The following is a 62,227-nucleotide window of genomic DNA, read 5'->3' as shown; positions in this document are numbered from 1 at the left end:
TTATTGAACATATCAGACTCTGAGGTGGGGGGGGGGGGCACTGACACAGGGAGCATGCTGGGTGGATGTTCTCCCACCTTGTGTGGGGGCAATCTAATTGGGTAAGGATGGCAGATTTCCTTCCCTAAAGGATATTAGTGAACCAGATGGGGTTTTCCAACACTGGTTTCATGGTCATCAGTAGATTCTTAATTCCAAATTTTTATTGAGTTCAAATTTCATCACTGGCAGGATTTGAATCTGAGTCCCCAGATCTTGTCCAGGGTCTGTGGATTACTAATCCGATGACAATATCACCAGGCCACCGTCTCCCCACTGACTCCCTGACAGAGCATCCCACCCACACCTGATTCTTGTGACTAATGGGCGAATGGGCCAGGAAATGGCAAATGGAATTTAATGTTGGCAAGTGTGAGGTGGTCCACTTTGGTAGGAAGAATGGTAGGAAGGACTATTACTTACGGGGTGAAAAACTGCAGCAGGTGACGGTGCAGAGGGACCTCGGGGTCCTTGTGCATGAGTCGCAAAAACCCAGCTTGCAGGTGCAGCAGGTGGTCAGGAAGGTGAATGGGATGCTGGCCTTCATAGCGAGGGGGATTGAATATAAAAGTAGGGAGGTCTTGCTGCGGCTATTTAGGGCATTGGTGAGGCCGCAGCTGGAGTACTGTGTGCAGTTTTGGTCGCCGTACTTACGCAAGGATATTTTGGCCTTGGAGCGAGTGCAGAGGAGGTTTACTAGGCTGATACCGGAGTTGAGGGGGTTGAGCTATGAGGAGAGGCTGAATAAACTAGGCTTGTACTCGTTAGAGTTTAGAAGAATGAGGGGAGATCTCATTGAGACATATAAGATGATGAATGGGATGGATAGGATAGAGGTGGAGAGACTCTTCCAGCTCAGAAAGGACAGTAGGACTAGGGGGCACAGCCTCAAGATAAAGGGGGGTGCGGTTTAGAACGGAGTTGAGGAGGAACTTCTTCACTCAAAGGGTGGTGAATCTCTGGAATTCTCTGCCCATTGAAGTGGTGGAGGCTGCCTTGCTAAATATTTTTAAGACGCGGGTTGATGGGTTTTTGATAAGAGAGGGGATTAAGGGTTATGGGGAGAGGGCGGGAATGTGGAACTGAGACACGACAGATCAGCCATGATCTTATTGAATGGCGGGGCAGGCTCGAAGGGCTAGATGGCCTACTCCTGCTCCTATTTCTTATGTTCTTAATCCCCATAATACACTATGGGACACTAAGGGGCAATTTAGCATGGCCAATCCACCTGCACATCGTTGAAGTGTAGGAGGAAACTGGAGCACCCGAAGGAAACCCATGCAGACGCGGGGAGAATGTGCAAACTCCACAGAGTCAGTCTGTGGAATCCTCTCCCCCAGAGGCACAGTGATTGAATAGATTCACGACCAAGTTAAAGAGACTTCCGATTGACACCAGGACCGCGGGGTTATGGAGAGGAACAGGGGGAACCACAAGCAGATCAGACCTGATTTTGTGGAATGGGAATAGCAGGTTCGACGGGCAGAGTGGCCTACTCCTGATCCTGTATTTTATGATCTGAATTTGACAATCCACATGGTTTTTGCAAGATAATCCTTTCTGTTAATGTTTCACAAAGTCTTCGAGACAAACGTGATGTCTTTAAGCAGGAGAGGTTCGGAGCAATGAGGATAATTGCAGCATGGACAAGTTGGGCCGCAGGGCCTGTTTCATGCTGTAAATCTCAATGACTCTATAGCCGGACATTACCGGCACAGAGAACGGCATTTTCCATTGGCCTTGGGTGGGATTGTACAAACCTTGGGTGGATATGGCGGGTAAGGGTGGTACGGTGGTGCAGTGGTTAGCACTGCTGCTTCACAGCTCCAGGGGCCCAGGTTCGATTCCTAGTGTGGGTCACTGTCCAGGGTCTTTGCACATTCTCCCCGTGTCAGTGTGGGTTTCCTCCAGATGCTCTGGTTTCCTCCCACAGTCCAAAGGTGTCTGTGTTAGGTTGATTGGCCATGCTAAAAAATTGCACTTAGTGTCCTGAGATGCTTAGGCTAGAGGCATTAGCGGGTAAATATGCAGAGACACAGGGTAGGGAATGGGTGGGATTGTGGTCCGTGCAGACTCGATGGACAAAATGGCCTCTTTCTGCACTGTAGGCTTTCTATGATTCTTCTATGAGAATCCTGCCCTGTGGCTCCATCTCATTCTGGCCAAGAAATGAGACCTTCACTCATCCTGTATATGTCTGTAAATTGTGAATTCTCACAAGGGAGGTACAAAGATCTATAAATCTGTGGGCACACTGCATCAGCTGTCTCCATGTATCCTGAGAACAGTTATCATAGCATCACAGTAGCAACAAAGGAGGCCATTCTGCCCATCATTTCTGTGCTAGCCCTTTGAAAGATCTCTCCAATTAGTCCCCGCTCTCTCTGTAAATTTTCCCGCTTCCAGTATTTCCCCAATTGCCCCTTTTGAAAGTTCCTATTGAATCTGCTTCCACCGCCCTTTCAGGCAGCGCCTTCCAGATCACAACAACTCGCTGTGTGTCCAAAATAAAATTCTCCCCATCTCCCCCCGGCTCTGGTTCTTTTCCCGATTCTCTCCAATCTGTGTCCCCTCTGGTTACCGAGCCTCCTGTCACTGGAAACACTTTCTCCTCATTCACTCCATCCAAACCCCGCCTCCCTCCCCCTCGTGATTCTGAACACCTCGATTCAATCTCCCTCTTAACCTTCCCTGCTCCGTGGGAAATGATCCCAGCTTCTCCCTGTCTCTCCGCATGAACGGACATCCCTTCATTCCCCCCTGGAACGTTCCAATAAATCTCTATCCACAGCCCCTCTTAAAGTTTGTGAAGAAAGTCAGGGTCTGGGAACCCTGCGGAGAGTAACTCACCTCCTGACTCCCAAAGCCTGACACCATCAACAAGGACACAAGTCAGGAATGTGATGGAATACTCCCCACTTGCCTGGATGGGTGCGGCTCCAACAACACTCGAGAAGCTCGACACCATCCAGAACAAAGTAAACCCACTTAATTGACACACTAACCACAAACACTCACTCCCTCCACTCCCTATGCACAGTGACAGCCGTGTGTACCATCTACAAGATGCACTGCAGCAACTCACCAAGGCTCCTTAGGCAGCACCTTCCAAACCCACCACCTCTACCATCTAGAAGGTCAAAGGCAGCAGATACCAGGGAACACCCCCACCTGGAGGTTCCCCTCCAAGTCACTCACCATCCCGACTCGGGTGACATAGTGGCGCACTGGTTAGCACTGCTGCCTAGCAGCACCAGGGACCCGGGTTCAATTCCGGCCTTGGGTCACTTGTCTGTGTGGAGATTGCACATTCTCCCCGTGTCTGCGTGGGTTTCCTCCGGGTACTCCGGTTTCCTCCCACAGTCCAAAAGTGTGCAGGTTGGGTTGATTGGCCGTGCTGAATTAGTGTCAGGAGGATTAGCAGGGTAAATATGAGAGGTGACGGGAATAGGGCCTGGGTGGGATTGTGGTCAGTGCAGACTCGAAGGGCCAAATGGCCTCCTTCTGCACTGTAGGGATTCTATGATTCTGTGGCGAGGGAAATACATCGGCCGTTCCTTCACTGTGGCTGGGGTCTAAATCCTGGGACTCCCTCCCGAACAGCACGGTGGGTGTATCTACACCACAGGGACTGCAGTGGGTTCAAGAAGGCAGCTCACCCACCACCTTCTCAAGGGGCAATTAGGGAGAGGGGGGTAAATGCTGGACCTGGCCAGCAAGGCTGAAGAACGTAACTAAAAAGTATGTCAGGGAAAGCAGCTGATGTTAACAGACTCACACCTGGAATCGTTCCTCAGTTGGCCGGGACCCAGCGTGGGTTTATTGTGGAGGTTCAGACGGGCGTGACACACACTCGAAAGTTCGAATGGAAGTGAAACACGGCAACTGGGTAAAGTGTAACCTGACACATTAAACAACATCCTAGGCAAAGAGGCTGCCAATAACTGTCAGCAACCACAAACCCACAGGAAGTTTCGAAAGTACGTCTCCTGTCAGCTGCAGTACGCTCACCGACAAGTCACAGCCTTAAATCAGCAAACACTCCCCCCTCACAGTGCTGAGGGAGTGCCGCACTGTCAGAGGGTCAGTGCTGAGGGAGTGCCGCACTGTCAGAGGGTCAGTGCTGAGGGAGTGCCGCACTGTCAGAGGGTCAGTACTGAGGGAGAGCCGCACTGTCAGAGGGTCAGTACTGAGGGAGTGCCGCACTGTCAGAGGGTCAGTACTGAGGGAGAGCTGCACTGTCAGAGGGTCAGTGCTGAGGGAGTGCCGCACTGTCAGAGGGTCAGTGCTGAGGGAGTGCCGCACTGTCAGAGGGTCAGTGCTGAGGGAGTGCCGCACTGTCAGAGGGTCAGTGCTGAGGGAGTGCCGCACTGTCAGAGGGTCAGTGCTGAGGGAGTGCCGCACTGTCAGAGGGTCAGTGCTGAGGGAGTGCCGCACTGTCAGAGGGTCAGTGCTGAGGGAGTGCCGCACTGTCAGAGGGTCAGTGCTGAGGGAGTGCCGCACTGTCAGAGGGTCAGTGCTGAGGGAGTGCCGCACTGTCAGAGGGTCAGTGCTGAGGGAGCGCCGCACTGTCAGAGGGTCAGTGCTGAGGGAGCGCCGCACTGTCAGAGGGTCAGTGCTGAGGGAGCGCCGCACTGTCAGAGGGTCAGTGCTGAGGGAGCGCCGCACTGTCAGAGGGTCAGTGCTGAGGGAGCGCCGCACTGTCAGAGGGTCAGTGCTGAGGGAGCGCCGCACTGTCAGAGGGTCAGTGCTGAGGGAGCGCCGCACTGTCAGAGGGTCAGTGCTGAGGGAGCGCCGCACTGTCAGAGGGTCAGTGCTGAGGGAGCGCCGCACTGTCAGAGGGTCAGTGCTGAGGGAGCGCCGCACTGTCAGAGGGTCAGTGCTGAGGGAGCGCCGCACTGTCAGAGGGTCAGTGCTGAGGGAGCGCCGCACTGTCAGAGAGTCAGTGCTGAGGGAGTGCCGCACTGTCAGAGGGTCAGTGCTGAGGGAGTGCCGCACTGTCAGACGATCAGTGGTGAGGGGCTGAGGAGGTTACAGAGATAGGGAGGGGATGGCAAGAACCATGGCAAAAGTTGAGAGGAAGCGATGGTCTCCTGGTACTATTGCTGGAGTATTAATCCAGAAACTCAATTCTGTTGGATCCAGGTTTGAATCCCGTTACAGCAAATGGTGTCCCATAAATAAATTTTAAAGAAGGGCGAAATTTTAAAATTGTGATGTTCCTGGGCTGTAGCCAGTCAGTAAACACTGGGGGGTGATGGGTGAATGGGTAAGGGACATGACTTCACGTTTGTGGAGGGTTTGCGCTGGTGAAGATTGTTTGGAAGAGTTGTATCTGGAAGTAACTGAGGCACAGTCACTGTGTTACCCTGATATCCGGGACTGTGTGGCGTGGATCTGTCTGACTGTCGGGAGTCTGCTTACGGTTTTGGATGGAGAAAGAATGTCTGTAACAATAATTAAACAACAATAATGGGAATAGTGGCTTTAAAATGGCTATTCTGGCTGACAGTGAAACATGCTGGGAATTTTGGTTAGTGTAAAGATTAAAGCAGGTGGTAAAGATACTGTGGTCAGAGAGCTGTGATCAGAAGCTCCCTAGATAGGGAAGTCTTTACATTAACACCACAGTGTGGGGGAGGCGATTCTCCCAAAAATTTCTAATTTGCGGGAAAAATTCACAATTGCTTTTTGAGTGGGAGTTCAGACTCGAATCTCCCACACTCTGTGCAATGGAGAGGCCACAGTTGTGAATATCATTAAAAGCTCGGGGGGGGGGGGCGGGGCTGACAGCTCTGGAACTCTGCACATGCGCAGTAGCCCCAAAAGTGTCAGGTTCCTGTTTGCTGGCCAGCCCGGGACCCCTGCAGTGCTGCCCTGTCGCTCCCACCATGTATCAATCGTGGCCCCCACAAGCATTCCCAGACCAGGCCCGACACTCCCCGTCCTGGAGCACTCACAGCTCACCCCCCCCCCCCCCCCTCAACAGCCGTGATGCTCCCCCACCCACTTCCCCATCCCCGAAGACACCTCCCCTTGGGAGTCAGACCCCGGACCCTGGCTGACCCTCCCTATGGGAGGCAGACACCTCCTGGCGGACCGCCACCACCCCCCCCACCCAGCCTACCCTGATCGCTGGCCTCCCTCCAGCCCCGATGGGATCCCAGAGTGGCAGTGGGACCCCTCCCCCACCCCCACCGGTCACCCCCTAGGCTCTGCCCCCCGATAGCCTCACCCCCAGCCCTGCCCCCTAGGCCCCGCAGCATTGGCATTGCCTGATGCCTGGTGGGCAGTGTCAAGGTGCCCCCTGGGTATGGACACTTTGCCACTTGGGCAATACTGGGGACACAGGCTGGCACTGCCAGGGTGCCCATGCCCAGGGGAACCCCCCCCCCCACTGCCCTATTGCCCCCCTTCATTGTGGCAGAGTCTCCTGCTGGTTCCCTGTAAGTGGGGAGCTGCTCTACACCCCGCTGGAGTGAAATATTCCTGGTGGGGTGGGAGATGCTATCGGAGAATTCTGTCCTGGGCCCAATAACGACATTTAAATAACATAGATTAAAATGACCTCCCGCTGGTTTCCTGCCTGGTCCCGATGGTGCCAGAATTCCCGGCGGTGAGAGATCCACATGCATTGGGAATGTACGCGTGAATCCCGCAAAATGGCTGAAGTGCATCTCCCAACCCAACGCACCAAAAAAACTAGCACGTCACAACGGGGGAATTGGGCCCTGTGTCTCTGATTTTTATGGCTACTATGTCTGGCACATGTCAAACGAGCAAAGTGCAATGGCGTCGTTCAAAAGTAATTTCACTGGATGTTCGAGCCATGTGATCAGTTTCTGGTTACATAATTGGCTGGATGACACAGAATCTTTCGGAAGCGGGGGAAGAATTGTGGATAAAAGACATTGCAGCCATTTGTTTGGCAGCGATAACGCGAAGAGACCAACAACTGCAACAAGACTTGTACCCTGAAGGATGCTTCAGAGAAGGAGAAGATAGATTCTACAGCAAGAATACTTTTTGGCCAAGGTTTTCCAAAACTCAGTGGTATCTATTTTCAGTTAAATAGTTAAAGTTGATGTTCAGTTAAGAGTTAAAATTTATTAAAGAGTTAATGAGTTGCAACTGTTTATAAGAACATAATAAGCACATGAGAAATAGGAGCAGGAGTAGGCCATCTGGCCCTTCGAGCCTGCCCCGCCATTCAATAAGATCATGGCTTGTGAAATAAAGAAATAATTGAATTACTGTCCATGCTTATCTCATGAAACTGGAATGTTTGGAAGGTGTTTCAATTGAAACTGTATAACACGGTTAACATTTCACACTCAGTGTCAATCCATCTCTCGTTGACAGGAGGCGCTGTGTGCGGAGTAGGAGCCCGATCAGAAGGAGGAGTAATCCAACAGCGCTAACCATGCGGAGGATCAGTGGGCTGCCGTGGGGAGTCGCTCAAAGCCAGGAACACCACTCCGAGACCACAGCGATAACATTGTCACTGACACAACCTGCCATCAATCTTCCTCAGCTATTATTGCCAGTGAAGGAACGTTCTGGAATCAATGACATTTTTTGCCTCTCAGCTGTGTCTGTCATTGCGTTTGAAGATGTAACATTCCATACCAGCGCTTAAATCTGACAGTGCGCTCAATAGATGAGTGAAGGTTCTCGATCACCAATGCTCTGTAACTTATGAATATATATCTCTAAATATTATTTAAATCCTCTGTATTCCTGGTCCTCCAACTTGCAGTCATACATTTCAGAACTTAGTGCCCTGTATTAGCGATGCAACTATTCCCATTCAATATTTCTATGTAAACAGTCACACTGTAGTTTTAGACAGAGCTCAGTAGGTGGAGCAGTCTCTGGATTTTGATGACTCTGAGTTAATCTGGTCACAGAAAGTTACAATGAGGGAAGCATCTGTCTTTTCTTTCACAGTACGAATGAGTGGATAAAAATTTGCCTCAGGACACTGGAGAGAACTTCCTCTGCTTTTCCCAGAAATAAAAACCATATGTCCTTTTACATCCACCGTGAATGGCCAACAGACAGTGAATCTAAAATTGGTATACTGGATAGTGCATCATTCCCTCAGTACTGACCCTCTGACAGTGTGGCACTCTGTCAGTACTGACCCTCTGACAGTGCGGCACTCCCTCAGTACTGACCCTCTGACAGTGCGGCACTCCCTCAGCACTGACCCTCTGACAGTGTGGCACTCCCTCAGCACTGACCCTCTGACAGTGTGGCACTCCCTCAGCACTGACCCTCTGACAGTGCGGCACTCCCTCAGCACTGACCCTCTGACAATGTGGCACTCCCTCAGCACTGACCCTCTGACAGTGTGGCACTCCCTCAGCACTGACCCTCTGACAGTGTGGCACTCCCTCAGCACTGACCCTCTGACAGTGAGACACTCCCTCAGTACTGACCCTCTGACAGTGCGGCACTCCCTCAGTACTGACCCTCTGACAGTGCGGCACTCCCTCAGTACTGACCCTCTGACAGTGCGGCACTCCCTCAGTACTGACCCTCTGACAGTGCGGCACTCCCTCAGTACTGACCCTCTGACAGTGCGGCACTCCCTCAGCACTGACCCTCTGACAGTGCTGGAGATGGCACTGACCTTGCTGTGATATGTGGCTAATGCACATTTTGTGTCTCGGTGCTGCGTACGGAGGAATTTAGATTGGCTTATGGAGGGATCAGCGGCTGTAGGTATGAGGGGGTGGGCGAATATGGGGGGGGGGGGGGGGAGTTGGGGTGGGGGTAAGGACACTGCTGGTTAGTGTTTACAAAAACAGTGAGAGTTACACGAGACAAAATTAAATTCACTTTCATTGAAAATATATGATTCTTGTTACTCTGAAGGCAGTCCTGAGATCCTGGCTTCTTGTCCATCCTCATCCCTTTGTCTTACTGCAGCTGTTCGACTGTGGGGACCATCACAGTCTGGGCTTTCTTTACGTCCCACTCCCTGCACATGTCTCACGTTACCCTTGTTGACCATCGGTAAATAGCACTGAGGGGACAGAATGGAAAAAACCTGCATTGGCATAACGCCTCACTCATTCTCGGGATGTTGCAAAGATTGCGAAACACAAATTACACAGCATGATCCCAGGACTGAGAGGTCAGAATCAGAAGGCTAAACAGGAGGGGCTCTTTTCTTTGGGAAAGAGAAGGCTGGGGGGGAGGAGGGGTGGGACGGGGCGGGGGGGGTGGATTGGTGTGGTGTGACCCGATCGAGGGAAGATTGGGAAAGGATTGCGATAGGTCGGAGTAGGGCTGTTTCTCCCTGTGACGGGGAGAGATCAGAATGAGGGGGACATCGACATGTCACAGTCATTAATAAATCCAACCGGGAAATCAGGAGAAACCTCTTTACCCAGAGAGTGGGGAGAATGTGGGACTCGCTCCCACGGGGAGTGGGGAGAATGTGGGACTCGCTCCACGGGGAGTGGGGAGAATGTGGGACTCGCTCCCACGGGGAGTGGGGAGAATGTGGGACTCCCTCCCACGGGGAGTGGGGGAGAATGTGGGACTCACTCCCACGGGGAGTGGGGAGAATGTGGGACTCGCTCCCACGGGGAGTGGGGGAGAATGTGGGACTCACTCCCACGGGGAGTGGGGAGAATGTGGGACTCGCTCCCACGGGGAGTGGGGAGAATGTGGGACTCACTCCCACGGGGAGTGGGGAGAATGTGGGACTCACTCCCACGGGGAGTGGGGAGAATGTGGGACTCGCTCCCACGGGGAGTGGGGAGAATGTGGGACTCGCTCCCACGGGGAGTGGGGGAGAATGTGGGACTCACTCCCACGGGGAGTGGGGAGAATGTGGGACTCGCTCCCATGGGGAGTGGGGAGAATGTGGGACTCACTCCCACGGGGAGTGGGGAGAATGTGGGACTCGCTCCCACGGGGAGTGGGGAGAATGTGGGACTCACTCCCACGGGGAGTGGGGAGAATGTGGGACTCGCTCCCACGAGGAGTTGATGAGGTGAATAGTATTGATGTGTTTCAGGGGGGAAGCTGATTAAACTCAGGAGGGAGAAAGAATAGAAGGGGATGGTGATGGGGGAAGATTGCTGGGGGGAGCAGGGAGAAGGCTGGTGTGGGACAGGAACCCGGATGGGCCAAATGGTCTGATTCTGTGGACTCAATGGGGAAAATCGATTTACTCACATTCCAAGCAAAGCTACGAGGAGCGTTGCCATGGCGATGGCGGCCGTGAGCTGGGATTCGGTCTGTTTGTCGATCTGCTGATCCGGAGGCGGGATGGGTCTGGCGGTGGGAGTTCTCAGTGTTGTCCGCTTTTCCAGTAAAACATCTCGGAACATTCCCTGGAGGTCGATGCTGCTTTGCAGAGTGCTGCGGGTGACTACCGAGGTGGAGGGAGTGACAGAACAAGAGGGCTGAGTGTCCCTCAGCTTCGCCTCAAAGTATTTTACGTTCACTAATGTTCCCACACTGGAAAGTCAATATACGCACAGCAAGATCCCATGCACAGCAATGTAACAACAATCCAGATCATCAGTTTGTATTCAGTGATACTCGGTGATGGATAAACAGCGCCCCAGGACACTGGGGAGAAATCCCCCCCTCTCTCCACACAAACCCCCACCTCTTCCAATTACTGACCGTGGGATCTGTTACCCGAGGGGCAGCCCAGAGCCTCGGTTTAATTTCCCAGCCTGACAGACACTGGGGCTGAAATTCCCCAAACAAATCAAACTGCCCAATGCGCCCTTGCCGCTGAGAGGTTTTGTCGCTGATTTTCCGGGCGTACTTCATGGGATGAACCTCCGGCGCTCTGTGCTGTACAGAACCCGCCAGGGATTCACACTGACAAAGGGGAAAGCAGGGTCTAATCCCACCCAAGAAGCCGGCAGCTTAGCGCTGAGCCGAATACTTCGCATGTTCCAATCTGTCAGCACCGAGATCAGTGTCCCCTCAGCACTGACCCTCTGACAGTGCGGCACTCCCTCAGTACTGACCCTCTGACAGTGCGGCACTCCCTCAGCACTGACCCTCTGACAGTGCGGCACTCCCTCAGCACTGACCCTCTGACAGTGCGGCACTCCCTCAGTACTGACCCTCTGACAGTGCGGCACTCCCTCAGCACTGACCCTCTGACAGTGCGGCACTCCCTCAGCACTGACCCTCTGACAGTGCGGCACTCCCTCAGTACTGACCCTCTGACAGTGCGGCACTCCCTCAGCACTGACCCTCTGACAGTGTGGCACTCCCTCAGTACTGACCCTCTGACAGTGCGGCACTCCCTCAGTACTGACCCTCTGACAGTGCGGCACTCCCTCAGTACTGTCCCTCTGACAGTGCGGCGCTCCCTCAGTACTGACCCTCTGACAGTGCGGCACTCCCTCAGCCCTGACCCTCTGACAGTGCGGCACTCCCTCAGTACTGACCCTCTGACAGTGCGGCACTCCCTCAGTACTGACCCTCTGACAGTGCGGCACTCCCTCAGTACTGACCCTCTGACAGTGCGGCACTCCCTCAGCACTGACCCTCTGACAGTGCGGCACTCCCTCAGCACTGACCCTCTGACAGTGCGGCACTCCCTCAGTACTGACCCTCTGACAGTGCGGCACTCCCTCAGCACTGACCCTCTGACAGTGCGGCACTCCCTCAGCCCTGACCCTCTGACAGTGCGGCACTCCCTCAGTACTGACCCTCTGACAGTGCGGCACTCCCTCAGTACTGACCCTCTGACAGTGCGGCACTCCCTCAGTACTGACCCTCTGACAGTGCGGCACTCCCTCAGCACTGACCCTCTGACAGTGCGGCACTCCCTCAGCACTGACCCTCTGACAGTGCGGCACTCCCTCAGTACTGACCCTCTGACAGTGCGGCACTCCCTCAGCACTGACCCTCTGACAGTGCGGCACTCCCTCAGCACTGACCCTCTGACAGTGCGGCACTCCCTCAGTACTGACCCTCTGACAGTGCGGCACTCCCTCAGCACTGACCCTCTGACAGTGCGGCACTCCCTCAGTACTGACCCTCTGACAGTGCGGCACTCCCTCAGTACTGTCCCTCTGACAGTGCGGCACTCCCTCAGCACTGACCCTCTGACAGTGCGACACTCCCTCAGCACTGACCCTCTGACAGTGCGGCACTCCCTCAGTACTGACCCTCTGACAGTGCGGCACTCCCTCAGTACTGTCCCTCTGACAGTGCGGCACTCCCTCAGCACTGACCCTCTGACAGTGCGGCACTCCCTCAGCACTGACCCTCTGACAGTGCGGCACTCCCTCAGCACTGTCCCTCTGACAGTGCGGCGCTCCCTCAGCACTGACCCTCTGACAGTGCGGCACTCCCTCAGCACTGTCCCTCTGACAGTGCGGCACTCCCTCAGCACTGACCCTCTGACAGTGCAGCACTCCCTCAGTACTGACCCTCTGACAGTGCGGCACTCCCTCAGTACTGACCCTCTGACAGTGCGGCACTCCCTCAGCACTGACCCTCTGACAGTGCGGCACTCCCTCAGCACTGACCCTCTGACAGTGCGGCACTCCCTCAGTACTGACCCTCTGACAGTGCGGCACTCCCTCAGCACTGACCCTCTGACAGTGCGGCACTCCCTCAGCACTGACCCTCTGACAGTGCGGCACTCCCTCAGTACTGACCCTCTGACAGTGCGGCACTCCCTCAGCACTGACCCTCTGACAGTGCGGCACTCCCTCAGTACTGACCCTCTGACAGTGCGGCACTCCCTCAGTACTGTCCCTCTGACAGTGCGGCACTCCCTCAGCACTGACCCTCTGACAGTGCGACACTCCCTCAGCACTGACCCTCTGACAGTGCGGCACTCCCTCAGTACTGACCCTCTGACAGTGCGGCACTCCCTCAGTACTGTCCCTCTGACAGTGCGGCACTCCCTCAGCACTGACCCTCTGACAGTGCGGCACTCCCTCAGCACTGACCCTCTGACAGTGCGGCACTCCCTCAGCACTGTCCCTCTGACAGTGCGGCGCTCCCTCAGCACTGACCCTCTGACAGTGCGGCACTCCCTCAGCACTGTCCCTCTGACAGTGCGGCACTCCCTCAGCACTGACCCTCTGACAGTGCAGCACTCCCTCAGTACTGACCCTCTGACAGTGCAGCACAATCTCTCTGACGGAGAAAGATTGACACAGAAACAGCAAGAGGAAAAGGGAGAAAGGGATAAAAGGAGCGACAGAGAAAGCGTGACTGAGGGAGAGAGATAGTGAGATAGAGTAAGGGACAGAGACGCGGAGATAGACAGACAGAGAGAGAGACACACAGTAAGAGAGAGACAGAGAGAGACAGAATAAGAGAGAGATAGAGAGACAGAATAAGAGAGAGAGAGAGACCGAGCGAGAGGGTGAGATAGAGAGAGAGAGACAGAGGGAGGAAGAACAATTTCAGCGAGACTAACCAATGAGATAAAAGAATCGCCTCAGTAAGACTAAATTTGTTTTGATGACGTCACAGGCGTAGGTGCCAGCGTTCGTCATCTTAACGTGGTGAATGCTGATTGTATCATCGTCACCGGAGTGTAGAACCTTAAACTGTGCAATCACATCTGTCCTGATCTGTAATGGTATGAGTTATAAAGTTATACAGCTCGAGATAGATACAGAGCTGTACAGTATTATATACAGTTAGATAGAGTTAGATACAGAGCTGTACAGTATTATATACAGTTAGATAGAGTTAGATACAGAGCTGTACAGTATTATATAGACTTATATACAGAGCTGTACAGTGTTATATAGAGTTATATACAGAGCTGTACAGTGTTATATAGAGTTAGATACAGAGCTGTACAGTATTATATACAGTTAGATAGAGTTATATACAGAGCTGTACAGTGTTATGTAGTGTTATATACAGAGCTGTACAGTGTTATATAGAGTTAGATACAGAGCTGTACAGTGTTATATAGAGTTATATACAGAGCTGTACAGTGTTATATTGCGAGGCATCTTGAAGGGAATTGCTTGATAGGGCAGACGCAACACGGTTTCATTAAAGGGAAGTCGTGTCTGACAAATTTACTGGAGTTCTATGAGGATGTGTCTAGGGCAGTGGATAGAGGAGAGCCGGTGGATGTGGTCTTTCTGGATTTTCAGAAGGCGTTTGACAAGGTACCTCACAAGAGGTTATTGCAGAAGGTCAGGGGACATGGAGTTGGGGGTAGGGTGTTAGCGTGGATAGAGGATTGGTTGTCAAATAGGAGGCAGAGAGTGGGGGTCAATGGGTGCTATTCGGATTGGCGGTTGGTGACTAGTGGGGTGCCCCAGGGGTCGGTGCTGGGGCCTCAGCTATTTACCATTTATATAGATGATCTGGAGGAGGGAACCGAGTGCAGGGTGTCGAAATTTGCTGATGACACCAAGATTGGGGGAAAGGCAAATTGTGCGGAGGGTGTGGAGAGTCTGCAGAAGGATCTAGATAGGCTGGGCGAATGGGCCAGGAAATGGCAAATGGAATTTAATGTTGGCAAGTGTGAGGTGGTCCACTTTGGTAGGAAGAATGGTAGGAAGGACTATTACTTACGTGGCGAAAAACTGCAGCAGGCGACGGTGCAGAGGGACCTCGGGGTCCTTGTGCATGAGTCGCAAAAACCCAGCTTGCAGGTGCAGCAGGTGGTCAGGAAGGCGAATGGGATGCTGGCCTTCATAGCGAGGGGGATTGAATATAAAAGTAGGGAGGTCTTGCTGCAGCTGTATAGGGCATTGGTGAGGCCGCAGCTGGAGTACTGTGTGCAGTTTTGGGCGCCGCACCTGCGCAAGGATATTTTGGCCCTGGAGGGAGTGCAGAGGAGGTTTACTAGGCTGATACCGGAGTTGAGGGGATTGAGCTATGAGGAGAGGCTGAATAAACTAGGCTTGTACTCGTTAGAGTTTAGAAGAATGAGGGGAGATCTCATTGAGACGTATAAGATGATGAATGGGATGGATAGGATAGAGGTGGAGAGACTCTTCCCGCTCAAAAAAGACAGTAGGACTAGGGGGCACAGCCTCAAGATAAAGGGGAGGCGGTTTAGAACGGAGTTGAGGAGGAACTTCTTCACTCAAAGGGTGGTGAATCTCTGGAATTCTCTGCCCGTTGAAGTGGTGGAGGCTGCCTCGCTAAATATTTTTAAGAAGCAGGTTGATGGGTTCTTGATAAGAGAGGGGATTAAGGGTTATGGGGAGAGGGCGGGAAAGTGGAACTGAGCCACGACAGATCAGCCATGATCTTATTGAATGGCGGGGCAGGCTCGAAGGGCTAGATGGCCTACTCCTGCTCCTATTTCTTATGTTCTTATTATGTTCTTATGTTATATAGAGTTAGATACAGAGCTGTACAGTATTATATACAGTTAGATAGAATTATATACAGAGCTGTACAGTGTTATGTAGTGTTATATACAGAGCTGTACAGTGTTATATAGTTATATACAGAACTGTACAGTGTTATATAGAGTTATATACAGAGCTGTACAGTGTTATATAGAGTTATATACAGAGCTGTACAGCATTATATGGAGTTAGATAGAGTTATATACAGAGCTGTACAGTGTTATGTAGTGTTATATACAGAGCTGTACAGTGTTATATCGAGTTATATACAGAGCTATACAGTGTTATATAGGGTTATATACAGAGCTGTACAGTGTTATATAGAGTTATATACAGAGCTGTACAGTGTTATATAGGGTTATATACAGAGCTGTACAGTGTTATATAGAGTTAGATACAGAGCTGTACAGTGTTATATAGGGTTATATACAGAGCTGTACAGTGTTATATCGAGTTATATACAGAGCTGTACGGTGTTATATAGGGTTATATACAGAGCTGTACAGTGTTATATAGAGTTAGATACAGAGCTGTACAGTGTTATATAGGGTTATATACAGAGCTGTACAGTGTTATATCGAGTTATATACAGAGCTGTACAGTGTTATATTGAGTTATATACAGAGCAATACAGAGTTATATAGGGTTATATACAGAGCTGTACGGTGTTATATAGATTTATATACAGAGCTGTATGGTGTTATATAGAGTTAGAGTTACGTAGAGTTAGATAGAGTTTTGCAGTGGATTCTGGGAGGATGTTCCCTCCTCGTGGGAGGGAATCTGGATCGAGGGAGAACAGTTTCACAATGAGTGATCTCCCAGGTAAGATGAGGAGAAATTTCTCCTCTCAGAAGGTGATTTATCTGGCTAATTCTCTGCCCCAGGGTGAGGCGTGGGTCATTGTTTATATTCGAGACTGAGTTAGAGAGGCTTCTAATTGACTGGGATGGGGCTAAGGGAAGACTTGCAGGAAACGTGGAGTAGCAACCACAAGGAGATCCCATGGTTTAATTGACTGGGCAAGCAGAATCAATGGGCAGAATGGCCTATGACTGCTCCTATCTCTTACATCTTTGTACAGAGGGCCTGTGGCACTGCTCACAGTACGAGAGGTGTGTTGTACTTTGACCACTGGGGGCGTAGGGCAGGGAGGAGGGGTGTAAATTAGGCTTTGACCATTGGGGTGGGGGGAAGGGGAGGGAGGAGGGGTGTAAATCAGGCTTTGACCAATGGGGGCGTGGAGACGGGGGAGTGGGACAGGGTGCAGATTAGATTTTGACCAATGGGGGCATGGGGAGGGGTGTAGATTAGATTTTGACCAATGGGGGCGTGGGGCGGGGGAGTGGGGCAGGGTATAGATTAGATTTTGACCAATGGGGGCATGGGGAGGGGTATAGATTAGATTTTGACCAATGGGTGCATGGGGAGGGAGAGTGCGGAAGAGTGTAGATTAGATGTTGACCAATGGGGGCGTGGCGGGGGGGGTAGTGGGGAGGAGTGCAGATTAGATTTTGACCAATGGGTGTGTGAGGAGGGAGAGTGGGGCGGGGCGTAGATTAGATTTTGACCAATGGGGGTGCGGGAAGGGAGAGTGGGGAGGGGGTGTAGATTAGATTGTGACCAATGGGGGTGCGGGAAGGGAGAGTGGGGAGGGGGTGTAGATTAGATTGTGACCAATGGGGGTGCAGGGAGGGAGAGTGGGGAGGGGTGTAGATTAGATTGTGACCAATGGGGGTGTGGGGAGAGTGGGGAGGGGGTGTAGATTAGATTTTGACCAATGGGGGTGCGGAGAGGGAGAGTGGGGAGGGGTGTAGATTAGATTGTGACCAATGGGGGTGCAGGGAGGGAGAGTGGGGAGGGGTGTAGATTAGATTGTGACCAATGGGGGTGCAGGGAGGGAGAGTGGGGAGGGGTGTAGATTAGATTTAGACCAATGGGGGTGTGGGGAGGGAGAGTGGGGAGGGGTGTAGATTAGATTTTGACCAATGGGGGTGCGGGGAGGGAGAGTGGGGTGGGGTGTAGATTAGATTTAGGAAATTGGAAAGCGAGAACTTTGAAAGCAAAAGAACGAAGGTTGAAGGTCAAAAACTCACATGAGAAGCGTACATCCATGTGATTGTGTCAAACTTGGGGATTGTAAAGTTGGACTGACATTTCAGAGACACATGGCTAGTCTCCTTCACCGTTACATCTTTAACTGCAGGAACGGACAAGAATGGACAAGTTAGACTGGATTTCCCCGGCATGAGATAACCAATGGAACAAATGCTATCACAGTGGGTCAGGGCACACTAATCACTGGCTCCTGATGAGGCTTCAAGAAAGGTTTTGCTGAGACATGAGATGAAGCCATTCATCAGGACACACACAAGAATACCAAATTTCAAAGGAAGTGACAGCTTCTGCTAAAGGGCAGAAGGGTGCTGATTGGTTGGCATGTCCACTCTGATTGGTCAAGAGATTGCCATGAAGACTTCCTTGGTAGATCTTCCATGCCAACCTTTTGACCAATCAAAAACTTGTGGACCAATCATCAGCCTTTTCCTCATACAGTGTAAGCCCACCGACGACTTGACTTTCTCAGAAGACTAAGGAAATTTGGCATGTCCACTACGACTCTCACCAATTTTTACAGATGCCCCGTAGAAAGCATTCTTTCTGGTTGTATCACAGCTTGGTATGGGCTCCTGCTCTGCCCAAGACCTCAAAAAACTACAAAGGATCGTGAATGTAGCCCAATCCATCACGCAAACCAGTCTCCCATCCACTGACTCTGTCTACACTTCCTGCTGCCTCGGGAAAAGCAGCCAGCATAATTAAGGATCCCACACACTCTGGACATTCTCTCTTCCACCTTCTTCTGTTGGGAAAAAGATACAAAAGTCTGAGGTCACGTACCAACCGACTCAAGAACAGCTTCTTCCCTGCTGCTGTCAGACTTTTGAACGGACCTACTTTATATTAAGCTGATCTTTCTCTACAACTTATCTGTGCCTGTAACATTATATTCTGCACTCTCTCCTTTCCTTCTTCACTCTATGAATGGTATGCTTTGTCTGAATAATGCGCAAGAAACAATATTTTTCACTGTATCGCAATACAATAATAAATCAAATCAAATTCAATTCAATCAAAACAGAACAAATCCCTTTGAAATTTGGTATTCTGGCATCTGTCCATTCATCCCCTCAATACTGTCATTTAGTACAAGCATGGCTGATCTCATATCAGCTTCAATGCCACTTTCCTGCCCGTTCCCCACAATCCTTTGTCCCACTACTATTAAAAATGTATTGATCTCCTCCTTAAGTGTGTTTAGTGCTCTGGTGTTCACTGCACTCGGGGTAGAGAATGCCACAAACTCACGACTATTTAGGTGAAGAAATTCCCCCTCATTTCTATTTTAAATCTGCCATCTCTCGGTCTAAGACCAGGCCGCTTGTCCAACAAGGGGGAGCATCCCCTCTACGCTGAACCTGTTAACCTCCTTTAACATTCAAGGTGGTCTACTGGTATTATTGCTGGACTATAATTCAGAAACTCAGCTAATGTTCTGACGCAGGGTCATACAGACTCAAAACATTGGCTCTATTCTCTCCCCACAGATGTTGTCAGACCTGCTGGGATCTTCCAGCATTTTCTGTTTTTGTTTCAGATCCCGGCATCTGCAGTATTTTGCTTTCATCTCAATGTTCTGGCGACCTGGGTTCGAATCCCGTCACGGCAGGTAGTGGAATTTGAATTTAATAAAAAATATCTGGAATTAAGAATCTACTGATGACCATGAAACCATTGTCAGGAAAACCCATCTGGTTTTCTTTAGGGAAGGAAATCTGCCGTCCTTACCTGGTCTGGCCTACATGGGACACCAGAGCCACAGCAATGTGGTTGACTCTCAACTGCCCTCTGAAATGGCCCAAACAGGGCACTCAGTTCAAGGGCAACTGGGAATGGGAAATAAATGTTGGCCAACCAGCAACGCCCATGTCCCATGAATGAATAAGAAAGGTCTGACGGGGGATCTAGAACCGGGGTCACAGTCTCGGGACACAGGGGGGCGGCGGGTGTTGTGGGGGGGAGAGGACCGAAACGGACAGAACCTGTTTTCTTTGGCAGAGAAACACAGAAACTAGAAGCAGGAGGAGGCCATTCAGCCCTTCAATCCCGTTCCGCCATTCATTTTGATCATGGCTGATCATCAAATTCAATATCCTGATTCTCCTCTTTCCCCCATAATATCCCCCATATAGCTATATCTAATTTCTTCCTGAAATCACACAACGTTTTGGCCTCAACTACTTTCTGTGGGAGTGAATTCCACACATTCCCCACCCTCTGGGGGAAGAAATTTCTCCTCCCCTCAGTCCTGAAAAGTTTACCCCTTATCCTCAAACAAATCGGAGTATTGAGTATAAAAGTTGGAGTGTTATGGTGAGGTTGTATAAGGCATTGGTGAGGCCGAATTTAGAGTATTGTGTACAGTTTTGGTCACCTAATTACAGGAAGGATATTAATAAGGTTGAAAGAGTGCAGAGAAGGTTCACAAGGATGTTGCCGGGACTTGAGAAGCTGAGTTACAGAGAGAGATTGAATAGGTTAGGACTTTATTCCCTGGAGCGTAGAAGAATGAGGGGAGATTTGATGGATGTGTATAAGATTACGACGGGTATAGAAAGAATGAATGCAAGCAGGCTTTTTCCACTGAGGCTAGGGGAGAAAAAAACTAGAGGGCATGGGTTAAGAGTGAAGAGGGAAAAGTTTAAAGGGAATATTAGGGGGGGATTCTTCACACAGAGGGAGGTGGGAGTATGGAGTGAGCTGCCGGATAAAGTGGTAAATGCAGGGTCACTTTTAACATTTAAGAAAAACTTGGATGGGTTCATGGATGAGAGGGGTGTGGAGGGATATGGTCCAAGTGCAGGTCAGTGGGACTAGGTAGAAAAATGGTTCAGCACAGACAAGAAGGGCCAAAGGGCCTGTTTCTGTGCTGTAATTTTCTATGGTTCGATGACCCTGAGTTCTGGACTCCCCCACCATCAGGAACATTCTTTCTGAATCTACCCTGTCTAACCCTGTTAGAATTTTGAGATCCCCCTCACTCTTCTAAACTCCTGTGAATACAATCTTAACTGACTTAATCTCTCCTCCTATGACAGACCTGCCAACCCAGGAATCAGTCTGGGAAATCTTTGCTGCGCTTCCTCTACAGCGAGGACATCCTTCCTCAGATAAGGAGACCAAAACTGCACACAATACTCCAGCTGTGGCCTCACCAACACCCTAGACAATTGCAGCAAAACATCCTATACTCAAATCCTCTCGCTGTGAAGGCCAACATATCATTTGCCTTCTCTCCTGCCTGCTGTACCAGGAGGCTGTGGAGGCCAAGACATGGAATCATAGAATGAATCATAGAATCTCTACAGTGCAGAAGGAGGCCATTCGGCCCATCGAGTCTGCACCGACAACAATCCCACCCGGGCCCTACCCCCATAACCCCACATATTCACCCTGCTAATCCCTCAAATCTACATATCCCCATATCCTATCCCTATAACCCCACATATTCACCCTGCTAATCCCTCAAATCTACACATCCCAGGCCACTAAGGGGCAATTCAGTAAGGCCAATGCACCTAATCCACACATCTTTGGACTGCGGGAGGAAATCAGAGCACCCAGAGGAAACCCACGCAGACATGGAGAGATTGTACAGACTCTGCCCTGACAGTGATCCAAGCCAGGGATCAAACCCAGGTCCCTGGAGCTGTGAGGCAGCAGTGCTAACCCCTGTGCCACCAGCTATTTAAGAAAGAGGAATAATTTTTCTGATTCCCCTGAGGTAGGGGGAGAAAGCAGGGAAATGTGTCATTATTTACAGGGTGGAATCCTGGGGAGTGTGTCAGTATTTACAGGGGGGGAATCCCTGGGGAGTGTGTCAGTATTTACAGGGGGGGAGTCCCTGGGGAGTGTGTCAGTATTTACAGGGGGGGAATCCCTGGGGAGTGTGTCAGTATTTACAGGGGGGAATCCCTGAGGAGTGGATCAGTATTTACAGGGGGAATCCCCGGGGAGTGTGTCAGTATTTACAGGGGGAATCTCCAGGGAGTGTGTCAGTATTTACAGGGGGAATCCCCAGGGAGTGTGTCAGTATTTACAGGGGGGAATCCCCAGGGAGTGTGTCAGTATTTACAGGGGGGAATCCCCGGGGAGTGTGTCAGTATTTACGGGGGGGAATCCCCGGGGAATGTGTCAGTATTTACAGGGGGAATCCCCAGGGAGTGTGTCAGTATTTACAGGGGGGAATCCCCGGGGAGTGTGTCAGTATTTACAGGGGGGAATCCCCGGGGAGTGTGTCAGTATTTACAGGGGGAATCCCCAGGGAGTGTGTCAGTATTTACAGGGGGGAATCCCCGGGGAGTGTGTCAGTATTTACAGGGGGAATCCCCGGGGAGTGTGTCAGTATTTACAGGGGGAATCCCCGGGGAGTGTGTCAGTATTTACAGGGGGAATCCCCAGGGAGTGTGTCAGTATTTACAGGGGGGAATCCCCGGGGAGTGTGTCAGTATTTACAGGGGGGAATCCCCTGGGAGTGTGTCAGTATTTACAGGGGGGGAATCCCCGGGGAATGTGTCAGTATTTACAGGGGGGGGTTATCCCCGGGGAGTGTGTCAGTATTTACAGGGGGAATCCCCGGGGAGTGTTTCAGTATTTACGGGGGGGAATCCCCGGGGAGTGTGTCAGTATTTACAGGGGGAATCCCCGGGGAGTGTGTCAGTATTTACGGGGGGGAGTCCCCGGGGAGTGTGTCAGTATTTACAGGGGGGGAATCCCCGGGGAGTGTGTCAGTATTTACAGGGGGGGGTTAATCCCCAGGGAGTGTGTCAGTATTTACAGGGGGTGATTCCCTGGGGTGTGTGTCAGTATTTACAGGGGGAATCCCCGGGGAGTGTGTCAGTATTTACAGGGGGTGATTCCCTGGGGAGTGTGTCAGTATTTACAGGGGGAATCCCCAGGCAGTGTGTCAGTATTTACAGGGGGTGATTCCCTGGGGTGTGTGTCAGTATTTACAGGGGGAATCCCCGGGGAGTGTGTCAGTATTTACAGGGGGGAATCCCCGGGGAGTGTGTCAATATTTACAGGGGGGAGTCCCCGGGGAGTGTATCAATATTTACAGGGGGGAATCCCTGGGGAGTGTGTCAGTATTTACAGGGGGAATCCCCGGGGAGTGTGTCAGTATTTACAGAGGGGAATCCCCGGGGAGTGTGTCAGTATTTACAGGGGGAATCCCCGGGGAGTGTGTCAGTATTTACAGGGGGAATTCCCGGGGAGTGTGTCAGTATTTACAGGGGGGGAATCCCCGGGGAGTGTGTCAGTATTTACAGGGGGAATCCCTGGTGAGTGTGTCAGTATCTACAGGGGGGGGAATCCGCGGGGAGTGTGTCTGTATTTACAGGGGGGAATCCCCAGGGAGTGTGTCAGTATTTACAGGGGGGAATCCCCAGGGAGTGTGTCAGTATTTACAGGGGGAATCCCTGGTGAGTGTGTCAGTATTTACAGGGGGGAATCCCCGGGTGGTGTGTCAGTATTTACAGGGGGGGAATCCGCGGGGAGTGTGTCAGTATTTACAGGGGGGAATCCCCGGGGAGTGTGTCAGTATTTACAGGGGGGAATCCCCGGGGAGTGTGTCAGTATTTACAGGGGGGAATACCCGGGGAGTGTGTCAGTATTTACAGGGGGCGATTCCCTGGGGAGTGTGTCAGTATTTACAGGGGGAATTCCTGGGGAGTGTGTCAGTACTTACAGGGGAAATCCCCGGGGAGTGTGTCAGTATTTACAGAGGGGAATCCCCGGGGATTGTGTCAGTATTTACAGGGGAAATCCCTGGGGAGTGTGTCAGTATTTACAGGGGGAATCCCCGGGGAGTGTGTCAGTATTTACAGAGGGGAATCCCTGGGGAGTGTGTCAGTATTTACAGGGGGGGAATCCCCGGGGAGTGTGTCAGTACTTAGTAAGCTGCCTTGTTGTACATAGTTGCCTGGAAGCCTGAGAGATGATGCTGCTATATCTGTGCGTTACCAGTTCAATAATTGGATATTGCGGACCTACTTGGACACTCGAAGGAGATGCCTTCACAACCTTTCATCCGACAGAAGCGGCAATCAAAGTAAAAGGATTCCATGTTGATCCCTGTGGAAGAGAAGGTTAGTAACAGGAGGCAGCAAGATTGACAGTAACCCGAGTCTCTATCAGATCGTCCCAGGGAAACACACAGAACCTCAAACTGAACAAAGTGGAGGATCCTGCAGTGGCCATTTTGGGGACAGCAAGATCCCACAAAGCCTTAGGCCCAGCAACGTCCATGGTTCCTATCCACTGACAGGTCACCCACAAGTCACGAACTGTACCCTGTACAAACGGGGGCTGCTGTGACTGCCGCACTCACCGATATTATTTTACAGATTCTAACTCTCTCCGAGATTACAATGATTGTAATCGCACAGTGTGCCCCTGGGGTTCTGAATCCGAATCCCCCCATCGCAAAGACCACCCGCCCCAAACATGGTGAGCGGGCGGGTAAGTGGAGCTGAGTCCACGAAAAGATCAGCCATGATCTTAGTGAATGGTGGAGCAGGCTCGAGGGGCCAGATGGCCGACTCCAGCTACTCGTTCCTTTGTTCTTTGTTTCCTCCTCCAGCCCCTACAACCCTTCCTATCTCTGCTATCTTCTATAACCCTCCATGATTTCTGTGTTCCTCTGATTCCAGCCTCTTGAGCATCCTCTGATTCCCATCGCTCCGCCATTGGCCGCCGTGTCTTCAGCTGCCTGGGGAGCCCTAGACTCTAGAATTCCCTCCCTAAACCTCTCCCCCTCACACTCTCTCTCTGATATCTCCTTAAGGGGCATAAGGTCAAATTCTGTCCAATTCCACTTCTGTGAAGAGGTGGGACATGTTTGTAGGATAAGTACTGGTGGCTGTGACAGCTCTTTTGCTGGTGAGTGCGATATCACCATTAAGCATCTACAGAATCTCCGGGCCCATGTGAGGTACGGGTCAAAACCTCCTCTCTGGCTAATGTCCCAGAGACATTATTTGTCCCTCAACCAGCATCACTGGTAAAACAGATGATCTGGGTCATTCTCACATTGCTGTTCACTCAGAAACATAACTAGAAGCAGGAGGAGGCCATTCGGCCCTCTGAGCCTGCTTCGCCATTCATTCTGATCATGGCTGATCATCAAATTCAATGTCCTGATCCCCTCCTTCCCCCAGTATCCCTTGACCCTTTTAGCCCCAAGAGCGATATCTAATTTCTTCCGGAAATCACACAACGTTTTGGCCTCAGCTACTTTCTGTGGGAGTGAATTCCACACATTCCCCACCCTCTGGGTGAAGAAATTTCTCCTCCCCTCAGTTCTAAAAGGTTTACCCCTTATCCTCAAACACTGACCCCTGGTTCTGGAACCCCCACCATCAGGAACATTCTTTCTGAATCGACCCTGTCTAACCCTGTTAGAAGTTTATAAGTTTCTATCAGATCCCCTCTCTTCTAAACTCCAGTGAATATAATCTTAACCCACTCAGTCTCTCCTCATATGACAGACCTGCCATCCCAGGAATCAGCCTGGTAAACCTTCGCTGTGCTCCCTCTATAACAAGGACGTCCTTCCTCAGATAAGGAGACCAAAACCGCACACAATACTCCCGGTGTGGCCTCACCAACGCCCTGTACAATTGCAGCAAAACATCCCTATCCCTATCTCTCAAATCCTCTCGCTATGAAGGCCAACATACCATTTCCCTTCTTTACTACCTGCTGTACCTGCACGCTTACTTCCAGTGACTGATGCACGAGGACTCCAAGATCTCGCTGAGTATCCGCCTCATTCAATTTACACCCTTTCCAGTCATAACCTGTTTTCCTATTATTGCTACCAAAGCAATGGGATCTTGCTGTGCACAAAATGGCTACTCCGCACCCTACGTTACAATACTGACCTCGCATTATCCTTCATTGGCTGTGAAACACTTTGGGATGTCCAGAGGGAGTGACAGGCGCTAGATAAATGAAGTTATTTATTGTAAGGAGAAATGAATAGACTTACCACAGGTGTAGTTACAGGGTGATGCTGCAGCACAGAGAGAGAGAGAGAGAGAAAGATTATATTCAGGAACCTCCTCTCACCCAGTTTAGGGTAATGTAGATTAGATTAAGATTACAGCACAGAGACAGGCCATTCGGTCCCTCTGCTCTGTGCTGGCATTTCCGCTCCACACGAGTCTCCACCCACCCCCCTCCCCCATCTCCTTCTATTTCCCTTAAATACATCGATACCATTCACCTCAACCACTCCCTGTGGGAGTGAGTCCCACATTCTCCCCCACTCCTCGTGGGAGCGAGTCCCACATTCTCCCCACTCCCCGTGGGAGCGAGTCCCACATTCTCCCCACTCCTCGTGGGAGCGAGTCCCACATTCTCCCCACTCCCCGTGGGAGCGAGTCCCACATTCTCCCCACTCCCCGTGGGAGCGAGTCCCACATTCTCCCCACTCCCCATGGGAGCGAGTCCCACATTCTCCCCCACTCCCCATGGGAGCGAGTCCCACATTCTCCCCACTCCCCGTGGGAGCGAGTCCCACATTCTCCCCACTCCCCGTGGGAGCGAGTCCCACATTCTCCCCACTCTCTGGGTAAGGGAGTTTCTCCTGAATTCCCCACTGGATTTATTACTGACTGTCACATATCGATGGCCCCTAGTTCTGGTTTCTTGCTCACACAAGGGCACCTTCATCGACACTATCGAAACCCTTTCTGAATTTTACAGACCTCGATCAGGCTTAACCGAGGGATATGGAGACTGGAACTGTGCACAGTGCTCCGAGTGTGGGTCTAACCGAGGGATATGGAGACTGGAACTGTGCACAGTGCTCCGAGTGTGGGTCTAACCGAGGGATACGGAGACCTGAACTGTGCACAGTGCTCCGAGTGTGGGTCTAACCGAGGGATATGGAGACTGGAACTGTGCACAGTGCTCCGAGTGTGGGTCTAACCGAGGGATACGGAGACCTGAACTGTGCACAGTGCTCCGAGTGTGGGTCTAACCGAGGGATATGGAGACTGGAACTGTGCACAGTGCTCCGAGTGTGGGTCTAACCGAGGGATATGGAGACTGGAACTGTGCACAGTGCTCCGAGTGTGGGTCTAACCGAGGGATATGGAGACTGGAACTGGGCACGGTGCTCCGAGTGTGGGTCTAACCGAGGGATATGGAAACTGGAACTGTGCACAGTGCTCCAAGTGTGGGTCTAACCGAGGGATATGGAGATTGGAACTGTGCACAGTGCTCCGAGTGTGGGTCTAACCGAGGGATATGGAGACTGGAACTGGGCACGGTGCTCCGAGTGTGGGTCTAACCGAGGGATATGGAGACTGGAACTGGGCACGGTGCTCCGAGTGTGGGTCTAACCGAGGGATATGGAAACTGGAACTGGGCACAGTGACCCGAGTGTGGGTCTAACTGAGGGATACGGAGACTGGAACTGTGCAGGGGGGGAGATGGGGATCCGAAGACCAGTCGGGTATAAAAGGAGGTACAGGGGAAAAACCTTCTTTCAGTTGGTATACTTTGTGCAGGACTTCCTTTTCCACACTGTCCAGGAGACTTGCGTACGATTCTAGGGGAAAATGAATAGATCAGAGATTTTATCAGCGATGGAGGTTTGAGAAGGTTTGATCCATTTTTGAGAATTGTCGAGATAACATTGGTATCTAAATGTACAACAGGTTAATTTAAATAGATCTCCAATCACGAAACATCGGAAACCATGCTTACAGTGCCGGCTCTGCAATGTCCCTTCAGTTTGCTCTGACTCCACATCCAGGCTTAAGCAATTGACAGAGAGAGCATGGATCAGTTACCAGGATCACCCAATCAAACACAGGGTAATCGATGGTGACAGAGAGCAGGTACGTGATGGACTAACTGGACAGTCAGAGCGAAGGACTAGCACGTCAAGAGAGGGACAGATGACCTCCTTCTGTGCGATACCCTGTCCTTATTCTGAGGGGCCACGTTCTTTGGTCTGCAGATTCAGGGGCCATTCTCCAAATGAGGTTACAATAGGCCGACACTCGCTGGAGTTGGGAAGGATGAGAGAGGTTTCTCTCAAAGGTGTAATGTCATGTTAATTTTAAATGATGATCAATAAACAAAGTTCTATTTTCGACCAGTTGAGCCTGTGTCTATTCTAAGAAGAGCACAGACCACACAATGACCATGAAAGCATTGGCGGTTGTTAGAAAAACCCATTTGGTTCCCTTTAGGGAAGGAAATCTGCCGTCCTTACCTGGTCTGGCCTACATGTGACTCCAGAGCCACAGCTCTCAACTGCCCATGGGCAAATAAAGTTAATTTATTAGTTACAAGTCGGCTTACCTTAACCCTGCAATGAAGTTACTGTGAAATTCCCCTAGTTGCCACACTCCAGCTCCTGTCCAAGTCAATGCACCCTAACCAGCACGTCTTTCAGTCTGTGGGAGGAAACCGGAGCACCCGGAGGAAACCCAGGCAGACACGGGGAGAATGTGCAGATTCCGCACAAGCAGTGACCCAAGCGGGAATCGAACCCAGCTCCCTGGAGCTGTGGAGCAGCAGTGCTAACCACTGGGCCACCCTAAGGGATCGGCAATAAATGCTGGCCAGCCAGCGATGCCCATGTCCCACGAATGAATAAACACAAAAATCCCTCCCTCCTTTGGATTTCCCTTCGAGGCCAGTCAGCCCATCCAGCTCCCCCCATCCCACCCCTGCCCAGTGCCAACCCAAATCTGTGCCAACTCCATTTCCCCTCACCCGCCGATTTTCCACCCTCACGGGAACACCCTGCCTTGCGAACGGAGGGGGGAGGAATCCTCCCTCCTACCTGTAGGCTTGAGGGCCCTGCGTTTCTTGATGAAATCCAACGCTTCCTCGTAAATCGATTTCAGCTTCTTGTACTCGGAGGCAGCTGCCATGTTGGGAAAACAAGAAGGAGACAAGAGTCAGCATTGCTGGGCTAAGATCGTCACGGAATCCTCTAATCCGATCCCAGAGCTCCACAACCCAGCCTCCACATTCACCCAGTCCTGCCTCTTGCTAACTACAGGGAAAAAATGGTCAAGGAATTAAAAAGCAGGAAGAGTCTGAACTAGCCAGCGATTGAATACTTTAACCAGAATAATCCCGGGATTGAGAGGTCAGAGCCATCCGGAGAGGCTGAAAAGGCCGGGGCTCTTTTCCCTGGGAAAGAGAAGGCTAAGGGGGCGATCCGATCGAGGGCTTTAAAATCCGAAAAAGGTTTCGATAGGATCGGCGTGGAGATGTTTCCCCTTGTGTAGGGGAGAGAGCAGAATGAGGGGGACATTGACGTGTAACAGGCACTAATTCATCCAATGGGGACTTCAGGAGAAACTCCCTTACCCAGAGACTGGGGAGAATGTGGGACTCACTCCCACGGGGAGTGGGGAGAATGTGGGACTTGCTCCCACGGGGAGTGGGGAGAATGTGGGACTCACTCCCACGGGGAGTGGGGAGAATGTGGGACTCGCTCCCACGGGGAGTGGGGAGAATGTGGGACTCGCTCCCGCGGGGAGTGGGGAGAATGTGGGACTCACTCCCATGGGGAGTGGGGAGAATGTGGGACTCACTCCCATGGGGAGTGGGGAGAATGTGGGACTCGCTCCCATGGGGAGTGGGGAGAATGTGGGACTCGCTCCCACGGGGAGTGGGGAGAATGTGGGACTCACTCCCATGGGGAGTGGGGAGAATGTGGGACTCGCTCCCACGGGGAGTGGGGAGAATGTGGGACTCGCTCCCAGGGGAGTGGGGAGAATGTGGGACTCGCTCCCACGGGGAGTGGGGAGAATGTGGGACTCGCTCCCACGGGGAGTGGGGGAGAATGTGGGACTCGCTCCCACGGGGAGTGGGGAGAATGTGGGACTCGCTCCCACGGGGAGTGGGGAGAATGTGGGACTCGCTCCCACGGGGAGTGGGGAGAATGTGGGACTCGCTCCCACGGGGAGTGGGGAGAATGTGGGACTCGCTCCCACGGGGAGTGGGGAGAATGTGGGACTCGCTCCCAGGGGAGTGGGGAGAATGTGGGACTCGCTCCCACGGGGAGTGGGGAGAATGTGGGACTCGCTCCCACGGGGAGTGGGGGAGAATGTGGGACTCGCTCCCACGGGGAGTGGGGAGAATGTGGGACTCGCTCCCACGGGGAGTGGGGGAGAATGTGGGACTCGCTCCCACGGGGAGTGGGGTGAATGTGGGACTCGCTCCCACGGGGAGTGGCTGAGGTGAATATTATCAATGTGTTTAAGGAAGGAAGCTGGATAAACACATGAGGGAGAAAGGAATGGAAGGAGATGGAGATGGGGGAAATGAAGAGGAAGGGGAGGACAGAATCTCCTGTGGCCAGCCCCAGCATTTACCCCCCCCTCCCTAATTGCCCCCTTGGGAAGGTGGTGGGTGAGCTGCCATCTTGAACCCGCTGCAGTCCCCGTGTGGTGTAGGTACACCCACCGTGCTGTTAGGGAGGGAGTTCCAGGATTTAGACCCAGCGACAGTGAAGGAACAGCCGATATACTTCCAAGTCGGGACGGTGGGTGACTAGAGGGGAAACTCCAGGTGGGGGGTGTTCCCAGGTATCTGCTGCCCTTGTCCTTCTAGATGGTAGAGGTGCTGGGTTTGGAAGGTGCTGCCTAAGGAGCCTTGGTCAGATGCTGCAGTGCATCTTGTAGATGGTACACACGGCTGTCACTGTGCATTGGGGGTGGAGGGAGTGAGTGTTTGTGGTTAGCGTGTTGATCGAGCGGGGCTGCTTTGGCCTGGATGGTGCCGAGCTTCTCGAGTGTTGTTGGAGCTGCACCCATCCAGGCAAGTGGGGAGTATTTCATCACACTCCTGACTTGTGTCCTTGTAGACGGTGTCAGGGTTTGGGAGTCAGGAGGTGAGTTACTCACCGCAGGATTCCCAGACTCTGAACTGCTCTTAAGCAATGTTTTGATGCAGTGAGTCCATTGGTTATCAGTAACCACCCCCCACCTCCGCCACAGTATTGATAAATATAATCATGATTTCCCTTCTCAAGATTCACATTGTTGGAACAGGAAACTCAGCAAGCTCGGGGGACCAGATCAGAAACTCTACGGTGTATGATAAAGTGAACCAAGACCCTAACTTTTTTTGATTCAGGTGTTAGGGTCATCCTGAGATGTTTCACCACTGTGACTGATCCACTGGGAAGCTTTTATTAAAATATACTTTATTTAAAACACAGCTAGAGTACAACAGAAAGAAATAGCACAACTTTTATAAAATACTTAAACATGACAATAATTTTTAACAACTATCTATCTCTAGAGTTCCAATTTAAGCAATATCCCCATAGACATAAATCCTACTTCAGAATCAATTGACACCAAAAACAGATACGCTCTCACAGATGCTAGATTTCCAGCCTTTTGTACTCTCTGGGCAGATATGGAAGTCATCTGCCTTCTGACTCCCATACATCAGCTTCCAGAGAAAGACATCTCCTCATACAGCAGAACTTTGATGAAAGAGACCTAGTTTCTGGCAGTTCCTCATCTCCACACATCAGAGAGAGAAAGAGCTCCTTCTCTCTACAGTTCCCAAGCAGCAACTGAATGGAGCTTCTCTTAGCAACCTCACCCTGTCCAGTCATATGACTTTTACTGTCAAATCTTAATCATCCATCACTCTGTAAACCCCAAGGAGAAACAATAAAATAACAGCCCTGCCAGATCACAGATGAAAACAAACATTTTAGTGATTAAGAGCAATTATCCTGCTGCAGTAACAATCGGGCTGCTGGATGCAGACAAAATGGCATTGATAATGAAACTAACTGCTAAAACAGAATCTGCACAAAAAACATGACCCAAACACATTTCTTAAAGGCACAGTATCATCACACACATTAAAGGTTCCCTGGGCTAATTTGTTCACCTTCCCTCTGACACTTACCGACCCGCAGCCAGTAAACTTCATGTTGCTCAATCAGCTCACTGATAGGGTGCCAGCAGTGGGCCTGGTGGAGCTCAATCATGCTCTGACCCATGTACTTGGTGCAGAAGGCCTCTGAGCTCTTGGCGAAACAGGAGTAACAGGAGAGGGCGCTGCCGAGGGTACTGGCGAGCACCAGGACAAGATGGAGGAAGGTGGAGGGGTCTCTGGACGGCATGGCGCCCAGCACCTCCCGTCCCTGCCCCACAACACCCTTCACCCTTCGCTTCTTGACAACTCAAGAAGAGATGCATCCCCTTCAGCCATCTCCATCCAAATCGCTCGAGGGTCATGGGAGATTGGTTATGGCCATTTGGCGAGAATGTTGGTGTTGTGTTGGCACAGGGTGTGAGTGAAATTGAGGAGAGACGACAACCCTCCCAAGAGCTGAAGTAGGCTGGTAAAGATCCAGCTGGCAATGTCATCATCGCACTCTGCAACCTCGGCCACTCATTGTGCTGTGATGTCATAGTCATTATGATGTCAGAGTACTTCCCCATGTGACAGGAATGGAGGGAAGACAGATCTCCAATGGGCCGAAGGGCAGAATCTTTCCTCTTCGCTGGTTGGGGGGGAGTCAAGAGCAAGGCAAGGGGGTGCGGGAGAGGAGGAATGGAGCATTGAGGAGGGGGGAATGTTAGGACGTATTCTCTCGCTCAAAGGGCATTGGAAATCCGGAACTCTCTCCCTACCCCAGTGGAAAATGGGAAAAGCAGGGAACTCTCTGGATGGGATGAGGTTCACGCCAGTGGATGTCCGATTTGGCGGTTCGGATCCGTAGGTCTGTAAAATGCCACATACAGGTGCAGTAAATCATCAGACCGACTAATGGAATGCTGACTTTGTATAGAATCGGAGAGCTCCTACATTACAAAAGGAGGCCAATCTGCCCATCAAGCCTGCACTGACAACAATCCCCCCATGGTAGCACAGTGGTTAGCACTGCTGCCTCACAGCTCCAGGGACCTGGGTCACTTTCTGTGTGGAGTCTGCACATTCTCTTCGTGTCTGCAGGGGTTTCCTCCGGATTCCTCCCACAATCCAAAAAATGCGCAGGTTAGGTTGTTTGGCCATTGCCTCTCAGTGTCAGGGGGATTAGCAGGGTAAATGAGATTCATGGGAATATAACCTAGATGGGATTGTTGTTGGTGCAGACTCTGTGGGCCGAATGGCCTCCTTCTGCACTGTGGGGATCCTATAAATTCTATGAACCCTCCCCATCTCACTAACCTCCTCCAGCCCCTACAACCCTCTGTATCTGTAACCTCCTCCAGCCCCTACAACCCTCCCAATCTCTGTAACCCCCTCCAGCCCCTACACCCCTCCCTATCTCTGTAACCCCCTCCAGCCCCTACACCCCTCCCTATCTCTGTAACCCCCTCCAGCCCCTACACCCCTCCCTATCTCTGTAACCTCCTCCAGCCCCTACACCCCTCCCTATCTCTGTAACCCCCTCCAGCCCCTACACCCCTCCCTATCTCTGTAACCCCCTCCAGCCCCTACACCCCTCCCTATCTCTGTAACCTCCTCCAGCCCCTACACCCCTCCCTATCTCTGTAACCTCCTCCAGCCCCTACACCCCTCCCAATCTCTATAACCTCCTTCAGCTCCTACACCCCTCCGAGATTTCTGCATTCCTCCAATTCCAGCCTCTTGAGCATCCCCTGATTCCAGCCTTCAGCTGCCTGAAGGTGGTGGTGGTGGTGGTGGTGGATGTGGTGGGGGGGGGGAGGGGGGGGGGGGAGGTGGGCAGTGCGCGGGCCCTAATCTCTGGAATTCCCTCCTTAAAGCTCTCCACCTCTCTCTCTGTCTCTTTCTGGCTCCATCTTTAAGACACTCCTTAAAAACCTACATCTTTGACCCAGCTTTTGGTCACCTGTCCCCAGTATCTCTTCACGTAGCTGGGAATCAGAGTCTGTCCAATCTACGCTCCTGTGCAGTGCCTCTGGGATGTTTACTGTGTTGAAGGTGTTATGTGAATGCAATGTGTTGTTGGTGTTACAGAGATTACAGTAGCGGCAGAGGGGGGGAGCCGAGGTCAGTCAGCATCCTTCTGACTTGTGGACCGTGTGCTCTCAAACCCGCAGTCCGCAAGGTATTCCTGCCCATGTTCAGCTTTTGATACCTCACTCATTGCCATGTGAAGGAGTTAACAAGGATACAGGTTAAAATTCACATCAACTACTGTGAGAGAAACAGGAATGTTTATAAAAGTTGACACAGACAAGCATCAAGGCCTTCAGTCTGAGAGAATTCATGCACTTGATTTGATTTGATTTACTATTGTCATATGTATTAATGTGCCGTGAAAAGTATTGTTTCTTGTGCGCTATGCAGATAAAGCATACCGTTCATAGAGAAGAAGACGGTGCAGAATGTAATGCTACAGTCATAGCGAGGGTGTAGAGAAAGATCAACTTAGTGCGAGGTAGGTCTATTCAAAAGTCTGACAGCAGCAGGGAAGAAGCTGTTCTTAAGTCGGTCGGTACGGGACCTCAGACTTTTGTATCTTTTTCCTGACGGAAGAAGGTGGAAGAGAGAATGTCAGGGGTGCGTGGGGTCCTTAATGATGCCGGCTGTTTTTCCGAGGCAGAGGGAAGTGTAGAACATAAGAACTTAAGAACATAAGAAATAGGAGCAGGAGTAGGCCAACTAGCCCTTCGAGCCTGCCCCGCCATTCAATAAGATCATGGCTGATCTGTCATGGCTCAGTTCCACATTCCCGCCCTCTCCCCAGAGTCAGACATTTGGAACTGGGAGGAGAAGTGATATACACAGACACAAATGTGTGGCACGGTGGTACAGTGGTTAGCACTGCTACCTCACAGCACTAGGGACCTGGGTTCAATTCCTGGCTTGGGTCAGTGTCTGTGCAGAGTCTGCATGTTCTCCTTGTATATGCGTGGGTTTCCTCTGGGTGCTCCGGTTTCCTCCCACACTCTGAAAGATGTGCTGGTTAGGGTGTATTGGCCGTGCTAAATTCTCCCTCAGTGTACCTGAACAGGCACCAAAGTGTGGCAACTAGGGGATTTTCACAGTAACTCCTTTGCAGTGTTACTGTAAGCCTACTTATGACACAATAAGTTAATTAACTTAACTAAGCCGCTATGAGAGAAACCAGAAGTCTTTATAAAACAACACTGATAATCATTCAGGCCTTTAGGCTGAAAGAATTCATTAAATCAGACATCTGGATATGGGAGGAGCGAGTGATATCCATAAACACAGACACAACCTCAGACATCAAAGATAACTTGGCATTAATGATGAGTTAGGTCAGCTAACATGATTAAGTCTTCACACTGATTGGATATTATAATTAAGTAGGAGTGCAATGATTATGATTGTTTTGATATCTATCTTACGCATGATGTAACCTTAATCCATAACTGCGAGTGGATAGAGATAACTCCTATACCTTGACTGGTAATATGCTAATTAGTTGTAATCAAATTTGACACTATATCTGCTTCTATATTGTTGAATTCTGTACTGTGGCTAGTTACTAGTGTGATGTGAATGTACCTTTGGGAAAGGTTTTTTAAAAATCATGATCTCTGGAGCTCTCACAGCTCTGACTCTCTCTCTTCATTGCTGCCAGGCTGTCGATCATATGCCCTTTTATTGCTCCTTAAGTGGCTTAAATGGGGACCTCATGTACTTTTTGGGATTAGCTTTATGACCCTGCCTTGTTGGGAGGAAAACTGGTCGGCAGCTCAGGTGACAGGAACTCTTTTTTTCAGTTCTGAGCTGCAGGTTAGTTTTTGGCAGGGACAGCAAGGCTGAAAAGAAGTGTGTGTCTCTTTCTTTCTGTTTTATTTGGAAATTCTGCTGGTTATCTGAAAGCAAGATCTTGCCTTTCTGGAGGGGGAATCTGCTATTGGTGGTTTGCCTAGAGTCTCCCTCGGAAGCTGTTCCGACTTCAAACTGTTCTGGGAAGAGAACTGCAGAATTCAACCAAAGGACTCCATTCCAGTATCACGTGAGCATTAGTCTTTGCTGTGTTAAACCTGTTTGAAGTGTTGCTTATGGGATTGGTTTCGATTGGAACATCTTAGATATATTTGTTGAGGGTAATACATTATTGTGATTCTTTTATTTTTGTTTGTAATTGAAACAATCTCTTGCTAATTTTCTTACTATACATGTTGACTATATTCTTAAATAAACTTTGTTTGATAAAAGCTCCATAGTGGGTCATTTGAATCACATCTGAAGTGAAACATCTCACACTTATCCTAATTCAAGATGCTAAACTTATGGTCGAGGCAGGCTCGGTAAAACACTTTGGAGTTTCTGACTTAAATTATGAAAATTGGAGGCTGTCTTTGCGGGATTAAAATCGATATTCCTTGATTGATTTGGGATTATTGGACTCAAAGAAAGTGAGTAGTGAGCATATCAGTGTTTTCTTTACAGGTGTCGCGTACGGGTTTAAATAGGGAGTGCCTTGTGGAATAATGGCTCTCTCAGAGGCTAAGAAATCCTTGGGGGTGGGGGAAGTCACACAGGGTGGTTTAGAAAAGGTGTCTCAAGCAAAGCTTTTGGAATTGGTGGTTGACGTTGCCTGACAGGGTAAGGAAGGGGGAGATAATTATGGCTCAGCATTTAAGAAACAGTCAGAATCATTGGAAATGGCTGGAATTCAATTGCAAATGAAACAGTCAACATGAGAAAGAATTAAAGCAGCTTGAATTCCAAATGAAGGAAAGAGAGAGTGGGTCACTTAAATCATACCTAAGGTGGAATCTATCATGTTAATCCTAGCCAAATTCAAGGTGCAAAATTTATAATCCAGGTGGGCTTCATCGGACACTTTGGATTTTCCAACCTGAACCAGAACACTGCTTCTAACTTCCCAGGGTCCTTACAATTGCTTGAAATTAAAACAGGTCTGATTGACATTTAAGATTTATCTGGATAGGTGGGGAATAGACGGATACAGGTCTATGTAGAACAATGTGATCAGCGCAGGTTGAAGGGCCCGTTCCCGAGCTGCACAGCGCTTTATTCAAAGCACTAACGGGATAGAACTCCCAAAGGACGCAGAAAGCAAAAGGGTCATTATTTAAACGGGGGGAGCTTTGCATCGCGCTTGCCTCTCGGCTCAGTCCTTCCCTATCCTGTGATCCTACCCCTTGGTTGGCCGGGACTCTGCGGAGCTGAAGGAACACCGGGGCAGGAGGCCATTCAGCCCCTTCAAGCCTGCTCCCCCATTCAATCCGACTAACCCCAATGTTAACTCCATCTACCCCCCCACCCTCGGTTCCGTAACCCTTAACCTCCGCCCCAAGGCAAATCGAGGAATCTCAATTTGGAATTTTCCAATCAACCCCTCCCAGCCTCGACAGTATATTTTACTGTGGGGGGGGGAGGAGGGAGTTCTGGATTCCCGCTCCCCCTTTGTGTGAGGCAGTGTTTCCTGACACCCCTCCCTCCCCCTTCCCCCCTCCAAACAGCCTGGCCCCAATTTTAAGATTCTGTTCCCCTTATTCCAGACTCTGCCCCCTGACCAGAGGCAATGGTTTCTCTCCATCAATCTTATGGAATCCTTCAATCATCTCAAACATCCTCGATTAGATCCACCCCCCCTCTTCGCACCGGAATCTTCCAGACTGGTCTGTGCAATCCCACCTTGGCGTTTAACCCTTTCAGACTGGGGAGCATTCTCAGTGGGAACCATTCTGGAAGAGTTTCTCTCTCTGCCTCTGGTCTGGTTCAGAACGTCGGAGTCCCTAGACCCTTAGCAGAGACAGTAAGTGTGCAAGCACAGCAGGCAGTAAAATAGACAAATGATATATTGGCCTTCAGAGCGAGAGGATTTGAGAGATAGGGATAGGGATGTTTTGCTGCAATTGTACAGGGTGTTGGTGAGGCCACACCTGGAGTATTGGGTGCAGTTTTGGTCTCCTTATCTGAGGAAGGATGTCCTTGTTATAGAGGGAGCACAGCGAAGGTTTACCAGGCTGATTCCTGGGATGGCAGGTCTGTCGTAGAACAGACTAAGTTGGTCAAGATTGTATTCACTGGAGTTTAGAAGAGTGAGAGGGGATCTCATAGAAACTTATAAACTTCTAACAGGGTTAGACAGGGTAGATTCAGAAAGAATGTTCCCGATGGTGGGGCGAGTCCAGAACCAGGGGCCATAGTTTGAGGATAAGGGGTAAACCTTTTAGAACTGAGGGGAGAGGAAACTTCTTCACCCAGAGGGTGGGGAATGTGTGGAATTCACTCCCACAGAAAGTAGCTGAGGCTAAGACGTTGTGTGTTTCCAAGGAAAAATTAGATACAGCTCTTGGGGCTAAAGGTCTCAAAGGACATTGGGGAGGAAGGAGGGAATCAGAATATTGAATTTGATGATTAGCCATGATCATAGTCTATGGCGGAGCAGGTCGAAGGGCTGAATGGCCTTCTCCTGCTTCTAGCTTTGATGTTAACCCATCCGACAAAACATTCCATCTCTTTGCTTCCAGTTTGCTGTGGAATCTTCCCAACTCCTCGCTCCGCCCCAGTCCATGATGCTCTGGATTTCCTCCCTCGCGCCTTCCCACGCCTCCCTCGCTCCCTCAACAAGCCTCCGCTAAAAGCCATCGCACCTCATCGCTCTCATCTCTCTCTCGGCGACTCACCGTTCTTCCGTTCCGCACGGCCTCTGCAAAGCACCCTGGGACCCCTTAGCCTCACAAAAAAAAAGTCACCCCTTTAAATGCGAGTTATAATCCAGAGGCCCCAGGCTAACGCTCTGGGAGGGACCCGGGTTCGAATCCCACCAGGGCAGCTGGTGGGACTTCAATTCATTCAGTTCATAAAATTGGGATTGTAAGCTCGATTCAGAAAATGGTAACCATTGAAACTATCATCGACTGTCACTAAAAACCCATCTGGTTCACTCGTGTCCCTCAAGTGGGTGGCACAGTGGTCAGCACTGCTGCCTCACAGCAACACGGACCCGGGTTCGATTCCCGGCTTGGGTCACTATTTGTGTGGGGTTTGCACTTTCTCCCCGTGTTTACGTGGGTTTCCTCCGGGTGCTCTGGTTTCCTCCCACAGTCCAAAGATGCGCAGATTAGGGGGATTGGCCATGCTAAATTGTCCCATGGTGTCCAAAGACATGTGGATTAGGTAGATTGACCATGCTAAATTGTCCCTTAGTATCTAAGGATGTCCAGTTAGGAGGATTGGCCATGCTAAATTGCCCCTTCGTGCCCAAAGATGTGCAGCTTAGGGGGGGAAAAGTTTATGAGTGAGGCAGAGCGACTAAAACAATGGTTTCATTGTGAAGTTATTATTGATTAAAGCACCCACTGGTTCCCAGTGAAAGCAATGCTCTCGGTGTTCCAACCCAGAGCCTTTCATTTGAGTCATGTTTCAATCTACCACATGAGGGCAGCATTGGACTGAGTAACAATGGCTGCTCTCTGAGCACTATCCATGTCCCCTAATTCTGGTCTCTACACATCCCTCCGACACAAGTGGAAACATCTTCTTTCCCTTTCAGAAGACCTCTGCCAGGTTTGCTTTGGGGGGACTGCACCTCAGATGTTACACACCCCCCACTCCCTCGCCAATCCCAAACCAACACACCCCAGCCCAGCTCAGGGAAAAATCAATGTCAAACACCCAGGGCTCGGAATGCACTCGGCTTTCATAATGTACTGGAAAATTGTAATGGACACAGGCTTGTAATGCACTCTGGAATGGTACGCTGAGTAGGAAATGTGATACGTCCTGTACTTTTGTGTATATCTGGGTTTCTAACATAACTGGGATTTGTAACATTTCTGTGTTTGTAATGTTCCAAAGAATTGTAATATAATCAGGGCAATATACCCTGGAAATGTAATACATGCAAGTTTGTGATATACCGAGGAACTCGACTCTACTTGGGGATAATATATCCAGGAATTGTAATTAATCTGAGTTTGTAATCTACCTACAAATTGTAATATGCTCAGGGCTTATAACATACTCAGAACAGTAAGAGAGTGGGTCTGTAATGTATCTAGAAACTGTAATATGCTCAAGGCTTGTAATCTATTCAGGAATTGTAATAAACCTGGGTTTGCAATATATCTAGAAACTGTAATATACTCAGAGATTGTAATAATCCAATGAATTGTATCCAATAAACCCAGGTTGTGATGTATCTCGGAACTGTAATGTACTCAGGTTTGTAATGGACCTAGGAATATATTTGTAGTCCATAATGTATCCAGAATTATAATAAATCTAGGTTTGTAATGTTCCTAAGAATAGTAATATACTCAGGGCTCATAGCATACAAAAGAATTGTAGTAAAACTGGATTTTTAATGTATTTAGGAAAAGTAATGTCCTTGGGGTTTGTAACATACACTGGAATTGTAATAAATCTGGATTTGTAATGTATCTTGGAATTGTAATGAACTCTGGAGTCATAATATACACAGAAATTGTAATTGACTCGGGTTTAGAATAATCCCGGAAACTTCCCTGATTTGCAATAAGGCTGAGATTCGTGTTACACCCAGATGTGTAATATAACTGGGAGTTGCAATTTACCCAGGATTGTAATATATCCGGAATTGTAATTTATCCTGATATGTAATGATACTGTGAACTGCAATATGCTCAAGTTTGGAATAAGCTCAAGATTTGTAATGTAGCCAGATTTGTGATTTAAATGTGAATTACAACATACCCAGGTTTGTAGTGTACCCCAAAATTGTAATTAACGCTGGTGTGTAATAATCCTGCAAATTGGAACACACTCTTGTCTGTAATAAGCCCAGATGTATAATATACCAGATTTGTAATATAATTGGGAGATGCAATACAACTCCTTTTGTAATGACGCCAGGAGTTGTAATATGCCCTGGTTTCAAATGAGACACGAGACTTGTAATATAGCAGATTTGTCACATCATTTGTTGCAATATACCCAGGTTAGTAATGTACCCTGGAATTGGAAGGTACCAGGGTTTGTAATGACCCTGCACATGGTAATAGATGCTGATTTGTAATATAGCCAAGTTCAGAGGAGGCCATAACATACCTGGGCTGCAGGGAAGCAGGAACCACACAGGCAGGTGGTGAAGAGGCAAGGCTATTTATTTTAACAGGAGACAGCTTTGTCCAGAGTCCAGACGGTGAAAAATCTGGAAGGGGTCAGAAGCCAATTTAAATAGAGCAATAGGAGGGGAGGCAGGGGGAGCATCTGACCAGTTCCAAATCTCTTCCAGTGTCTGGGGAGTGGGGGGGGTCGCCTACTTCTGCTGAGGAACTGCTGTGTCGGAATCAGGTCAATGAGTGCGTTAGAGGAAGCAGGCCAGGAACTGGAACACAAAGAAACAGATTTACAACCAGGGCATTTCCTCACAGAATCCCTACAGAGCAGAAGGAGGCCATTCAGCCCATCGATTCTGTACTGACAAAAATCCCACCCATCCCTGTAACCCCATATATTTACCCTGCTCATCCCCCTGACACGAGGAGGAACTCAGCACGGCCAATCCACCCCAGCTGCACATCTTTGGGCTGTGGGAGGAAGCCGGGGCACCCAGAGGAAACCCACGCAGACACAGGGAGAACATGTAGACTCCATACAAACAGTGACCTGAAGCTGGGAATCGAACCTGGGTCCCTGGTACCGTGAGGCAGCAGTGCTAACCACTGTGTTACCCAGCTGGGAATCGAACCCGGGTCCCTGGCACTGTGAGACAGCAGTGCTAACCCACTGTGTTACCCAGCTGGGAATCGAACCCGGGTCCCTGGCACTGTGAGACAGCAGTGCTAACCCACTGTGTTACCCAGCTGGGAATCGAACCCGGGTCCCTGGCACTGTGAGACAGCAGTGCTAACCCACTGTGTTACCCAGCTGGGAATCGAACCCGGGTCCCTGGCACTGTGAGACAGCAGTGCTAACCCACTGTGTTACCCAGCTGGGAATCGAACCCGGGTCCCTGGCGCTGTGAGACAGCAGTGCTAACCCACTGTGTTACCCAGCTGCGAATCGAACCCGGGTCCCTGGCACTGTGAGACAGCAGTGCTAACCCACTGTGTTACCCAGCTGGGAATCGAACCTGGGTCCCTGGCACTGTGAGACAGCAGTGCTAACCCACTGTGTTACCCAGCTGGGAATCGAACCCGGGTCCCTGGCGCTGTGAGACAGCAGTGCTAACCCACTGTGTTACCCAGCTGGGAATCGAACCCGGGTCCCTGGCGCTGTGAGGCAGCAGTGCTAACCCACTGTGTTACCCAGCTGGGAATCGAACCCGGGTCCCTGGCGCTGTGAGGCAGCAGTGCTAACCCACTGTGTTACCCAGCTGGGAATCGAACCCGGGTCCCTGGCGCTGTGAGGCAGCAGTGCTAACCCACTGTGCTCCCTTGTGTCTGCACGTCTCAAACACTTCACAGGCGATGACATTTGTTTTTGAAGTGCGCTCCCTCTTGTAATGTAAGGAGCGGGGCAACCAGTTCGTGCACAGCAAGATCCCACACACAGCACTGTGATAATGACCCAGATCATCCGCGTTCTTGCAGTGATGCTGGTTGAGGGGCAAACATTGGCCTCAGAACACTGAGGAGAATCCCCACACCCCAACAACCAGCACCCCACTCCCCGCAATCCCACCATACACCCTCACCCTGCTCCTCTTTCAAGTGATCATGGGATCTTTTACACCCACACCAACAATGCATCGAGGAGCACCAGGTCCAGTACTGACCCTCTGACAGTGCGGCCTCAACACTGACCCTCTGACAGAGCAGCACTCCCTCAGCACTGACCCTCTGACAGTGCGGCCTCAACACTGACCCTCTGACAGTGCAGCACTCCCTCAGCACTGACCCTCTGACAGTGCGGCACTCCCTCAGCACTGACCCTCTGACAGTGCGGCACTCCCTCAGTACTGACCCTCTGACAGTGCGGCACTCCCTCAGAGTGGTGGGGGAGATAGGGGAGTCCGCTGCCACTTTGATTGAGATTGGTGGGGGTGTGGGGAAGGGCGGGAGTGTGGGGGGAGTGGGGTGAGGGTGGGGTAAGGGAGTCGGTAATGTTGTAGGGGCTGGGCAATGTCTGTGGGAGCCAGGGGGAGGCATTACACGGCCTGGGAGGGATGTGGCTCGGGAGCCTCATTCTATCTTTTTTTTCTGCACACGCACAGTTTGAGCCGTTGATCGGTGCTGCAGGATATCGGGCATGTTAAGCCCTGCCCACAGGCTTCAGGAGCACGATTCGGAATCGCTGATACTTTTTCAGACAGAGTGCGTAGTGAGGCGCCTGAGAACGGGTCTAAAAGTTTCCGACCTGAAACACTCCCAGTTTCACGTCTGCCCTGCACTTAGAATCAAAATGGTAAAATTGGGTGATTTTGCTGTCGCCCTGCCTGTGGTTAACGGACTTTTGCATTGTCTGTGTCCCGCCCACTAGAATTCCCGAGTAGGGCGGGACAGCAGGAGTTTGCCCTCAGAGGGACGTGGAATCTGAGACTCCTGCCCTTGGGGGCCGGGTCTGGGGGGTGGGATTTGTGAACCCCAGCCTGCACTGGGCACCAATGTTACCAACCGATCCACACGCTGTGTCTGCCTGACTGACTCTCGAGTCGGGAGACGAGGTGGGGGCGTACAATCAGTGCTCTGGATCCTGGTAAAATGCCAGTGCTGCGGCAGACACAATGACCGGAATTTTAGCAGCACGGTCGCCCAGGTTCCGAGGATGAGCAAGTCTCGGAGAACGGCCTCTCCATCAGCCTTGGGAGGGGTGGTCCGAACCACAGACGGACGTGCTGGTAAAATCCCGCCCAGTTCAGCCTTCAACACCATTATTCCCACGAAACCCATCTCCAAACTCCGTGGCCTGGGCCTCGGCTCCTCCCTCTGCGACTGGATCCTGAACTTCCTAACTCACAGACCACAATCAGTAAGGATAGGCAACAACATCTCCTCCACGATCATCCTCAACACCGGTACCCCACAAGGCTGTGTTCTCAGCCCCCTGCTATACTCCTTATACACCTGAGACTGTGCGGCCAAATTCCCCTCCAATTCAATTTTCAAGCTTGCTGATGACCCCACCGTTGTGGGTCAGATCTCAAACAATGACGGGACAGAGTACAGGAATGAGACAGAGAATCTGGTGAACTGGTGCGGCGACAATAATCTCTCCCTCAGTGTCAACAAGATGAAGGAGATTGTCATCGACTTCAGGAAGTGTAAAGGAGAACATGCCCCTGTCTACATCAATGGAGACGAAGTAGAAAGGGTCAAGAGCGTCACGTTTTTAGGTGTGCAGATCACCAACAACCTGTCCTGGTCCCCCCCACGCTGACACCATAATTAAGAAAGCCCACCAACGCCTCTACTTTCTCAGAAGACTAAGGAAATTTGGCATGTCCGCTACGACTCTCACCAACGTTTACTGATGCCCCATAGAAAGCATTCTTTCTGGTTGTATCACAGCTTGGTCTGGGCTCCTGCTCTGCCCAAGACCGCAAGAAAAAATACAAAAGCTTGTGAATGCAGCCCAATCCATCAGACAAACCAGCCTCCCATCCACTGACTCTGTCTACATGTCCTGCTGTCTCGGCAAAGCAGCCAGCATAATTAAGGACCCTACACATCCTGGACATTCTCTCTTCCACCTTTGGGAAAAAGATACAAAAGTCTGAGGTCATGTACCAACCGACTCAAGAACAGCTTCTTCCCTGCTGCCGTCAGACTTTTGAATGGACCTACCTCGCACTAAGTTGATTTTTCTCTACACCCTCGCTCTGACTGCAACACTGCATTCTGCACTCTCCTTTCCTTCTCTATGAATGGTATATTTTGTCTGTATAGCGCGCAAGAAACAATACTTTTCGCTGTATGTTAATACATGTGACAATAATAAATCAAATCAAATCGAAATGCTCCCATCTCAACACGAGGGCACTCACCCTCAGCTGATGGCTGCCCTCAAGAGGCCACACATCTGCGAGGGTTTCATTCTGTGGCGGCCGCCTCCTCGCGCCTCCCCGTCAGAACTGGCTGTTGAATTTGTCAATGAAGTCCGGAAAGTCGAATTTCTCCGGTTGCAGGGCCGAGAGGAGGAAGATGCGGGGGAAGTTGACACCGATGGCCTGCAGCTTCTTGGAGAAGTACTTGCGGATTTCCCGCAGCAGGTCGGCCTGGGTGAAGTTTGGCTGCTTGGTGCTGCGGATGTAGGCATCGATCTTGGTGCGCACGAAGAAGAAGGTCTTGCCCATCTGGAGGATCTCCTTGGCCAGGTAGATGACCTCCTCCTCCAGCCGCGAGCTGGTGGTCAGGATGAAAAAGTCGTAGGAGCGCAGGTCCACCTTCTCCACGTAGGCGTGCTGCTTCATCTCGCTGGCCTCGATGCCCGGCAGGTCCCACAGGAGGACCTGGGGATTGGCCGGGTACAAGTAGGAGTGTGGTAGGCCCTTGCATTTGGTCCCCAGCATCTCCTCGCTGGCCTCCTCCAGCCCCTCGATACCCCGCATGGCATTGAGCAGGGTGGTCTTCCCAGAGTTCAGTGGGCCAGTCACCGCCACATTGATGTAGCGTTTGTAGGTGGATGTTGAGGTTTTCTTGAGGCTACTCTTTCGTACGCACGGGGTAGTCTCCACCTCCGCCTTGTTGAAGTAGGAGAAGATCATGTTTTTGAGTGACAGGAAAATTTCATAGAAGAACATCATCATTTCCTGAGAGAGGGACAGAGGAGCAAAGTGAAAAGATCGTGCCAATCAGCCCCACAACAATGCAGTTTCACAAAATATCAATCAGGGTTTCACTGGATGCTAATTGAAGATTAATTATAAATTAAATAGATATAGATTAGACTTGAGACTGAACTATTAATTAGGGGTTAATTGTACATTAATTAAAGAATAATTAGATATTAATATAATGTTACTTGAAAATTAATTTGAAATTAATCACATGTTAACTGAATATTTAAAAAATTAATGTAACTGAACATTACATATTAATAGGCATTACTTATAGAATATTACTTAAATAATGATCTTAATGATTCATTATTTTATATTAATTAGATATTCATTAGACAGTGCTAAATTAATCAGACAGCAATTGATATTAATTAGTTGTTCATTTGGTATTAATTGTGTATTAATGAATGTTAATTAGGAGTTAATTAGATGTGAATTGAAGATTAATGGGATGTGAATAAAATCTTAATTAGAGATTAATTTGGGATTAATTGGACATTAATAAATATTAATTAAGGATAAATTAAATCTTAATTGGGAATAACTGGACATTACTAAATATGAATGAGGGATTAATTAGATCTTAATTTAAAAAAGACATCAATGTATTAATTAAGAATTAAATATAAATTGTGATTAATTGGACATTAATAAAATACTAATGAGGTCTTAATTAGATGTTAATTGATGTAAATTAAACATTAATAAAATTAATTAATTAGATATTATATGGTATTTATTTTACATGAAGAATATATTTTAATTAATCAATTATTAAATGTTAATTGGGATTACTTGTATATTCATCAACTATTTATTATTGATTAATTAGATATTAATTCTACATTTATATACTAAAGCATGATTATTTAAATGTTAATTCAGATCAAGTGGACACGAATAAAATATTCATCAGGGATTAATTAAATATTAATTGCGCAATAACAAAATATTCATTAGCCATTATTTAAATGTTAATTGGTATGAATGAGAGATTAATAAAATAGTAATTAATTGGGTTTAATTAAACATTAATATATATTAATGAGATATTAATTATTTACGAGTACAGATTAATGAGATATTAATTATTATTTAGGCAATAATTATAACGTTAATAAAATTGTAATTTTGTGAAATGTTATTTCGGCAGTAATTGCACATTCATAAAATTATAGAATCCCTACAGTACAGAAAGAGGCCATTCAGCCCATCAAGTCTGCACTGACCACAATCCCACCCAGGCTCTATCCCCATGTTCCTACATATTTACCCGCTTATCCCTCTAACCTATGCATCTCAGGACACTAAGGGGCAATTTTAGAATGGCCAATCAACCTAACCCCGCAAATCTTTGGACTGTGGGAGGAAACTGGAGCACCAGGAGGAAATCCATGTAGACATGGGGAGAATGTGCAAACTCCACACAGACACTGACACAAGCAGGAATCGAACCTAGATCCCTGGAGCTGTGAAGCAGCAGTGCTAACCACTGTGCTACTGTGCCGCCCACTTCATTGGATATTAATTACACATTATTGTATCTTACTACGTACTAATTAGATATTAGTTAGACAATAATTGTGCACTATTATATATTAATTAGACAATAATTGTATATCATTAGATAATTAGACATTAATTGCACATTATTAGATATTTAGATATTAATTAGATAGTGATTGCAAATTAGATATTAATTAGTGATTGTCTGTGATTAAATATTAATTAAATATTAATTATAGTGATTGTATATAATTAGATATTAATTAGTGATTTACATGATTAGATGTTAATTAGATATTAATTAGATAGCGATTGAAAATGATTAGATATTAATTAGTGATTGTCCAAGATTAAATATTATTTAGATATTAATTAGTGATGGTACGTGATTATATATTAATTCGATATTAATTAGTGATTGCGCATTATTAGGTATTTGGGTATTAATTAGTAATTGTAAATTAGATATTAATTACAGATTGTCCATGATTAAATATTATTCCAATATTAATTAGATCGTGATTGTATATAATTAGATATTAATTACAGTGACTGTACATGATTAGACGTTAATTCGATATTAATTAGATAGCGATGGTAAATGATTAGATATTAATTAGTGATTGTCCAAGATTAAATATTAATTAGATATTAATTAGTGATTGTAAATGATTAGATATTAATTAGATATTAATACAGTGATTGTCCATGATTAGATATGAAGTGTATATTATTATTCTACACAGAGAGTGATTCCATGCTGAGTTTTGGGCCTGTTCTCCATGTGGAGCTCCGGGGGCTGAGCGGCCTTCCCGCTCTGGGTCTCTCTCCGCCCCGGGCCTAACTGGGCGCCTCTCTCTCTCCCGCCCCATTTTACGGTGGTGCTGGGCGGATTCCCCGCTCGGTCTCGGACCTACCTCCATGGTAACCCCGCCCGGCCGCACCGCCCGCCAGCGCCGCCCGCCTCCGAGCCACCGTAACCAGGGGGAGGGGCCACCGTTACCATGCTGTCCCGCCCCCTGATCTCAGCCAATCACAGCTCACCCCGCTCCTTGCACCTCCTTCTCATTTGTTAGCAGCGGCATAGCCCCGCCCCCTGGAAGGTGACAGTAGAGCATGCAAATATATGTTAATGAGGGGTGAGGGCGGGAGGAAGGAGTGAGGGAATGAGATTAGGAGGGATGGAGAGAATGAGGAGAGGAGGCATTGAGGACAGGTGGCGTGGAGGGCATGAAGAGAAATGGAGGGAGTGAGGAGAGGAGGGATGGAGAGAATGAGGAGGAATGGAGGGCATGAGGAGGAATGGAGGGAATGAGGAGAGGAGAGATGGAGGGAATGAGGAGGAATGGAGGGCATGAGGAGGAATGGAGAGCATGAGGAGGAATGGAGGGAATGAGGAGAGGAGAGATGGAGGGAATGAGGAGGAATGGAGGGAATGAGGAGAGGAGGGATGGAGAGAATGAGGAGGGATGGAGAGAATGAGGAGGAATGGAGGGAATGAGGAGAGATGGAGGGCATGAGGAGGAATGGAGGGAATGAGGTGAGGAGAGACGGGAGGCATGAGGAGGAATAGAAGGTATGAGGAGAGGAGAGATGGAGGGAATGAGGAGGAATGGAGGGAATGAGAGCAGGAAGGATGGAGGGAATGAAGAGAGCAGGGATAGAGGGAATGAGGACAGGAGGGAGGAAATGAGGGAGAATGGAGGAAACGAGGAGAGTAGGGATGGAGGGAATGTGTAGAAATTGAGGGAATGAGGAGGAATGGAGGGAATGAATAGGAATTTTGATTTGATTTATTATTGTCACAGCCGTTAACATACAGTGAAAAGTATTGTTCCTTGTGTGCTACACAAACAAAACATACTGTTCATAGCGAAGGAAAGGAGTACAGAATGTAGTGTTACTGTCATAACTAGGGTATAGAGAAAGATCAACTTAATGAATTAGAACATTGTTAGAGAGTTTAAAAGAATTAGAATGAAGTTTTTGAAGCACAGAATAAGAGTGAAAGGTAGAATTAGACAGTATGCTGGGCAGAGCTTGCAAGAAGTCACCTCGCTCCAGCACCATCTCAGAAAAGCAATTGAGGGAATGAGGAGGAGGGAATGAGGAGGGATGGAGAGAATGAGAAGGAATGGAGGGAATGAGGAAGGGGAAGAGGAGAGGCAGAATGGAGGGAATGGAGAGGAATGGATGAGGAGAGCAGGATGGAGTGATGGGGTGGGGAAGGGACAGAGTTGTTTGTCGGAGAAAGCTGGGAATGTGAATATAGGAATGCGGAAAGGATGAAGGTGAGGGGAGGTGTTGAGGGAAAGGAGAGGGGAAAAGGAGGGAGCAGTGACATGGGGAGATGGGGTGAGACAGGAGTGATGGTGGAGGGGGGAGAGAAGAATGAAGAGGAGTGTGGATGGAATGAAAAGGGAAGGAGCGTCAGCATGGGAGGGAGGAGAGAGTAGGGGAAGATGAAAGGGAGTGGGAAATTGAGGGACAGCAGTTGGAGGGGACGGGGAAAAAGATGGAGGCGATGAGATGATCTGCCCTTTCTAACTCAGTCCTGGATTAACATTCACTGGCCACTGGCTTGAGCTGGACACTGGGTGAGTACTGACCAACGCACTGGAATTATTTCATAACCAAATCCAATTTCTATCCTGTAAGATCAACTGGGTTTCAGTTATGAAGCGGAATGAGCGAGTGCTGCACTGTCAGAGGGTCAGTGCTGAGGGAGTGCCGCACTGTCAGAGGGTCAGTGCTGAGGGAGTGTCGCACTGTCAGAGGGTCAGTACTGAGGGAGTGCCACACTGTCAGAGGGTCAGTGCTGAGGGAGCCGCACTGTCAGAGGGTCAGTGCTGAGGGAGTGCCGCACTGTCAGAGGGTCAGTGCTGAGGGAGTGCCGCACTGTCAGAGGGTCAGTGCTGAGGGAGTGCCGCATTGTCAGAGGGTCAGTGCTGAGGGAGTGCCGCACTGTCAGAGGGTCAGTGCTGAGGGAGTGCCGCATTGTCAGAGAGTCAGTGCTGAGGGAGTGCTACACATTCCTGGGAGTGTTTGATGGGGACAGTGTAGAGGGAGCTTTACTCTGTATCTAACCCCGTGCTGTACCTGTCCTGGGAGTGTTTGATGGGGGACAGTGTAGAGGGAGCTTTACTCTGTATCTAACCCCGTGCTGTACCTGTCCTGGGAGTGTTTGATGGGGGGACAGTGTAGAGGGAGCTTTACTCTGTATCTAACCCTGTGCTGTACCTGTCCTGGGAGTGTTTGATGGGGGGACAGTGTAGAGGGAGCTTTACTCTGTATCTAACCCCGTGCTGTATCTGTCCTGGGAGTGTTTGATGGGGACAGTGTAGAGGGATCTTTACTCTGTATCTAACCCCGTGCTGTACCTGTCCTGGGAGTGTTTGATGGGGACAGTGTAGAGGGAGCTTTACTCTGTATCTAACCCTGTGCTGTACCTGTCCTGGGAGTGTTTGATGGGGGGACAGTGTAGAGGGAGCTTTACTCTGTATCTAACCCCGTGCTGTACCTGTCCTGGGAGTGTTTGATGGGGGGACAGTGTAGAGGGAGCTTTACTCTGTATCTAACCCCGTGCTGTATCTGTCCTGGGAGTGTTTGATGGGGGGACAGTGTAGAGGGAGCTTTACTCTGTATCTAACCCCGTGCTGTACCTGTCTCGCACAGTGTGTGTGTGGTTAAGGATTGCACAGTGTTAGCCCAAACACGTTCTGAATGAGCTGGAATGAGTGGCTCCTTCGTGCTCCCAGAGGAATGCACTCGCAGTGTGTTCGCTTCTGAATTGAGAGCATCTCTGTATCGACTGGATACTTGGCAACAACCAATCAATACAGCCAGATCCTCTTTCCTTTTCTGTCAGTCTGCTTTCCACCACCCCTCCGCCACCCCTACCCAGAGCCACAAGTGACCACACCGACCTTCCTTTAACCTTACTTGGATGTAATGTGGTGTTGCTAGCTCTCCATACCTGGCTTGGAGTCTCCAGGAGGTGACTGCTGATCCCCCAGACGCTGCTGTGAGGGATCCTGGAAAACGACCAGCGGGATATTATCACCAACGTTTACAGATCCACCACAGAAAGCATTCTTTCTGGTTGTATCACAGCTTGGTATGGGCTCCTGCTCTGCCCAAGACCGCAAGGAACTACAAAAGATCATGAATGTAGCCCAATCCATCACGCAAACCAGCCTCCCGTCCATTGACTCTGTCAACACTTCCCGCTGCCTCGGTAAAGCAGCCAGCATAATCAAGGACCCCACGCACCCCGGACACTCTCTCTTCCACCTTCTTCCATTGGGAAAATGATACAAAAGCCTGAGGTCCCGTACCAACCGGCTCAAGAACAGCTTCTTCCCTGCTGCTGTCAGACTTTTGAATGGACCTACCTCGCACTCAGTTGATCTTTCTCTACATCGTAGCGATGACTGCAACGCTACATTCAGCACCCTCTCCTTTCCTTCTTCCCTTTGTTCTCTATGAATGGTATACTTTGTCTGTATAGCACACAAGAAACAATACTTTTCACTAGTCTCCCAGTACATGGACAACAATAAACGAAATCAAATCAAGCTTTCATACAATTGTAAAAGGTCTGTTTGGCCAATACTCGAACATTGTCCAGTTGGACAACGGGCCTTTTTGCTTTCCAATTGGTGTCAGAAGGCTGTGCATCACGAGGTGTTTGCTGACTCGAGGCTGGAGTGTGGGTGATGATATCTCTATTTAATCACAGCTGACAGTGCTAGCTATTGTAGAGCAGGGACGATACGGTGCTCAGGGGCACGGGGAAGTGAACAGGTCAAGGCTCAAACACACACATCATGAAAACCTCATGTCCCAGCCCAGAAAATCACCTTTACAAGGATGTCTTTAATGGCAAAACCAAGTCCTAACATTGCGAAATAAAGTTTATACCCTCAGCCACGTCAGGGAATATTCGGGACAGGGGACCAAAAGCTTGGGCAAAGAGATCGGATTTTAGGGAGTGACAGAAAGGGGGTGAGATAGAGAGAGAGAGAAAGGGCAAAATGACAGACAGAGTGAGTCACAGAGAGAAGGAGAAAGGACAAAGCTAGAGAGAGTGAGGCAGACACGGGAAAGTGAGAGAGAGAGACGGAGTGGGACAGAGAGAGAGAGAGAGAGAAAAGGAGAAAGGACAGAGCTAGAGAGAGTGAGGCAGACACAGAGGAAAGTGAGAGAGAGAGAGGGACAGAGAGAGTGGGACAGAGAAAGACAGACACTGAGATAGATAGAGGGAAAGACAGGCGCAGAGAGAGAGAGAGCAAGGGGTGGAGAGGTTTAGGAAGGGAATTCCAGAGCTTACCCCCCCCTCCCCCAGCAGCTGAAGGCACGCCTGCCAATGTGCCAATGGCAGAGTGATGGGAATTGGGGGATACTCGAGAAGATGGAACTGGAGGAGCGCAGAGATCTTAAGAGGGTTGTAGGAGCTGGAGGAGGTTACAAAGATAGGGAGGGTTGAGGGGCTTGAAGAGGTTACAGACATAGGGAGGGGTGTAGGGGCTGGAGGAGGTTACAGAGATAGGGAGGGTGTAGGGACTGGAGGAGGTTATAGAGATAGGGAGGGGTGTAGGGGCTGGAGGAGGTTACAGAGATAGGGAGGGGTGTAGGGGCTGGAGGAGGTTACAGAGATAGGGAGGGGTGTAGGGGCTGGAGGAGGTTACAGAGTGAGGGAGGGGTGTAGGGATTGGAGGAGATTACAGAGATAGGGAGGGGTGTAGGGGCTGGAGGATGTTATATCTATAGGGAGGAGGTGTAGGGCCCAGAGGAGATTACAGAGTGAGGGAGGGGTGTAGGGATTGGAGGAGATTACAGAGATAGGGTTTGAGGGCTATGGAATGAATGGGAATTTGAATGGGACAGAGCTGCTGGGCTGGGAGCTGGGTAAGGCCAGCGAGCAGGGGAGTTGGGGGAGGTCGGGGTTGGGTCTTGGGGCGAGTTAGCAGGTAGCTGAGTGTTGGATGATGTCAGACTTACAGAGGGGCGAATGTTGGGGAGAAACCCCGAGTGTGTTAGGGCGATGGATAATACTGAGGCCATTCTGGCAGGATGACAGGGGGATAGAAGGCGTGCCTCACACCTCCAGAAGAATGCACTGAGCAGGGAAGGGTGGGGGGGATGTGTCGGTTTCACTGAACGAGACTGGGACTACAAGGGTTAAATTCCGTGATTGCACATAAATCTGGGATATTGGATTTGGGTTAAGTTCCGAGATTGCACACAAATCCGGAATGCTGGATTTGGGTTAAATTCCGAGATTGCACACTTATCCGAGAATTGGATTTGGGTTAAATTCCGAGATTGCACGCTAATCCGAAATACTGGATTTGGGTTAAATTCCGAGATTGCACGCTAATCCGAAATACTGGATTTGGGTTAAATTCCGAGATTGTGCATTAATCCGGAGTATTGGATTTGTGCGTTCAGTAAGGAAGCGGGGAGAGAGAGGGGCCCTGCCGTCCTCTCCGGTTCTGATGTTGGACGAATTCCCTGACCGTCTGACCCATGTTGTTCCTCAGAATGACGTCAATCCCTCTCCCCTCCCCCCGCTCCGAGGCACTGAATTTACATATGGATCCCCCCCCCTCCTCCTCCTCTCCCCCATGTCTAGACTGTGAAAACAGCCAACTCCCCCAGGCACAGCACAAATCCAATCCGTCTCAGCGATCGAGTTTCTGCCCAGTCTGCAGGTCAAAGGCAATCAGAGTTATGAGACTCATCTGTCTTGCCAGCCTCCTGCCAGTGCGTGCCTGTCACTGCGGAGCGTGTTTGACCCCTTCCTGGCTGGAATCTGTACAGCTCACACAGGGGCTGTGAGAGAAAGGGTTCACTGAGTCACCCTGCATTTCCTCAGTCAATGTATTTAACTCTGTTTCTCTCTCTCTCAGTCTTTTTTCTCGGTCTCTCTGTTTTCTCTCTGAGTGTGTCTCTCTCTCTCTCTGTGTCTCTCTCTCTCTCTCTCTCTGTCTCTCTCTCTCTCTCTCTCTCTCTGTGTCTCTCTCTCTGTGTCTCTCTCTCTCTCTCTGTGTCTCTCTCTCTCTCTCTCTGTGTCTCTCTCTGTGTGTCTCTCTCTGTGTGTCTCTCTCTGTGTGTCTCTCTCTCTCTGTGTCTCTCTCTGTCTCTCTGTGTGTCTCTCTGTTTTTCTCTCTCTCTCCGTGTCTCTCTGTTTGTCTTTCTCTCTCTCTCTCTCCCTGTGTCTCTCTCTCTCTCTCTGCCTGTCTCTCTCTTTCTCTCTGTCTCTGTCTATCTCTTTCTCGCTGTGTGTCTCTCTCTCTCTCCGTCTCCCTCTCTGTGTGTGTCTCCCTCTCTGTGTGTGTCTCCCTCTCTGTGTGTATGTGTCTCTCTCTTTCTCTCTCTGTGTCTCTCTCTCTCTGTTTCTTTCTCTGTGTCGCTCTGTTTTTTTCCTCTTTCTGAGTCCCTCTCTGTTTTTATCTCTCTGCCTCTGTCTCTCTCACTGTCTCTCACACACACTCTCTGTCACTCACACACTCTGCCTCTGTCTCTCTCTCTCTCTCTCTGTCTCCCACTTCTCTCTGTTTCTCATGCTCTCTCTCTTTCTGTATGCCCCTCACACTCTTTGCCTGATGATCGGACCATCACTCTCTCTCTGTCTCTGTCACTCTCTCACTGTCACCCTCTCTCTCTCTCACTTTCTCTCGCCGTCACCCTCTCTCTCTCGCCATCACCCACTCTCGCCGTCACCCTCTCTCTCTCTATCTCTCTGCTGCCCTGTATCTCCTGTCTCTGTAAAAAGTCTGACAACACCAGGTTTTAGTCCAACCTATTTATTTGATACTATTTGGACTAAAACCTGGTGTTGTCAGACTTTTTACTGTGTTTACGCCAGTCCAACGCCGGCATACCCACATCATGTCTCCTGTCTCTGTCAGAGGTTTGTGTTTTCAAAGCCCCCACTGGAGAGAACTGAGCACAAATTCCAGGTGGGGACCCCCTAACTCAACCAATCCACTCACTACAAGTACAGAGGGAGTGCCACACTGTCAGAGGGTCAGTGCTGAGGAAGTGCTGCACTGTCAGAGGGTCAGTGCTGAGGGAGTGCCGCACTGTCAGAGGGTCAGTGCTGAGGAAGTGCTGCACTGTCAGAGGGTCAGTGCTGAGGGAGCGCCGCACTGTCAGAGGGTCAGTACTGAGGGAGTGCCACACTGTCAGAGGGTCAGTACTGAGGGAGTGCCACACTGTCAGAGGGTCAGTGCTGAGGGAGTGCCACACTGTCAGAGGGTCAGTGCTGAGGGAGTGCCGCACTGTCAGAGGGTCAGTGCTGAGGAAGTGCTGCACTGTCAGAGGGTCAGTGCTGAGGGAGCGCCGCACTGTCAGAGGGTCAGTGCTGAGGGAGCGCCGCACTGTCAGAGGGTCAGTACTGAGGGAGTGCCACACTGTCAGAGGGTCAGTGCTGAGGGAGTGCCGCACTATCAGAGGGTCAGTACTGAGGGAGTGCCGCACTGTCAGAGGGTCAGTGCTGAGGGAGTGCCGCACTGTCAGAGGGTCAGTGCTGAGGGAGTGCCGCACTGTCAGAGGGTCAGTGCTGAGGGAGTGCCGCACTGTCAGAGGGTCAGTACTGAGGGAGTGCCACACTGTCAGAGGGTCAGTACTGAGGGAGTGCCGCACTGTCAGATGATAGACATCCCAGTGAGTGGGTGGAGTGTGGGCTGTGCGGGAGGGTTGTGGAGGGAATGGACAGTGTGGAATCCTGAAATATTACGGAATAAGCTGACCATGGCGGCGCACCAGCCCTGCAGCCGAGTGGCTCAGAGTTCCCGTCAGCATATTGTGTTCCAAAGGCTTTTAACCATATTTAAAACCCTTTCCCGCGATGAAGCAGCCTCTTCCAGTGTTTGCAGCTATTAGCAATATGGATTGGTTTAAAAATAGGAGTTTGTCGCATGCAACAGCCTGACAATTTACACCTGTATCGATCATAACAAGCCCTCTATTAAATCTGATCGATCCTCGCCTCTCTTTCTAGAATCTTCCATGCATTTCCAATCTGTCGCAGTCTGTCTAATCCACTAATGGCGTACCGTTGGGTGGGTGGGTGGGGGAGGAGGGGGTTCACCATCGTTTCTCCACGCCTGGTTCCGGAAAGAAAGGGGCGCTAACTTTCTCTGAACCAAAGTATTTTCAGTTTTGTTTCATTGCCTTGCCATGGGAATCCGAGCGGCCCCGGGGGTGGGGGCAGTCCATGCACAGACCTGCTGGCTGGGCTCCTGATGGTCCGGTTTCGCGGAGAGCAGGGCCGGAGAATCCCGCCCTTCGTGCTGTGGATGGACCTCTGCGTTCCTTGTCCCTCTCCCAGCCCCCACCTACCCCCATTCACGTCGCTCCGCCAGCAGCTGCCATGTCTCCAGCTGCCTGGGGGGGGGGGGGGGAGGTTTAGGGGGCCACCCTGAGCTCTGGGATTGCACCGCCCCCCCCCTCCACATCTCCATCCCACCTAAACCTCTCCAGGAACCAAGAGAGGGAGTGGACCATTTGGACCTTTCCGAGAGGACCGGAGAGAATGATCTCAGAGCAAGGAGATGTGGAGGAATTTCTTCTCTCAGAGGGTAGTGAATCTGTGGAATCCTTTGGCGCAGAGAGGTGCAGAGACTGTGTCATTAATGTTCAAGGCTGAGATAGAGACTAGTAAGGGAACCGAGGGTTAAACAGAGAAACTGGAAGCTGGAGGAGGCCATTCAGTCCTTCGAGCCTGCTGCACCATTCATTTTCATCATGGCTGATCATCAAATTTGACATCCTAATTCTCCCTCCACTCCCCCCATATACCTCAATCCCTTCAGTCCCAAGAGTTATATCTATATTTGATTTGATTTATTATTGTCACATGTCACTGTGAGAGGGTCAGTGCTGAGGGAATGCCGCACTGTCAGAGGGTCAGTGCTGAGGGAGTGCCGCACTGTCAGAGGGTCAGTGCTGAGGGAATGCCACACTGTCAGAGGGTCAGTACTGAGGGAGTGCCGCACTGTCAGAGGGTCAGTGCTGAGGGAGTGCCGCACTGTCAGAGGGTCAGTGCTGAGGGAGTGCCACACTGTCAGAGAGTCAGTGCTGAGGGAGTGCCGCACTGTCAGAGGGTCAGTGCTGAGGGAGTGCCGCACTGTCAGAGGGTCAGCGCTGAGGGAGTGCTGCACTGTCAGAGGGTCAGTGCTGAGGGAGTGCCGCACTGTCTGAGGGTCAGTACTGAGGGAGTGCTGCACTGTCAGAGGGTCAGTGCTGAGGGAGTGCTGCACTGTCTGAGGGTCAGTACTGAGGGAGTGCCGCACTGTCAGAGGGTCAGTGCTGAGGGAGTGCCGCACTGTCAGAGGGTCAGTACTGAGGGAGTGCCGCACTGTCAGATGGTGCACACCCCAGTGAGTGGGTGGAATGTGGGCTGTGCGGGCATTTCTTGCATGCTACACAGACAAAGCATAACGTACAGAGGGGAGAAGGAAAGGAGAGGGTCCAGAACCTCATGTTACATCACAGCTAGGGTGTAGAGAAAGATCAACTTAATGCGAGGTAGGTCCATTCAAAAGTCTGACGGCAGCAGGGAAGAAGCTGTTCTTGAGTCGGTCGGTACGGGACCTCAGACTTTTGTATCTTTTTCCTGAAGGAAGAAGGTGGAAGAGAGAATGTCCGGGGTGTGTGGGGTCCTTAATTATGCCGGCTGCTTTTCCCGACAGAGTCAATGGATGGGAGGCTGGTTTGCGTGATGGATTGGGCTACATTCACGACCTTTTGTAGTTCCTTGCGGTCTTGGGCAGAGCAGGAGCCCAGATCAAGCTGTGATACACCCAGAAAGAATGCTTTCTATGGGGCATCTGTAAAAGTTGGTGAGAGTCATAGTGGACATGAGACATTTTCAACCTGGAATTTTACTGGGTAAGGGGGCATTGAGGAAAATGGAGTCACAGCGAGCAGACTGAGTTCAAACACAGATCACTCAAGGTCTCATTGAATCGTAAAACAGTGTCGAAGGGATGAATGGCCTCGTCCTGCCTTCAATTCTATCCATTAATGCCAGAGCATCAGAGTTTTTTAAACTGTAGATTGAGGTTACATTGTACCAGAGAAATCAAAACTTACAGGGATGTTCTTCAAAAGGACAGTCAGGGGATTAGAGGGATGGTCTTCGATGGGAGAGTTAGGGGATTAGAGGGTTGGTCTCCAGTGGAGAGTTAGGGGATTAGAGGGATGGTCTTCGATGGGAGAGTTAGGGGATTAGAGGGATGGTCTTCGATGGGAGAGTTAGGGGATTAGAGGGGTGGTCTTCGATGGAGAGTCAGGGGATTAGAGGGATGGTCTTTGGAGAATTAGGGGATTAGAGGGATGGTCTTCGATGGAGAGTTAGGGGATTAGAGGGATGGTCTTCGATGGGAGAGTCAGGGGATTAGAGGGATGGTCTTTGGAGAATTAGGGGATTAGAGGGATGGTCTTCGATGGAGAGTTAGGGGATTAGAGGGATGGTCTTCGATGGGAGAGTCAGGGGATTAGAGGGATGGTCTTCGATGGGAGAGTTAGGGGATTAGAGGGATGGTCTTTGGTGGGAGAGTTAGGAGATTAGAGGGATGGTCTTCGATGGGAGAGTTAGGAGATTAGAGGGATGGTCTTCGATGGAGAGTTAGGGGATTAGAGGGATGGTCTCCGATGGGAGGGTTAGGGAATTAGAGGGATGGACTTTGATGGAGAGTTAGGGAATTAGAGGGATGGTCTTTGATGGGAGAGTTAGGGGATTAGAGGGATGGTCTTCGATGGGAGAGTCAGGGGATTAGAGGGATGGTCTTCGATGGGAGAGTTAGGAGATTAGAGGGATGGTCTTCGATGGAGAGTTAGGGGATTAGAGGGATGGTCTCCGATGGGAGGGTTAGGGAATTAGAGGGATGGACTTTGATGGAGAGTTAGGGAATTAGAGGGATGGTCTTTGATGGGAGAGTTAGGGGATTAGAGGGATAGTTTTGGATGGGAGAATTAGGGGATTAGAGGGATGGTCTTCGATGGGAGAGTTAGGGGATTAGAGGGATAGTTTTGGATGGGAGAATTAGGGGATTAGAGGGATGGTCTTCGATGGGAGAGTTAGGGGATTAGAGGGATAGTTTTGGATGGGAGAATTAGGGGATTAGAGGGATGGTCTTCGATGGGGAGTTAGGGGATGAGATGGATTAGGTTAGATATCGATTAGATTTGACAGGAGAATTTGGCGAGAGAGGATGAGTGAATCCCAGCAAATCCCTATTCCCTGCCCTCTAACATTCGGAATGTTTGAGAAATTGGAGTCACTGTGTTGTGTGTAATGTGGTGCTGCCTTCCTGCATCCAGGGAAAGGGGACTGGCACTGACAGAGTTAACACTTACAGCTAGGCTCTGCACATACCTTCCCGCCTGACATCCCCTGGGCCTGGGGAGGGGGAGGGGAGTGGGAGAGGGAGGGGGGTCCCTCCTCATCTGTTTTTTTGCACTCTGCTCCAATTGAAGTTCACATTCAGGAGCGAGGGGAGTGAGCAGTGTGTCAGACAGACCCCGACTGCCTGCCAGAGGCCGCAAACAACATTCCATGTTTCACCACTTTCCCAACTGTGGAAACAGCCAGGAGGGAGGGAGTGGAGGAACTGGAGAAGGAGGCCCCATTCAGCCCCTCGAGCCTGTTACACAGGAACAGGAGGAGGCCCCATTCAGCCCCTCGAGCCTGTTACACAGGAACAGGAGGAGGACATTCAGCCCCTCGAGCCTGTTACACAGGAACAGGAGGAGGCCCCATTCAGCCCCTCGAGCCTGTTACACAGGAACAGGAGGAGGCCCCATTCAGCCCCTCGAGCCTGTTACACAGGAACAGGAGGAGGCCCCATTCAGCCCCTCGAGCCTCATGACTTTGAACACCTTGATCGAATCCCCTTCTCCATCTTCTCCCCCATCCCAGGAGAACATTCCAAACTTTTCTCATCCATCCTAATACAGAGAGACGGGGAGAAGCTGGGGTGGTTCCCCTCGGAGCAGAGAAGGTTCAGGGGGAGATTGAATCGAGGTGTTTAGAATCACGAGGGGGAGGGAGGGGGGGTTTGGATGGAGTGAATGAGGAGGAAGTGTTTCCAGTGACAGGAGGCTCGGTAACCAGAGGGGACACAGATTGGAGAGAATCGGGAAAAGAACCAGAGATGGGGGGGGGGGAGATGGGGAGAATTTTATTTTGGACACACAGCGAGTTGTTGTGATCTGGAAGGCGCTGCCTGAAAGGGCAGTGGAAGCAGATTCAATAGGAACTTTCAAAAGGGGCAACTGGGGAAATACTGGGAGGGGGAATATTTACAGGGAGAGCGGGGACTAATTGGAGAGATCTTTCAAAGGGCTAGCACATGAATGATGGGTGGAATGGCCTGCTCCCACACTGCGTGTGTTGATGGTTTTCTGATTCTGTGACACCCCGGGGGGTGGGGGGGGGGAGGGTGCGAAGGGGGAACGGAGGGAGGGAGAGGTGGGGGGAGGGGGGTCGTGAGGGGAGGGAGGGGGTGGTGGGGGGTGGGGTGGTGGTGGGGAGGGGGGAATGTGGAGGGAGGGGGGTGAGGAGGAGGGGGTGAGGGGAGGGGGGTGAGGAGTGGGGTGAGGGAGGGGGGAGGGTGAGGTGAGAAGGGGGGAGGGAGGGGGTGAGGAGGAGGAGGGGAGAGGGAGGCGGTGGGGGGGTGAGGAGGAGGAGGGGGGAGGGTGGGATCCGCAGACCTGCCAGAGGCGGTCGGGAGGGGAGGTGAAACTGGCCGATAAATGCTGCTGACCTCGGGTGAACCCGCAGCGACAGAGCCGGCTCTGATTTAAGCCTCGAATGTAGAACGCTCTCCAGAACCCTCCCCTTCCCTCAGTCTGCCCGCCTACCCCCCGCCCCCCCCTTCCCCCGTCCCCCGTTCCCCCCCCCCCCCGCTTTCGCCCGGGCTCCCTCACAAGAAAAGGAGGCAGTGAATACCTCCCACCCACCCTCCGGTAATCAGCCGAGACCCCCCCCCCCACCCCCCCCCCGCTTCACCACCCACCCCCACCCCACCACCCACCTCCTCACTCTCTCGGCAACGCTAACCCACCCTCTCTCTGTGTCTCTCCCCCCCGTACCCCGAGCAACCCCCCCCTCCCCGTTCCCCGAGCACACCCCCCCCCGTTCCCCGAGCAATCCCCGTTCCCCGAGCAACCCCCCCTCCCCGTTCCCCGAGCACACCCCCCCTCCCCGTTCCCCGAGCACACCCCCCTCCCCGTTCCCCGAGCACACCCCCCCCCGTTCCCCGAGCAATCCCCGTTCCCCGAGCACACCCCCCCTTCCCGTTCCCCGAGCACACCCCCCTCCCCGTTCCCCGAGCACACCCCCCCTCCCCGTTCCCCGAGCAACCCCCCCTCCCCGTTCCCCGAGCACACCCCCCCTCCCCGTTCCCCGAGCACACCCCCCCTCCCCGTTCCCCGAGCACACCCCCCCTCCCCGTTCCCCGAGCACACCCCCCCTCCCCGTTCCCCGAGCACACCCCCCTCCCCGTTCCCCGAGCACACGCCCCCCTCCCCGTTCCCCGAGCACACCCCCCTCCCCGTTCCCCGAGCAACCCCCCTCCCCATTCCCCGAGCACACCCCCTCCCCGTCCAGCCAGAGTCACTCTCTGCCCCAGCGAGCTCTCTCCCAGGGCCAGGTGGAAGGGTTGTTACACCCCCCCAGATATCAGGAACCGCAGGCAAGACACAGAGAGGAGGAGGAGAGACAGAGCGAGGTTCCAGGTAGGGCTGATCTATCTCAGACCATCTCACCGCGAGTGGGGCTGGGGTCTGCCACGCTGGGTTCAGGAAGCCCCCAGGAGGGTTGGTGGGGAGCTGCATTTCCCTAGCGCCTTTCCGCACAGTTCCTGAGCCTCGGAGCCAATGGGCACTTCTGTGTTCTTTTCCAGAACACAGAAGTGACGGCAGCCATTTCACTCGATGGGAACTCCCCCAAAAACATCGAGGTGACAATCTCCCCGTCTATCCGGGTTTCTCTGTCCACTCAGGATAATTCGTGGCTAATTCAAGTCTCCTTCCGAATAGTGACTGAGGGATGTTTTACTGACCCTCTGACAGTGCGGCGCTCCCTCCGCACTGACCCTCTGACAGTGCGGCACTCCCTCAGCACTGACCCGCTGACAGTGCGGCGCTCCCTCAGTACTGACCCTCTGACAGTGCGGCGCTCCCTCCGCACTGACCCTCTGACAGTGCAGCATTCCCTCAGTACTGACCCTCTGACAGTGCGGCGCTCCCTCCGCACTGACCCTCTGACAGTGCAGCATTCCCTCAGTACTGACCCTCTGACAGTGCGACACTCCCTCAGCACTGACCCTCTGACAGTGCGACACTCCCTCAGCACTGACCCTCTGACAGTGCGGCACTCCCTCAGCACTGACCCTCTGACAGTGCAGCACTCCCTCAGCACTGACCCTCTGACAGTGCGGCGCTCCCTCCGCACTGACCCTCTGACAGTGCAGCATTCCCTCAGCACTGACCCTCTGACAGTGCGGCGCTCCCTCAGTACTGACCCTCTGACAGTGTG

General features: G+C 50.7%; 2 protein-coding genes across 2 annotated transcripts; both read right to left on the bottom strand.

Moving 5' to 3' along the window:
* Window positions 1-8,919: 8,919 nt before the first annotated feature.
* On the bottom strand, window positions 8,920-32,483 carry LOC145338032 (sperm acrosome membrane-associated protein 6-like). Its single transcript, XM_080182802.1, has 9 exons — window positions 31,419-32,483; window positions 28,315-28,398; window positions 26,998-27,066; window positions 25,498-25,521; window positions 23,499-23,579; window positions 17,483-17,586; window positions 13,475-13,631; window positions 10,240-10,435; window positions 8,920-9,076 (listed from the first exon to the last, which is right to left on the bottom strand). Exons 1-9 carry the CDS (start codon window positions 31,633-31,635, stop codon window positions 9,043-9,045), a joined length of 966 nt encoding a protein of 321 aa, XP_080038928.1. The 5' UTR covers window positions 31,636-32,483; the 3' UTR covers window positions 8,920-9,042.
* Window positions 32,484-38,626: 6,143 nt separating this feature from the next.
* Window positions 38,627-47,655, bottom strand: LOC145338031 (interferon-inducible GTPase 5-like). The gene is made up of 3 exons (XM_080182801.1): window positions 47,589-47,655; window positions 44,371-45,135; window positions 38,627-40,770 (listed from the first exon to the last, which is right to left on the bottom strand). The coding sequence occupies exons 1-2, from the start codon at window positions 47,592-47,594 to the stop codon at window positions 44,452-44,454; spliced, it is 690 nt and encodes a 229-aa protein (XP_080038927.1). The 5' UTR covers window positions 47,595-47,655; the 3' UTR covers window positions 38,627-40,770; window positions 44,371-44,451.
* Between the last annotated feature and the right edge of the window lie 14,572 nt (window positions 47,656-62,227).

Source organism: Carcharhinus amblyrhynchos, unplaced genomic scaffold (assembly GCF_965287045.1).
Source record: "Carcharhinus amblyrhynchos unplaced genomic scaffold, sCarAmb.v2.hapA scaffold_89, whole genome shotgun sequence".
Lineage (NCBI taxonomy): Eukaryota > Metazoa > Chordata > Chondrichthyes > Carcharhiniformes > Carcharhinidae > Carcharhinus > Carcharhinus amblyrhynchos.
The sequence above is the reverse complement of the archived record's forward strand: the minus strand, read 5'-3'. Positions and strand labels throughout refer to the sequence as shown.

Coding starts and splice junctions, on each gene's coding strand:
- LOC145338032 (XM_080182802.1), bottom strand. CDS start 31,635: ATGCCGTCCAGAGACCCCTCCACCTTCCTCCATCTTGTCCTGGTGCTC. Junction 23,580..25,497: donor ACCCTGTAACTACACCTGTG/GTAAGTCTATTC, acceptor TCTCTTCCACAG/GGATCAACATGGAATCCTTT. Junction 10,436..13,474: donor GCGATTCTTTTATCTCATTG/GTTAGTCTCGCT, acceptor CCACCTCGGTAG/TCACCCGCAGCACTCTGCAA.